Source organism: Taudactylus pleione, unplaced genomic scaffold (assembly GCF_031769625.1).
Source record: "Taudactylus pleione unplaced genomic scaffold, aTauple2 ptg000289l, whole genome shotgun sequence".
NCBI lineage: Eukaryota > Metazoa > Chordata > Amphibia > Anura > Myobatrachidae > Taudactylus > Taudactylus pleione.
Window position 1 is genome coordinate 5,902,792 of NW_028284691.1, and position 59,099 is coordinate 5,961,890.

Sequence of the window (59,099 nt, forward strand, 5' to 3'; positions counted from 1 at the left end):
ATCATATGCAGTGACAGACATGTCAGAAATTGTTGCCAGGTCCTTCAGTCCGGACCAGATGTCCAAACTTGGTCCTGCCTGCCCTGCATCACCGCCAGCGGGTTGCTTAGGATACCTAAGTTTTTTCCTGGCAGCCCCAGTTGCGGGAGAAAATGACGAAGGAGCTGTTGACGTGTCACGTTCCGCTTCAGCTGACAGTGTGTTCACCAGCAGGTCTTTGCACCTCTGCAGGCTTGTGTCGGCCGGAAAGAGAGACACCACATAGGCTTTAAACCTAGGATCGAGCACGGTGGCCAAAATGTAGTGGTCTGATTTCAACAGATTGACCACCCTGGAATCCTGGCAAAGCGAATGAAGGGCTTCATCCACAAGTCCCACATACCGAGCGGAATCGCTCCGTCTTAGCTCCTCCTTCACTTTCTCCAGCTGCTTCTGCAAAAGCCTGATGAGGGGAATGACCTGACTCAAGCTGGCAGTGTCTGAACTGACTGTATGGCAAGTTCGAAGGGCTGGAGAACCTTGCACAACACTGAAATCATTCTCCACTGCGCTTGAGTCAGGTGCATACCCCCTCCTTTGCCTATGTCATAGGTGGATGTATAGGCTTGAATGGCCTTTTGCTGCTCCTCCATCCTCTGAAGCATATAGAGGGTTGAGTTCCACCGCGTCACAACCTCTTGCTTCAGGTGATGGCGGGGCAGGTTCAAGAGTGTTTGCTGGCGCTCCAGTCTTCGGCACGCAGTCGCTGAATGGTGAAAGTGGCCAGAAATTTTTCGGGCCACCCAAAGCGTCTCCTGCACGCCCCTGTCGCTTTTCAGAAAATTCTGCACCACCAAGTTTATTGTGTGAGCAAAACATGGGACGTGCTGGAATTTGCCCAGATGTAATGCCCGCACAATATTGGTGGCATTGTCAGATATCACAAATCCCCAGGAGAGTCTAAGTGGGGTAAGCCACTGGGCGATGATTTCCCTCAGTTTCTCTAAGAGGTTGTCGGCGGTGTGCCTCTTACTGAAACCGGTGATACACAGCGTAGCCTGCCTTGGAACGAGCTGGTGTTTCTGAGATGCTGCGACTGGTGACGCTGCTGCTGTTGCTGCGTAAGGTGATACATCTACCCAGTGGGCTGTCACAGTCATATAGTCCTTAGTCTGCCCTGTTCCACTTGTCCACATGTCCATGGTTAAGTGGACATTGGGTACAACGGCATTTTTCAGGACACTGAGTACACTTTTTCTGACATTTCTGTACAGTCTCGGTATCGCCTGCCTAGTGAAGTGGAATCTAGACGGGATTTGGAACCGGGGACACACTACCTCCATCAATTGTCTAAATCCCACTGCACTAATGGCGGATACCGGATGCACGTCTAACACCAACATAGCAGTCAAGGCCTCAGTTATACGTTTTGCTTAAGGATGACTGCTGTCGTACTTCATCCTCCTCGCTAAGGACTGTTGGAGGGTCAATTGTTTAGTAAAAGTAGTGGTGTTCCTACTTCCTCTCTGGGATGATGAACGACTCCCAGCAGCAGCAGCAGCAGCGGCAGCAGGAGGCGTAGCAATGCAGGATCCTCCGGAGGAATCCCCGATAGGAGAGTCAGTCATGCCAGTGACATGGCCTGCAGGACTACTTCCGATCCTGACTAAGGAGGAAATTGACGAGGAGGGAGTTGACGGTGTGGTTTGCAGGCGCTTGGATACAACAGGACAACGGGATTTAGGTGTCCCTGGACTGCTTACGGTCTTAGCCAAAGTTTCTGAACTTGACAGTAACTTATTATGAACGCGCTGCAGGTGCCGTATAAGGGAGGATGTTCCTAGGTGGTTAACGTCCCTACCCCTACTTATTCCACCTTTACATAAGGTACATATGGCAAGACAGTTGTTGTCCGGATTTGGATAGAAATATTGCCAGACCAAAGAGGTGGAATGTTTGGTCTTCTGCCCAGGCATGACCGTGATGGGCTTTTTCATCCCACGGACAACAACTGTCTCCCCCGGAGCCTGATTTAAACAAACCACATCACCATCAGAATCCTCCTCGCCAACTTCCTCCTCAGCGCCAGCTACACCAGTATCCTCATCCTGTTGTACTTCAACAGTGACATCTTCAATTTGCATATCAGCAAGTGGACTGTGGGTGCTCCTTTCAGCACTTGCAGGGGGCATGCAAATGGTGGAAAGAACCACCTCTTCCCATCCCGTCCAGTCCAGGGGTCATTCAGACCCGGTCGCAAGCATCGATGTGCTTGCAACCGGGTCGATGGGTGGCCCTGCGCATGCGCAGCGGCCGCACTGCGCGTGTGCAAGCCCCAGAGCGACAGAGAAACTCTATCGCTCCGGAGCTCGCTAGAAAAAGGGGCGGCTGTCGATGTTGATCGACAGCTCGCCCCTTTTTGTAGGCGGGCCAGGGGGGGTGGTTTCCAAAACGGAGGTGTTCCTTTAGCAACACCTACCGTTTTGTGGGCGGCCGCACTGACATCATCATTAATGTCAGTGGGGAGCTTCCTGCTCGATCAGAGCAGAAAGCTCCCTGGGGCTTGCGAGTGCCCAGACCCAATCTTAGGGTCTGGTCGCAAGCCCCGATGGTCGCGATGGTGATCACCATCACGACCATCACCCTGGTCGCTAGCTAAGCTGTGGGTGGTAACTAGAAGTGGCCGCCCTCATGCAGAGAGAGAGATCGCTTCTTGTGATCGCCTCTGAATGAGGTCCATAGAGTGGTCCCAGTAGGGCTGCCAAGACACTCAGCAGGCCCAGGTATGGAGGGTGTGCATAATTACATGGGAGGGCATGGCAACTACCTCTCATTTACAGCATGATTATAGTGTGAGCTGCTGTGAGGCAGAGGTGTGAGTTGAGTTGTGTGTGGTTGCTGCATATTGGAGATATTGGTCACATCCTCTCCTGTACACCCATGCCCCTAAAGAGACTTGGGTACTTTTACCCATCCTCCTGAGTCCCGGTTCCAACCCATCGCCAGAACTTTTGTTACCTTGACATTTGCCACCTTGTGTCATGACCATTACGTAGGTAGGGTGACCGAGGGTAAAATATCGACTGGTCGGGCATGCCGGATCGTCCAGCCTGCCCGTCCGATGCGATATTCTGTCATTTATTTATTGTATTATATCACATAGAAATAATCACAGACTTCACATCAACATTTCAGTCCGGTACGTGGACCTTTGTCAAGATAAAGACATAAGTGGATCAAACACACTATGGGGGTCATTCAGACCCGGTCGTTAGCACCGATGCGCTCGGACCGGGTCGATTGCCCCCACAGAGCATGCACACGACAGCGCCGGCACCGTCGTGCGCATGCGTGAGACCCGCTACGACCGACAGCGCCAGTCGTAGCGGGTCTCGATCCAAAGGGGGCGAGCTGTCGATGTTGATTGACAGCTTGCCCCGTTTGGAAGGCAGGCTGGGGGGGTGGCAGCCCAAATGGGGGCGTTCCCATGGAAACGCCTACCATTTGGGGGCGGCCCCACTGACATCACTAGTGATGTCAGTGGAGAGCTTCTGGCTCAGACAGAGTCGAAAGCTCTCCGGGGCTTACGACAAGAGAGACCCTACCCTAGGGTCTCGTCGTAAGCCCCGATGGTCGCGATGGTCTTGACCATCGCGACCATCACCTTAGGCGGTCGTAAGGCTGTGGGTGTTAACCCACAGCCTTACCACCGCAAATGAGGATGTCTTAAAAATTCAAGACGTCCTCCCCTCATTCAGACCGACCGCACGCTCTGTGCGACCGGCTCTGAATGAGGTCCTATATAGCCCCATATAGTGTGTTTGGTCCACTTATGTGGTTATCTTGACAAAGGTCCACGTACCGGACTGAAATGTTGATGTGAAGTCTCTGATTATCTCTGTGTGATATACTGTAATAATACAATTAATGAATACATCATAAAGACTGGCGAGTGCACCCCTGGTTATTACCTTTTTATATAGAGCCGTGGGTTCAAATCCAGACTCCGGAAGCCTGACTATTGAAAATCCTCCCTATCCCTCCCCTCTCCCCCCTAACCCTCCCCTGGTGGTACCTAACCTTAACCTCCCCGGGGGGTGCCTAACCCTAACCCCCCTTCCCGCAGCCTAACCCTAACCTTCCTGGGGGTGTCTAACCCTAAAGCCCCATCCCTGAGCAGCCACGGATACTTACACAGATCCTTAGTTCGGGATTCCGGCAGCCACACAGCGGACTCAGGTATCCTGGTCCCATTCGAGATATCATCGTCTGCATTTTGCGGGGGGGTCAGGATTCCGGCATCAACGCCCAGCATCCCGTCCGCCGGCATATGCACTACATTATATATATGTCACTCTCCACATAGAGATATCTCCTGCTCCGGTGCCCTCTGGAAACAGACTTGTATAATTGCAATACGAACAAGTAGCGGCTCTTGGAGACTTCAAGCTTTCAAAAATGTGTGTTTAATGGTGCACGTGCCGTAGTCACGCGCACAAAAAAATGGGTGTGGCCATGAGTCAAGGGCGTTGCCTCTCAAAATGCAGTCTTGTCAGCATTCCCTTAAGGTAGTGGATAGATTCCCTTCCGTTTCTGTATCATGACGTCATTAGTTACTGTCCAACGTCATTCTCTACCATCCACGTGGGCATAGAGGGGGGATACAATCTTGTGGCGAGCGAAGCGAGTCCGCTAGGGGACAACTGTGTTCTTTTGGTGGATTGTATGGACAGGAAACCGCATTTCCGCCCTCATTGCACGTCACTTCCACGTATAGAAACAGAAGGGGATTTATACACAACAATTACCTTAATGTCTCATGTCTTTCCTGCTCCTCTTCCTCCTTCCCTTACTTACCCCCTGCACCACTCAAACTTTATCCCTCTTTAACCCTGCACTTTTTTGGTGAGACACACAGGGGTGGACAGGTACACCGAGGTGGTGAGGCACACCGATGTAGTGTAGTACACAGAGGAGGTGACAGCGAGGGAGGATAGCACACACAAGGGGACAGGGAGGGAGGTCAGCGAACACAGGTGGACAGAGAGGACAACGCACAAAGGTGGACAGGGAGGGAGGTCAGCGCACAAGGGGATAGGGAGGGAGGTCAGCGCACACAGGGGGATAGGGAGGGAGGTCAGCATACACACAGGGGGATAGGAAGGGAGGTCAGCGCACACAGGGGGATAGGGAGGGAGGTCAGCGCACACAGGGGGATAGGGAGGGAGGTCAGTGCACACAGGGGGATATGGAGGGAGGTCAGCGCACACAGGGGGATAGGGAGGGAGGTCAGCGCACACAAGGGGATAGGGAGGGAGGGAGGTCAGTGCACACAAGGGGATAGGGAGGGAGGTCAGCGCACACAGGGGAACAGGGAGGGAGGACTGTATATACTAGGGGTGTGCACCGGCCACTTTTTGTGTTTTGGTTTTGGATCTGGATCTTTCTTCGTGTTTTGGATCTGGATTGGTTTTGCCAAAACCACCCTTCTGTGTTTTGGGTTCTGGGTTTTGTGTTTTGGATCTGTATTTTTTTGAAAAAAAGCATAAAAACAGCTAAAATCACAGAATTTGTAGGTTTTTCTGCTCCTATGCTATTATTAACCTCAATAACCTTCATTTCCACTCATTTCCAGTCTATTCTGAACACCTCACACCTCACAATAGTGTTTTTATGTTCAAAAGGTTGCACCGAGGTAGCTGGATGACTATGCTAAGCGACACGGGTGGGCGGCACAAACACGTGACCCATCTAGGCGTGATACTGCAGTGGCAGACAGGATGGCAGTTTGAAAAACTAGGCCCCAAACTGTACATAATGCAAAGAAAAAAAAGAGGTGCAAGATGGAATTGTCCTTGGGCCCTCCCACCCACCCTTATGTTGTATAAACAGGACATGCACACTTTACCAAACCAATCATTTCAGTGCCAGGGTCTGCCACACAACTGTGGCTGAAATGATTGGTTCGTTTGGGCCCCCACAAAACAAGCTGGCAATTAATCTGTCCCTGCACAAACTGGCTCTACGGAGGCAAGATGTCATCCTCATCCTCCTCATCCACCGATTCCTCACCCTCTTCAGTGTGTACATCCTCATCCTCACAAAGTATTAACTCGTCCCCACTTGAATCCACCACCACAGGTCCCTCTGTACGTTCTGGAGGCTGGTCTCCCTGGAAGAGCTGATAATTCATTTTGATGAACATCATCTTCTCCACATTCTGTGGAAGCAACCTCCTACGCCTTTCGCTGACAAGGTTCCCGGCTGCACTAAACACTCTTTCGGAGTACACACTGGAGGGGGGGCAACTCAGGTAAAATAGAGCCAGTTTGTACAGGGGCCTCCAAATTGCCTCTTTTTCCTGCCAGTACAGGTATGGACTGTCTGACATGCCTACTTGGATGCTGTCACCGATGTAATCCTCCACCATTCTGTCAATGGTGACAGTATCATATGCAGTGACAGTAGACATGTCAGAAATTGTTGCCAGGTCCTTCAGTCCGGACCAGATGTCCAAACTTGGTCCTGCCTGCCCTGCATCACCACCAGCGGGTTGCTTAGGATACCTAAGTTTTTTCCTGGCAGCCCCAGTTGCGGGAGAAAATGAAGAAGGAGCTGTTGACGTGTCACGTTCCGCTTCAGCTGACAGTGTGTTCACCAGCAGGTCTTTGCACCTCTGCAGGCTTGTGTCGGCCGGAAAGAGAGACACCACATAGGCTTTAAACCTAGGATCGAGCACGGTGGCCAAAATGTAGTGGTCTGATTTCAACAGATTGACCACCCTGGAATCCTGACAAAGCGAATGAAGGGCTTCATCCACAAGTCCCACATGCCGAGCGGAATCGCTCCGTCTTAGCTCCTCATTCACTTTCTCCAGCTGCTTCTGCAAAAGCCTGATGAGGGGAATGACCTGACTCAAGCTGGCAGTGTCTGAACTGACTTCACATGTGGCAAGTTCGAAGGGCTGGAGAACCTTGCACAACACGGAAATCATTCTCCACTGCGCTTGAGTCAGGTGCATACCCCCTCCTTTGCCTATGTCATAGGTGGATGTATAGGCTTGTATGGCCTTTTGCTGCTCCTCCATCCTCTGAAGCATATAGAGGATTGAGTTCCACCGCGTCACAACCTCTTGCTTCAGGTGATGGCGGGGCAGGTTCAAGAGTGTTTGCTGGCGCTCCAGTCTTCGGCACGCAGTCGCTGAAGGGCGAAAGTGGCCAGAAATTTTTCGGGCCACCCAAAGCGTCTCCTGCACGCCCCTGTCACTTTTCAGAAAATTCTGCACCACCAAGTTTATTGTGTGAGCAAAACATGGGACGTGCTGGAATTTGCCCAGATGTAATGCCCGTACAATATTGGTGGCGTTGTCAGATATCACAAATCCCCAGGAGAGTCTAAGTGGGGTAAGCCACTGGGCGATGATTTCCCTCAGTTTCTCTAAGAGGTTGTCGGCGGTGTGCCTCTTACTGAAACCGGTGATACACAGCGTAGCCTGCCTTGGAACGAGCTGGTGTTTCTGAGATGCTGCGACTGGTGACGCTGCTGCTGTTGCTGCGTAAGGTGAAACATCTACCCAGTGGGCTGTCACAGTCATATAGTCCTTAGTCTGCCCTGTTCCACTTGTCCACATGTCCGTGGTTAAGTGGACATTGGGTACAACGGCATTTTTCAGGACACTGAGTACACTTTTTCTGACGTTTCTGTACAGTCTCGGTATCGCCTGCCTAGTGAAGTGGAATCTAGACGGGATTTGGAACCGGGGACACACTACCTCCATCAATTGTCTAAATCCCACTGCACTAATGGCGGATACCGGACGCACGTCTAACACCAACATAGCAGTCAAGGCCTCAGTTATACGTTTTGCTTAAGGATGACTGCTGTCGTACTTCATCCTCCTCGCTAAGGACTGTTGGTGGGTCAATTGTTTAGTAAAAGTAGTGGTGTTCCTACTTCCTCTCTGGGATGATGAACGACTCGCAGCGGCAGCAGGAGGCGTAGCAATGCAGGATCCTCTGGAGGAATCCCCGATAGGAGAGTCAGTCATGCCAGTGACATGGCCTGCAGGACTACTTCCGATCCTGACTAAGGAGGAAATTGACGAGGAGGGAGTTGATGGTGTGGTTTGCAGGCGCTTGGATACAACAGGACAACGGGATTTAGGTGTCCCTGGACTGCTTACGGTCTTAGCCAAAGTTTCTGAACTTGACAGTAACTTATTATGAACGCGCTGCAGGTGCCGTATAAGGGAGGATGTTCCTAGGTGGTTAACGTCCCTACCCCTACTTATTCCACCTTTACATAAGGTACATATGGCAAGACAGTTGTTGTCCGGATTTGGATAGAAATATTGCCAGACCAAAGAGGTGGAATGTTTGGTCTTCTGCCCAGGCATGACCGTGATGGGCTTTTCATCCCACGGACAACAACTGTCTCCCCCGGAGCCTGATTTAAACAAACCACATCACCATCAGAATCCTCCTCGCCAACTTCCTCCTCAGCGCCAGCTACACCAGTATCCTCATCCTGTTGTACTTCAACAGTGACATCTTCAATTTGCATATCAGCAAGTGGACTGTGGGTGCTCCTTTCAGCACTTGCAGGGGGCGTGCAAATGGTGGAAAGAGCCACCTCTTCCCGTCCAGTGCTGGGAAGGTCAGGCATCGCAACCACCACCACACTTGGACTCTCCTTGGGGATTTGTGATATCTTCTTAGAAAGCACAGTTCTTCGCTGTGCTTTTGCCAGCTTAACTCTTTTGATTTTTTTAGTGGGAGGAGGGCTTCCATCGTCATGTGAAGCTGAACCACTAGTCATGAACATACTAGGGATCGACCTTAGCCGTTCCTTGCCACTCCGTGTCGTAAATGGCATATTGGCAAGTTTACGTTTCTCTTCAGCTGATTTAAATGTTTTTTTCAAGGTCATTTTCCTGAACTTTGTCATTTGGGATTGTATGTGCCCTCTATTATGACATTGGGCATCGGCCTTGGCAGACGACGTTGATGGCATGTTATCGTCTATGTCATGACTAGTGGCAGCAGCTTCAGCACTAGGAGGAAGTGGTTCTTGATCTTTCTCTATTTTATTTTTATTGGAGAAAGTTTGGTCCTCCATTTATGTTATATCGATTTGATATATACGTGCGGCTAAACACAGAAAATATTTTTTTATTTTTGCTGGAGAGTAGTGCACTTTGTGGGTTACACCAGCCTTTAAGAAATGAGCCAGCCGGCTCTTTACTTATGGGACACAGGCGCACGCTTGGCGCTGCTCCTTTGCTGATGCACGTGCGGCTACTGCGCACACAATTCACAAACACAGAAAATATATATTTTTTTGGTTTGGAGTGTACTTTGGGGGTTACAGCACCCTTTAACGGTCAAGCCAGCCGGCCCTTTACTTATGACACAGGCGCACGCTTGGCACTACTTTGTTGATGCACGTGCGGCTACTGGGCACACAATTCACAAACACACAAAAAATATATTTTTTTGGTTTGGAGTGGACTTTGGGGGTTACAGCACCCTTTAACGGTCAAGCCAGCCGGCCCTTTACTTATGACACAGGCGCACACTTGGCACTACTTTGTTGATGCACGTGCGGCTACTGCGCACACAATTCACAAACAAAGAAAATATATATTTTTTTGGTTTGGAGTGTACTTTGGGGGTTACAGCACCCTTTAACGGTCAAGCCAGCCGGCCCTTTACTTATGACACAGGCGCACGCTTGGCACTACTTTGTTGATGCACGTGCAGCTACTGCGCACACAATTCACAAACACAGAAAATATTTTTTTTTTTGGTTTGGACTGGAGTGTACTTTGGGGGTTACAGCACCCTTTAACGGTCAAGCCAGCCGGCCCTTTACTTATGACACAGGCGCACGCTTGGCACTACTTTGTTGATGCACGTGCGGCTACTGCGCACACAATTCACAAACACAGAAAATATATATTTTTTTGGTTTGGACTGGAGTGTACTTTGGGGGTTACAGCACCCTTTAACGGTCAAGCCAGCCGGCCCTTTACTTATGACACAGGCGCACGCTTGGCACTACTTTGTTGATGCACGTGCGGCTACTGTGCACACAATTCACAAACACAGAAAATAATTTTTTTTTTGGTTTGGACTGGAGTGTACTTTGGGGGTTACAGCACCCTTTAACGGTCAAGCCAGCCGGCCCTTTACTTATGACACAGGCGCACGCTTGGCACTACTTTGTTGATGCACGTGCGGCTACTGCGCACACAATTCACAAACACACAAAAAATATAATTTTTTTAGCACTTGGGGGGAGCACCCCTGATAGACAGAGCACCCTCTGGACAACACTACAGCACGCCTTTAGGACTGAGACACTGCACAGGACTTTGGAGTAGACACAGCCCCTATGGAGAACTGACTGCACAACACAGTCCAGCCAGCCCCTATGGACTTTGAAGTAGTGGACACAGCCCCTATTAACAACAGCAGCACAGCACAACACAGCCAGCCCCTATGGACTTTGAAGTAGTGGACAACAGCAGCACAGCGCAGCACAGCACAGCACAACACTACTCTGCACTACACTACACTACACTACACAGCCCAGCCAGCCCTAACTCCCACCCTTCCTCTTCACTGTCCACAGCCGAGTGAGAAAATGGCGCCGACGCGGGTACCTTATATAGGTTCCAAAACCCGCGAGACTCGGAAGGCGGGATGATGACGTTTTGCCTCGATTTCAGATCCGAGTCAGTCGGGAAAAGTCGAGCCTGACTCGGATCTGCCTCGGATCGGGGGGGCTCGGGGGGGTTCGGATTTCAGAAATCCGAACCCGCTCACCCCTAGTATATACACAGGGGCAAAAGGGAGGGAGAACAGTATGTGACGTGTGCAGTAAGCAATAGGTTATATACAGTATATAACTCACCTTTTTCCTCCTTCTGCTGTGGCTGCTTCCAGTCACTCTCCCGCAGCCCCGCTCCATCATCCGGCTTCTCCTCGGAATCCTGGCTGAAATCTATGCGCTGCCCCGTCAGGGGGCCTGTTGCGATCGCGGGGGAGGGGGTACCCACGGTGGTGCACTGTTTTGATCACGGGGGAGAGGTGCCCGCGGGCGGGGGTGCGCGGTCATGATTGTGGGGGGAACACGCGCGGGGGGGCGGCTGTTGTGAGCCCGCGGGGGGTGGACCTGCTGGGGGGGCTGTTGTGATCGCTGGAGTGTGGGGAGGCGCGGATGTGATCGCGGGGGGCACCCGCCGAGGTGGTTGTCACTAGTGATCGCGGGGGGGTGCACTGTGATGTGCAGCACACAGGGAGGCAATAGCTCCGCCTCCAGCTGAGCATGTGCTGCCCTAACGGACACTAGAGCCCATTACATTGCGCCCATTTTGGGAGGGATTTTCGGCCGGGCATCTCAGTAGCCGGACCGGCCCATCTTGGCATCGACCTTCTGGCATTTGCCAGAACTGCCAGATGGCCAGTCCGGCCCTGCTAGAAATGCCCTTGCAGGGGACAGTATATTTATTTCAGGGGACAGTAAATTTATTTCACTGGACTGTATATTTATTTCAGGGGACTGTATACTTATTTCACGGGACTGTATATTTATTTCAGGGGACAGTATATTTATCTCAGGGGACAGTATATTTATTTCACTGGACAGTACATTTATTTCAGAGGACAGCATATTTATTTCACTGGACAGTACATTTATTTCAGAGGACAGCATATTTATTTCACTGGACAGTATATTTATTTCAGGGGACAGTACATTTATTTCAGAACTGTATATTTATTTCAGGGGACAGTACATTTTTGAAGGGACAGTATATTTATTTCACTGGATTGTATATTTATTTCAGGGGACAGTATATTTATTTCACTGGACAGTATATTTCAAGCGACAGTACATTTATTTCAGGGGACAGAATATTTATTTCAGGAGACAGTATATTTATTTCGCAGAGCCCCTGAGTGATAATAGGCACGCCCATAAGTGGAACTACACATGGCCACAGGTGGAGCTAAACACGCCATTTCAGCTAAACATGACACGTCCCCTCAGCGGCATGCTGCGCATCGCACAAAATATTCTGTTACCACCTACAATCTCCCTGAAACTTGTTTTCAAAAGTAGGCAAGTATGCAAAGTAGCTATATATACAAAGAGGAACTATTACACACAATAGGATTTACATATTACACATAGTAAAACAACAGGTTCAGATTCATCAATAATCAATTTACAGTAATGTCCTATTTATTAATGTCCAAGGCACAGTCTTGTGGACAAATATCCCACTGAAAATAGGGACTGTCTGCCAGTGCATATATTAGATTGAATATGAAACCGTTTCTCAGTACTTATGGTCCTGTCCCCAGCTGCAGTAATGCACAAACACTTTATTTGCATTATTATGTGCAAGGTCCCATTGATACACAGGGCAGTGTGCTGCAAAGGAGAAAATACAGTCAGGTCCATAAATATTGGGACATTTACAGAATTTTCATATTTTGGCCTCTATTCACCACCACAATGGTTTGAAATGAAACAAACAAGATGTGCTTTAACTGCAGACTTTCAGATTTAATTTGAGGGTAATTACATCCAAATCAGGTGAACGGTGTAGGAATTACAACAGTTTCAATATGTGCCTCCCACTTTTTAAGGGGCCAAAAGTAATGGGACTATCAACTCAAAAGCTATTTCATGGACAGGTGTGGGCCATTCCCTCGTTATTTCATTATAATTAAGCAGGTCAAAGATCTGGAGTTGATTCTAGGTGTGACATTTGAATTTGGAACCAGTTGCTGTCAACTCTCAATATGAGATCCAAAGAGCTGTTACTCTCAGTGAAGCAAGCCATCATTAGGCTGAAAAATCAAAACAAACCCATCAGAGAGATAGCAAAAACATTAGGTGTGGCCAACTCAACTGTTTGGAACATTCTTAAAAAGAAAGAATGCACCGGAGAGCTCAGCAACACCAAAAGACCCAGAAGACAACGGAAAACAACTGTGGTGGATGACAAAAGAATTATTTCTCTGGTGAAGAAAAACCCCTTCACAACAGTTGGCCAAATCAAGAACACTCTCCAGGAGGTAGATGTATATGTGTCAAAGTCAACAATCAAGAGAAGACTTCACAAGAGTGAATATAGCGGGTTCACCACAAGATGCAAACCATTGGTGAGCCACAAAAACAGGAAGACCAGATTAGAGTTTGCCAAACAACATCTAAAAAAGCCATTATAGTTCTGGAACAACATCCTATTGACAGATGAGACAAAGACAAAGATCAACTTGTACCAGAGTGATGGGAAGAGAAGAGAAGGAAAGGAACTGCTCATGATCCAAAACATACCACCTCATCATTGAAGCATGGTGGTAGTAGTGTCGTGGCGTGGGCATGTATGGCTGCCAATGGAACTGGTTCCCTTGTATTTATTGATGATGTGACTGCTGACAAAAGCAGCAGAATGAATTCTGAAGTGTTTCGGGCAATATTATATGCTCATATTCAGTCAAATGCTTCAGAACTCATTGGACGGCGCTTCACAGTGCAGATGGACAATGACCCGAAGCATACTGCAAAAGCAGCCAAAGAGTTTTTTAAGGCTAAAAAGTGGAATGTTATGCAATGGCCAAGTCAATCCTCTGACCTGAATCCGATTGAGCATGCATTTCACTTGATGAAGACAAAACTGAAGGGAAAAAGCCCCAATAACAAGCAGGAACTGAAGACATTTGCAGTAGAGGCCTGGCAGAGCATCACCAGGGATGAAATCCAGCGTCTGGTGATGTCTATGCGTTCCAGACTTCAGGCTGTAATTGCCTGCAAAGGATTTGCAACAAAGTATTAAAAAGTGAAAGTTAGATTTAGGATTGTTTAGTTTGTCCCATTACTTTTGGCCCCTTAAAAAGTGGGAGGCACTTATAGAAACTGTTGTAATTCCTACACCGTTCACCTGATTTGGATGTAATTACCCTCAAATTAAATCTGAAAGTCTGCAGTTAAATCACATCTTGTTTGTTTCATTTCAAATCCAATGTGGTGGTGAATAGAGGCCAAAATATGAAAATTCTGTCAATGTCCCAATATTTATGGACCTGACTGTATATTTCTTATCTCCCACCAGATGTGCTCGCTCCTCTATAACAAATATACACTTGTGCCCAGGTGCTGACAGGCAACTCAGACAGCATGACTTACACCCCTCCATTCAAATGATGTGGAGGAAAGTAACCTAGGTGTCTTAATATACCCTCTCACTCATTACAAGTACAGTCTGGTGAGGATTTGTAGAACAGGGAAATGGGCTAGAAGACTATACTGTCAGTTTTACACATTGGTGCAGTGAGACACATTGACACATACACGGATGGCAACTCCCTCATCTCAGTACAGAGAGCAGGATTTAAATGTAATGCTGGGAATCTTGGATCCATGGTGAAGGGGTGGAGCCAATATGACGCAATTCTCTTAGCGCTCGGCCCTGCCCTTTTTAATGATCACTTGCATCTCCTTCCCAGGCTTCTCCCTCAGAGAGTAGAAGTGTAAATTTGGGGCTGGCATAGGTACTGGGAGGTGGTAAATTTTAATTTGTTGGGGGGCACCATTTATTTTGCCTCCGGGCAACTGGGATGAAGTTATGCCACTGCTGATGGGCAGACCCCTGAATGGCCATCCATGCCAAGTCTTTGTGTCTATTTGTCAGCCTCTTTGTGGTCATATACATGCTTTACTGTTGCAGCAGGGAGCCTTTAAATAGACTTCATTGGGTCCTTAACCTGATGAGTTTGTGTATGGTCTTTGGTTTGCACAAGTCTATATTACCTCCTGCAGTTGGTGCTCCCTCACAAATTTCTGTCTCACTGTCATCTGTCTCTAATTTTTCAGAGCCTGCCCTCTCCACCAAACCAGAATGCCAGAATCTTAATCATATCAGGCATGATAGTAAAGGGGAATGGAGGGAAGAATGATGGACGCCACTGACCAAAGAGCATCTCCTCTTATTTCCCACAGCTGACCTTTGCCCTTGACGTTCGGCCAAAGTTTTTGCAGGTTCAGACGAGCAGGGCCGGTCCTAGCCCAAATTTTTTGCTAAGCGAGTGTATTTTTTGGCGGCCCCAGGCATATTGTTGCGCGTGCCCAAACAAATTAAGGGGGCCATGGTCTTATGGAAAAAGGCATAACCATGACACACACCCCTTTCTCGTCACTCTGGGAACAGTCCTCTCCATTCCATATGCACCTTAATGCAGTCCCCCCAGAAGTGCCCCTTATACAGTACCCCCAGTATGCAATGTCCCCAAGTAGTGGTCCCTCTTATGCAGGCCCCAAGTAGTGCCCCTTACACATTGCCCCCAGTAGTGGTCACCCTTCTGCAGGTCCCCAGTAGTGATCCCCCCTATGCAGTAGCCCTTGTGCCCCAGGAGTGGTCCCCCTTATGCAGTCCCCCAGTAGTGCCCCTTATATAGTGCCCACAGAAGTAGTCCTCCCTATGCAGTGCCCCCTGTAGTGGTCCTCCCTATGCAGTGCCCCTTGTGCCCCAGGAGAGGTCCCTCTTATGCAGGACTCCAGTAGTGCCCCCAGTAGTGATGCCCCCTATGCAGTAGTTGTCCCCCCTGTTCAGTACCCCTTGTGCCCCAGGAGTAGTCCCCCTATGCAGTCCTCCAGTAGTAGTCCCCCCTATGCAGTGCCCCTTGTGCCCTAGGAGAGGTCCCCCATATGCTGGACTCCAGTAGTGCCCCCAGTAGTGATCCCCCTATGCAGTGCCCCCAGTAGTGGTCCCCAATGTGCAGTGCCCCTTATATAGTGCCCCCAGTATAGTCCCCCATGCAGTGCTCCCAATAGTATTACCCCTTATGCAGTGCCCTTTAAATAGTGCCCCAAGTTGTAGTTCCCAGCTATGCAGTACCCCCAGAATTGCCCTTTATATAGTGCCCCAGTAGTGGTCCCCTGTAAGTGTGCCCCCAGTAGTGAGGCCCCCTGTTAGTGTGCCCCCAGTAGTAATGCCCCTGTTAGTGTGCCCCCAGTAGTAATGCCCCCTGTTAGCGTGCACCCAGTAGTAATGCCCTGTGAGTGTGCCCCCAGTAGTAATGCCCCCCTTAGTGTGCCGCCAGTAGTAATGCCCGTTAGTGTGCCCCCAGTAGTAATGCCCCGTTAATGTGCCACGCCCACACACACACAAAAACAAAGCACAATACTTACCTTTAGCCCCGAATCTACATCCGCTGCCGTCCGCCGCTCCTCGGAACTATGGGAGAGATGTCATGACGTTTCTCCCATAGTGCCCGTGGGGGGGGGAGCCGGAGCTCAAGAGTGAGCTCCGGCTGTCGCGGCCGGGGGGGTAGGGGGAGTGTGGCGGCGGCGAAGGGGGGGTGGGGAGAGGAGGAGTGTGGCGGCGGCGTCGCGCTAGAGTGCGGGAAGGACTGTGGCGCTGGCTGGCGCTCTACGCAGCTGCATAGTTCGCGTAACGGGGGGGGCGGCCGGCCCTGCAGACGAGTGATGTCACCAAACACTGATCTGTGCAGAAGACAGCGAAGCCACCAATGTAGAGAGAATACTTGACCTCGATGTAGTGATCTCTCTGATCTGAGGGCCTGATTCAGACCCGCTCGCGAGTGCACAGCGCTCGCAAGCGGGTCGATGGTCCCCGACTGCGCATGCGCGAGACCCGTACTGCGATGGCAGCTCCGTCGCAACGGGTCTCATTACAAGACGAGGCAGCTATCAATGTTGATTGACAGCTTGCCCCGTTTTGTAGGCAGGGAGGGGGGATGGCTGCACAAACGCAGGCGTTCCCTTAGGAACGCCTGGCGTTTGTGGGCGACCCTACTGATATCACTCGTGATGTTAGTAGTGGACTTCCTGCTCTATTAGAGCAGGAAGTCCACTCGGGCTTGTGAAACCTGAGTCCCTACCGCAAGGGTCTCCTTGCAAGCCCGATGGTCGCGATAATCGCTACCATCGCCAGGCCGCCCACAAAACCTGTGGGTGGTCACCCACAGCTTAGCGAGCGGCCTGGAGGCCGAAAAAAACAAACAAACCCCCGCCCTGATTCAGAGCGAGTGCTCGCAAACAGCGAGCGCCTCTGAATCAGGCCCTGAGTTCTGGTTGATTAAGAGCTCTGTACAATAAACAAAAAGAAAGTGACCTTCAGGATCAAGAGTGTTATTGATACATGACAGGAACTTTTCAGATGTATCTTTGGCAGTCACCTTGGGGAGTAGAGGTTGCTGAAGTAGTCGCTGACAACCCTCATGATGCTCTCCTTCCCCTCCTTTTTCAGCAAAGCACAGTTCAACGCCAGCATTCATGCGAAGACAGGCAGAATGCATTGCATCCTGTCTATTATTTCATATTTATATAATCTCCTGATCAGAAAACATTTTATTAACTTACTTTCTTCACCAAGGCCTGGGAAACAGATATTAAGCAATCCAGTGAGTGGAAAATAATGGACAAAGGTACTTACTACTTACAGGGTTTCAATAATAGAAACACAATTTAAAAGGGGTTGAGTATGAAATCCCGGCTGTCGGGATGCCGCTGGTCAGCATTCCGACAGCGGCAACCCGACAGTCAGAATCCCAACACCAATAGGAACGCATGGTAAGTATTATTCTAACCCCTAACCCTAACCCTCCCTCCCCGGTGCCTAACCCTAACCTTCCCCCCCCTAGTGCCTAAACATAACCACCCCCTCCCTGCACCCTAAACTTAACACCCTCTCCTCTGTGCCTAAACCTAACCTCCCTCCCTAGAGCCTAACCTCCTCCTCCCCACACCCAGGGTTAAAGTGGGCCGGAACGGAGAGGAACTGCTCCGACCCACCTTAAGTCCGGCGCCGCAGGGAGGCTCCATTTCCTTGGCACCTGCTGAGATTTTGTTATCAGCGGGCGCCTGGCTCCCTAACCGCAGCGTTAGCAGCAGCCGGAGGCTGGAGCTCACTCTTGAGCTCCGGCTTTCGGCTCCGCTCCCCCCACGGGCACTATTTGAGAGACGTCATGACGTCTCTCGCATAGTAACTTCAGAGGACTCGGAGCAGCCAGGCGGACTGGAGCCACGCAGAAGAGGGCCTTAAGGTAAGTATTGTTTTTGGTTTTTTTGTGTAAGCGGAGAAGGCACTTATACTGGAGGCATTACACAGGGGGCATTACAACTGGGAGCATTATATACGGGGCATTACTACTGGAGGCAATACACAGGGGGCACTCTTACTGAAGGCATTACACAGGGGGCATTACTACTGGGATTACACAGGGGGCATTACTACTGGGGGCAATACACAGGGAGCATTAGACGGGGCACTACTACTAAGGGCATTACTATTGGGGGCATTACACAGGGGGCACTACTACTGGGGGGCATTAATACTGGTGGCATTACACAGGGGGCACTACTACTACTGTGGGCATTACTACAAGGGGACTACAAACTGTCCCCTCCTATATACAAGGGACACTTGCACTTTTCCTCTCCTTCCTTTCTTTTTCTCCCCCACTATTTTATACATTTCTCCTTTCCTTTACTAGTTTGCGTCACCTCTTACAGTGTATTACATCACAAAAGTGGGCTCAATCCTATTAGGAGCGAGTGCAAATGCGAGATTGTTTAATGAAACTCGCAGACATTGCACGAATGTGAGCACCCGAGTACTACGAGATCCAATTAGAACTGTCAATTTGCAGGACTTTTCTACAAAATATGACCTGTGAGTAGTTCATAAAACAGTGGGGAAACCATCCGGGATCCCAAAAAAGTGACAACTGAGATAGAAGTTGGCTGTTAGTGCCCATAAGGAAAGTACTGGAGGTTTTTAAAAGGTGTCAAATGGCTGATTTCTGCATTTTTTAATCAATAATATAAAAATGATAGCAAGCTGGTGTTTTTCAGCTAATTAAAGTCTTTCCAACATTTTGGAGTACAAAATAATTCTATATACTGTACTACATGTTCAGTGTTTTTATAGTTTGTAAAATGTTGGAATAAACACTTTTACCTCTCATCTGCAAGTTCCAAAACCCTTCTCCCATCAATACATCACCGCCATATACCTGTCCCACATAATATACGCTTCTACAAACCTGTCCCATATCATTTACACATCCGCGTACCTCCACATACCTGTCCCACATCATTCAACCTATTATTGAGGTTTTTAAGTCTTTATTGGCCAAAATATTTACCCCCCACCCCCGCATGCAAATGCCATGACAGCTGTGTTATCTCACTGACCATAATAGTCATAATATGCTAATGACTCAAGCATCTCACATCCGCCACTCATGCACAAAACCGGAAACATTCAACACAGATCCGGTGGCAATTAGCCTTCTGAGCAAGTCTAAGGTGCCACAGATACAGCGGGTCTCCAGACATGCAGAGGGCTCTCCTACTGTGAGCAAGGATGCAAGGATGCAGTGGCTTATATATGCCCACTTTGAAAAGTGTTTAAACGGTCAGACACGCCTAAATCCCCCATTACCTCCCCCAAACGCTGACTACCTGTCACTCTGCAAGTGATTCCTCTTACTGTGCGTCATCGCAAAACAATCATGTGCAGTACGGCTTTTACGCACGTGCAATGGCAAACAATCGCTCAATATTGGCATTGCATGTGGATCTGAATCAGGCCATGTGTCCCGACATTTTTATCTTAAAATAAAGATTTTTACTGCTCAGGGGGTGCACAGAAAAAACACAAATTTCCTCTGAAAAATTATTGCGAGCTTGGAATCGTGTTGCAAATGGAATTCGAAGACCCAACTTGCACGTAAAAGGATGGAGCCCAGTGTATGCACACTGCTATTCCCTGTACTACACACTACACTGCAAATATTCTGGAGCAGCCAGGTCAGCAGAGAGGGGGTGTGGGGGTGGGGGAAAGTGGGTGGTCCCAGGGGCGTGGCAGCACAATTTTGTCTTCGTAGCCCTGCACCATGCAATACAGAGCCAAAAAAAAGATATGGTATAGGGGAGGGATGAGACTAGTATGGCGCGATTAACAGCAAACCTCGTCATTGACCACCCTGGACAGCCCACTTGTGCTCTGTAAGTGGGTGGCCGTAAGGCGGAAGGGGGGTGTGGGAGTGGGAGGGTCCGTGGAGGAGGGTGAAGGAGAGTCAGAGGTGTCACCAAGTCTAGTGACACACACCCGTGCCTGAAAAGGGGGCGTGACCTAAAATAAAGGGGCGTGGATCCCAATGACTTCACTCTGGGGATAGCCCAGCATCGGCACTGTCGACTCCTCTTCTATGACAGGAGCAAGGTGCTGCAGGAGAATGTCACACTGCAGCACCCGGCTCCTGTCACTGCAGAGGAGCCAGCATTTTGGTGTCACCGATGCAGCCCGCACCCCACTCATGACGCCACTGGAGAGAGTTGCCTTCTTTTCCAGGTGGCTGGGAGCGTCAACTGATTTTCGGGAGCCTCCCGAACATTCCAGGGGAGTAGGCAAGTATTTATTTACGAGTGCCCCCTGAAAACACCTGTATCCTGCAAATATTTGATAAATAGGCCCCATATAGTGTGATACACATGTAAATGATAACATTACAAGTGTGGAAGTATCAATAATGTGTTTGTTATTAAGACTATACATGACCTGCAACGTATGAAAATTTTGGATTTGCAAAGTTCAAAGAAATATCTTTTGTTTGTAATTCAAACAGTCAATAACACAGGTTGCTATGTGAACAAGGTATATCCTTTACATTGACTTGTAGTCGGGCGGGCAGTATCGAGGACCTCTATCTGCAAGTGGTGTATCAAATACATTGCACCTGAGACAGGCAATAACGTGGACAGCTATGTGCAAGTTGTGTATCAGTTGCTGTGTATTGGAGTAAGGCACCGTAAAGGGGCAGCTCTGGTGTCCTAGCTTCACACAGAGGGGTCCTGTAGTTCCGCGTTGTCAGATCCGCGAGTGTTCGCACCACCACGTCACGGGCTGCCGGAGGTGCTATCGGTTCCCAGAACCCCGGCATGTCCGCTCCACTGGACTCGGACGATGCCTATGATTTCCTCTTCAAGATCGTGCTGATCGGGGATGCCGGGGTGGGGAAGACGTGTGTGGTGCAGCGGTTCAAGAGCGGTATATTTGTGGAGCGACAGGGGAACACTATCGGTGTGGACTTTACCATGAAGACCCTGGACATCCAGGGGAAGCGGATTAAGGTGAGCGAGACGTCGGTCAGGAGTAGTAGTCACCAGCAGTTGTAGAACTGCAAGTTCCAGCATGCTTTTCTCCTTGGCGGAGATATATATAAAATTGCCCAAAGTCGGAAGAGTCTGAGGTTGCCCAAGTGCCTATTTGGTGTGTATGAAAAGTGTATATAGATCTCTATAAACTATGTGGCAGGTGTCGCAAGATTGGGATTTACACTGTGAGCCAGCTGCACTGTCTCACCTGCTGTTGCCACATCCAGATACGGTATCACCTTTTTGTATTTGTTTCTAATGTTGTTATTGCAGGAAGCAGTTGCTTTAGTTAACTCTGTTCATCTTTTATACATTTATCTCCACTTGCACAGCTTTGTCTTACTAAATATCCTCAGTGGTTTCTCTCCTGCTCTTTAATATAATACAAATGAGGTTATGTACAGATAATGGTTGTATTAGTATGGGTCTGGCCCTCATAACAGGAAACCCCCTCCTCTGCCTGCCTTGTGGATTAGTGAACTGTGCTGACTGCATGGTTTTATCTGATCTCTGAAGGGAAAGATTGGGGGATTACAGGATTTAATTGTTTATTTTTTGGACAGCATGGGAACTATTTACATGAGGATTGCCTCATTTAGAATGAAGGTGCTAGCCTCTGACTACCACTTCATGGAAATAAGTTGCACAATAGATTCTGTGGAGGTTATCAGGGCAGGTGGGTGCTTGAGGCCTGCGGTTACCCTTTCCTATTGTGGCTGTTTGCTTGCTGCAAAACGTCATATCCTTTTGTTTCCTTGTACAAGTATCTGTTAATGAAAACATACAATGTGTCATTGGTATCAGCCAGTGGCGTAACATCATCCCAGTTGCCCGGAGGTAAGATAAGTGTTGGTGCCCACTCAAAAACTTAAAAGTGCTACCGGATACCGGAAAAGAACAAGTAAAAAAATAAAAATATTTTTATATATATATCTATCTAGCACTGGAGGTGTATCTGGTCTATCTTATTATTATACTATTTCTACATGCTTTTTAGTCTTTAGACCCCACCATCGCTCGGACCATTAAAACTTTCACCAGCCCTATGCTAGGTGCATTATCACCCATCTGAGTATGGCCTCCAATGGGAGCAATTTAGCGTCTCTATACTGTACACAAGCAACGTCATCAACACACCCATACTACATAACATATGCGTCTGCTTAGCCAACTGCATGTGCCTGTATCTGTACTGCAGCACTGCACGAAGCATGCACGGTGCAACGCAACAGCATTCGCAGACGAAAAACATTGTATAAGAAAAAAACACATTGGCCCCCACAGGAAACAAAATACACCTTAGCCCCCTCATAAAACAATGAAACACATTGGCCCCCGCAGGAAAAAAAACACATACATTAGCCCCCACAGAAAAAACAAACACATTGACCCCAACAGAAAATAAAAACCCCACAGGAAAAAAAATAAAACAAGCAAATTGGCCTGGATAGTGTGGATAATGTATGTCCCTGGGTTGGGGGGCTGTGTCTAGAGGGGAGGTAGGGAAGGGAGTTTATGTCCCTAGCTGTGGGGGTGTCATAGGGTGGATAGTGTCTGTAACCGGGCTGGGGGTGTCGTAGTCAGTGCACATATCTGGGGCCAGGGAGGGTATGTATGTCCCTGGGCTGGGGGTACTCTGTATATATAGGGGGCCTGGGGTAGGATGGGTTACAGGTATAATCTGTAGGCAGGGGTAGTGGTTAGGGTGGGTCAGGAGGCAGGGTTGGTTAGCCTATTACCCCCCCCAACAGAACAAGCACTTGTGCACAAGCTCCATACACTCCGAGGTCGCTGGGGGCAGAATGGGAGTAGTAGAAGCGGGAAACGGGGCAGGATGGGATTAGTAGTGAGAAGCAGGGGGCGGGATGGGATTAGTAGTGTGAAGCAGGGGGCAGGATGGGATTAGTAGTGTGAAGCAGGGGGCGGGATGGGATTAGTAGTGTGAAGCAGGGGGCGGGATGGGATTAGTAGTGTGAAGCAGGGGGCGGGATGGGATTGGTAGTGAGAAGCAGGGGGCGGGATGGGATTAGTAGTGAGAAGCAGGGGGCGGGATGGGATTAGTAGTGAGAAGCAGGGGGCGGGATGGGATTGGTAGTGAGAGGCAGGGGGCGGGATGGGATTGGTAGTGGGAAGCAGGGGGCGGGATGGGATTGGTAGTGGGAAGCAGGGGGCGGGATGGGATTGGTAGTGGGAAGCAGGGGGCGGGATGGGATTGGTAGTGGGAAGCAGGGGGCGGGATGGGATTGGTAGTGGGAAGCAGGGGGCGGGATGGGATTGGTAGTGGGAAGCAGGGGGCGGGATGGGATTGGTAGTGGGAAGCTGGGAGCGGGATGGGATTGGTAGTGGGAAGCTGGGAGCGGGATGGGAGGGGCAGTGGGAAGCTGGGAGCGGGATGGGAGGGGCAGTGGGAAGCAGGGGGCGGGATGGGAGGGGCAGTGGGAAGCAGGGGGCGGGATGGCAGGAGCAGTGGGAAGCAGGGGCGGGATGGCAGGAGCAGTGGGAAGCAGGGGGCGGGATGGGAGGAGTAGTGGGAAGGGACTCACCGGGAAGAAGTCCTCAATGCAGCTTCCAGGTCCTGGCCAGTGGTTCACTGCTCTGGGGAGAAGTAAGAGGCGTCTCCTGACTGAGTGCTAAGTCCAGGGCAGCAGCAGGGAGACTGCGCCGGCCGCTGATACCACGCTCTTTAGGAACCCGCTGACACCACACTCTTTAGGAGGCTGGCATCCTGTTCTTATTCCTGCCACTGGTGCACATTGCACAGGGGCGGAAGGAGAGGTGCCTGTTCTCCTGTTCTCGATGTACATCCACAGAGGCAGGGGGTAGTAATTGACAGGCAGTGGAGGCTGTGGGAAGGGACACAGGAGCCGGAGTTTCCAGTTTACTTTCCGCAGTGGAGCGCAAATTCTGGAATTACAGCAGCCGGCCCTGGTACTACAGTTTCATGAATCTGCCTGGGCTGACAGGCAGTGTCAACCGGCCCGACAGAGTCATAATCTGCATTTAGCTCAGTGGCACCTGTTACAGAAAAGTAAATACAAATCACAGCGCAATTCTGACATTTACACAAAATGGCTCATCGCCATACCTGTGTCCAGGGGACCGGATCTTTTGCGGGGGCGTGCCAGCACTGCTAATTGGGACCCCATATTCTAAGTTGGACATTGGACTTGGTAATTATTCTTGTCTGGACATATCATAAACAATTGAGTAAAAACTCTTGGAACTTATTCAACCTTTAAGCACCCATGGAACATTTCTATATGGTGGATTGGATGATGCCTTCCTAATGTGGTTATATTGGTTTTATTGGTACATGTGTATATGATATTAAATAACATTTTGTGTAAATGTCAGAATAGCGCTGTGATTTGTATTTACTTTTCTGTGTGTTTAATATAGAGGTCTGACTAACCTCTTTATACAGCTGCTTTCATTATAGAGGTTTCACCTCATACTAGCGCTCCTTCAGTATTTTTACTGTGTGTGGCACCTGTTACAGCACTGCAAGCAGGAGGACATGGAACTGGGGACAAATGGAGGAGCGGAGTGGAGGTGCCCCCTTCAGGGGCTGGCGCCTGGCGACAGCTTCCGTTGTCTCCCACAGTTCCGCCACTGGTATCAGCAAGTGGACAATAGGATATAGCGGTCAGCGTTCGCGTGGCTATTTGAGGAAAGAAGTACAATACATATACCACTAGCTGCTACCTCAGGGAGATGTCCCGGTCCCCTATATATAATTAAAATCACAAAAAGAGGGAAGAGTGAGTGCTTTATGGTATATGGATGTATTCTAATATATTTGAATGATGTTTGATACACTATGTGCCAGTGTTGGTATTGCACACTATAATATTCAGAGCATTGTGTGTCAGTGTTGGTGTTACACACTATTGTAAGTGTGGTCAGAGCTGGCATGCAGTGAGTCGATTTAAACTGGTGGGCAATATCTGTGGGCAGGGTGTTCGCACGTCCTAAACGTAAAAAGTTGCGTCCCAAGAACAATGGTCCTAATAGTCAGATGGGCAAAAACTGTTGTTTTCAATAAAGCTAATGTATAGCCGTCCTTAATGTAATGGATGTTATTAATCCCTCCTTTGTACATTCCTTATGTGCTTCCTTCTTTGTATTAGCCCACGGGTACCTCGGTAACAATAAGGGCAGTATCAGAGTGGTAACACACTATGGAGCATATTCAATTAGGTGCGAAAAGTATTCAATTCCAAAGACTTTTTGCCGGTGCGGAAAGTCAATGCATTGGAATAGGCGAATAAGATTCGCCTATGAAAGCTGTTGAGAAAAAGTGCAGAATTGTGGTTGTGGGATGCAAACTTGCAGGAAACACCCAGCACCCCTGGGACAGTCCCCCAAAGGTAAACTGTGTGAAAAAAAAGTTTAAAAAAAAAAATACTAAAGAACACCCCAAAAAATTATTTTGAAAAAGAACAAAGTTGGGGAACAAACTTAAAAACTAGCGAAATAGACTGCAGGGGGGTCCCCAAGTATGCCCCAGGTGTTTTTAAAATTGCATGTGCTTGTGGAAGGTGGGTTTTTAAAGTTTTTTAAAACTTCACTTTAGCAACGTTAAAATATGCTAGCACCCATTTTTGTGTACCCCAAATTTGCTGGGACTATTATTCTGCAAAAAATACTGCAAAATGCTATTCTTCACCACTTTTGCAAAGAAATAGCAGCTATTGAGATCATTTAAGTACCCCTAATACCTTCGGCAGGCCTATTCGGGGGTATCTATAGTGATCCCCAATGTCAGTGCATGTTTTGGGGGGTGTCAGGCTGATTTACCCAAATCTGACAGCACTTTTCACAGGTCCAAATTCACCGGGTTCCGTTTTCGACAATTTCTACTTACGGGTACGGGGATAAGCTCGATACTTGATGTCAGCGAAAAGTCCGGCATGCGCAAAGTACGCTTCTAATTGAATATGCCCCTATGTTGCAGATATTAGGTAAGTTGGATGTTACTTACCAAGCGATTCCTGCTGGTCCTCTGGTCTCTGCCATTCTGCACTCCCGTAGGTGTATGTATGCCAGTGAAAGGGCTGGTTAATACTATAATATAGGTGAGAGTACACTTGTGAATAAAAAACTCTCCTTTATTAATATACTAATACCGTTATTAATATACACATTTCTTCTTCAGGGTCCATAGGGCTCAACAGAGAGACAATGTGGTGTAGGTGGTCCTTGTTGGACCGGAAACCAACAGCAAAGCTTTTTCTTATCCCAGGATTCTTCGGTCCTTCCCCCTATACCCCACCCACAGCCTGAGGGCAACTCAGTTTCATTGGTGTCTGGCAGGAGCTAGGTCACCATTTTTCATAATTTATTTTTCATTTCTAGTTAAACTGAGCAGCAGCAAAAGACTGTCCCTTGGACCTCTGCTCAATCACTCCTCCGCGGCGCCGTGATACCAAATCAGTTTCGTTGGTGTCCGATAGGAGCTGGACCATCGTTAGACAGTGGGGCTGCTATTAAGCAGCCAAAGCTTTATTTTTATGAGTGGGTTTTATTTTGTTTTTTTGCTACAGAGCAGCAGCTCTGGATGTCTGCACTGCTGCTCCATCACCCCTTTGCGCTGCTGTGACACCAGCCCTCAGCTAGGTACTCCCGGCGGGGCTCCTCGGACCCCAGACTGCAGCCGGGACTCAAGGGGACAGGTAAGGCGGATCCTCGCTTGTGGGGACCCAAAGTCAATGCGCAGTCTTGTCTCTGGTCTCAGGAGACAGACCAGAGGGACTAATGTGGACACCGGTTTGTCCGGGACTCCATTAGACTAGACTATCAGGGCATTACAAGCACTGGCGCAGGGAACAGATTAAGGCCAGGGACCCGGTGGTTGATATCAGCATAGGGGAGAAGGCGCTCTTCCTGCGGCCCCTCCCCCAGCTCAGGGTGCCACCACTGCGGTCTTGCTGCTCCTCCCTCATCGTCCGCCCCCTCTGAGACTCACGGCAGCCATTTTCTGCATTCAGGTCTCCGGGAACACTGGGTCCGGTCTCCCTGTATACCTCTCCCAAGGGCCAGGTTATACAGCGCTATTCCTACCAGCCACTGCAGTCTGTGTAGTTGAATTAGTGCACACTGCAGTTATATTGTATGTTCTGCATTGTATGTGACTTGTGGTAGTGCTGCTGTCTATTTCTTTCACAACTCTCAGCTTATACCTTTCTTTCATTCTAACCCTGGAATACTGAGGTATAGGGGGTTTATTGTACCTCACATCTCCCTATATTTGTGAGGGTTATCACATACTATATATCGGTGTTGCGCACTACACCGTGCCATATTGCACATATATCTGGGTTGCTCACTACACTGTGCCAGATCGTGTGCTACATTATCTTGCAGCTATGTCTGGGAAAGGCAAGAATAACAAGTAGCCTGCTGCTCCCACTCTGGTGTGTCTTGCTTAGCTTCAGCATATCTCATTCAAGATGGTCTTTGCAACTTGTTATACGGCACCTGGGCCACAGCCCCTGCGTCCTCTCCTCAAGACCCCCATAGGCTTCTTTTTCACAGGTTTTGGCGAAAATATAATTATTTCCTGTGATGAAACATTGATCTTTCTGTACGATCCTGAGCCGAAAAAAAAGTTCATGCACTGGAAAAAGCAATCATCACCAAAAATGAAGAAAGCACATCTAAGCAAATCAAAATTTTCTTTGATATCAGATGTGCTATTTTGGAAGACTGGGTACCAGAAGGTGCAACAGTGAATCAACATTACTACAAACATGTTTTAGCAACTTTGCAGGAAAGAATCAGAAGAAAGAGGCCAGAGCTGTGGAAAATGGTTTCATTCTCCATCGGGATAACGCACCAGCTCACACAGCTCTCTGTAAAACAGACTGCAGTTCTAAAACACCCTCCATAGTGTTCACTCTAGCTCCAGCGGCAGGCAGGGCGCCGGAGCTAGAGAGGGCAACCTTATGCGCGCGCCCGAAAAGGGGCGTGGTCATGAAAAGGGGGAGTGTCTATAAGACACGTCCCCTTTTTGTCATACTTGGGGGCGTGCCCGGCGCTTACGGACATGCCGGGCAGCCCCCAAGCTCTGCAGAAAGGGAGAATAGATGCCGGGCGCATGCGCCCGGCGTCTATTCTCCGGCGGTGACCAAGACACCGCATGTTTCTCCACCCACAGGACACTGCGTCCCGCGGGTGAGAACGGCACCCGCAGGCTGTGAGGGCAGGGCGCTTTTTGCCCTCCAGAAGGAGGGCAGGGCGCCGCGCCCCGCTAAAACAGCCTAGCGGGAACGCTACTCCATACTCGCCAGTCCTAGCACCGTGTGACTTCTTTATTTTCCCTAAAGTCAAATCTGTACTCAAGGGAACCCGTATTGCATCAGTTACTGAGATAAAGAAGAAAATGATGGAGCGGTTGAGACAACTGTCAGATAATGTGCTACAGCAATGCTTTGACAAATGGAAAACTAGAATGCAGTTGTGTGTGGATGCAGAAGGGGAACATAGTAAAAATGTACTTTAATAATGAAACATAAATTATAACATCAGTCTTGTTATTTAATATTCACATCTTGTATAGTGTACTGGTACACCTGAATGGGATTAGCTGGAATAAGATTTCTGTAATGGGTGGCTATTATGGACTCTGCAAACTTTGTCACTTGTGACCTAATTTGAAAAAAAAGAGAATAGTGCAGACATTGGACATAAGTTACTGTAAGTTAATTTTACTGTGAGTTTGTAAACATTTGGTTTTCTATGACTTATGAAATGAGTACTGTTGAGGTAACTTTATGGAATAAGAGTAAATAACATAAGTTATTGAGTATCTCATTGGCATATGATTAGTAATACAGCTCTGCCACACTACTGTAATGTTTCCTGTTCTACATAGAAATTGGCATATTAAGGAGCAGACACATTACAAAGTTAACAGTATTATGACCTATCTGACAAAAATAATAACCTTCTACTGGCCAAATTCCCTGTTATTTTATGGTCTTGATGTGTAATTACAAATGTTTTTTTTTTTTCCATGTTCAAAAATAGCACCTGGTGCAGATTGGAAAGAGTACAGTCAAGACGAGCTCATGTTTGTCACTAATTGCTACCTGCAGATAGAATAAATATTATAATTCTACCTTTTTGAATTATATGAACTATTTTCTCTTTGCATGTTCATTTATTTGTGCCTCATGTCGTACCTATTTCTCGAATGATGCTTATTGAAATCTTATCAATAAACTATATTAGAATAGCGCCTGGCAGAGTTTTTATATAAATTATAGGGAAGCCGATGGACAGAATCCCGACCGTCTGCTTCCCGACTGTATAATTTCGGCAAGGGGTTAAATGACAGGCGTCGAAATCCCGATACCTGTCATTATATCTACATTGGGAGCCTGACAACCGGCTTTCCGATGGAATGTAAGATGGGTGTGGACACACGGGTGAGTTAGGTTTAGGGTTAAGCAGGGGGAAGGGAGGGTTAGGCACCCGTCCCAGGGGACTTAGGTTTAGGCGGCGGGGAAGGGGGGGGTTCGGGTTAGGCACCCCTATGGGAGGGTTAGGGGGTAGAATAGGGTAGAAATTACTTACCTTGGGATTTTCACTGCTGCCGGGATGCCGCTGTCGGGATTTGAACCGCTGGCCACAATCATACTGAATCCAAATTATCATATGATCTGCCAGTTGTCTCTTAGGGGTACATTTACTAAGATGGGAGTTCTATTAAGGAGTGATGTTGCTCATAGCAACCAATCAGATTCCTGGTATTATTAACCTCTAGAAGGTTCTAGATAAATGACAAGTAGAATCTGAGTGGTTGCTATGGGCAACATCACTTTTTAAATAGAACTCCCATCTTAGTAAATTTACCCCTTATACTCTTAACCTCTTCTGTGATGCCCCGTCATGAATGGCCATTGCTGGGCTAGAGACTACATCTCCAGGCAATACTCAGGGCGGGGAGAAGGAGAAGAGGAGAGCAAAGTATGGCCAAAGGTTGGAGCAGTCTACATGTGGGAAGATGTACTGAGGGAGAGACTACAGAGTCCTGAGTATGAGAGTAGGATTATTGAGAGAGCCCTCCCGAGAGAGAGACTAAAGGTGGGTACAGACTAGATGATGTGCTCACGATGCAATATCGTGAGCGATTTCCCTTCAATTCTCCCTGGCACTCCAGGACACGATATGGTGCTAAAAGTGTCCAATCTGACCAACGATTTATCGTTTGTCCTTAACGATTTTCAATGCGTCTTGTACGAGATTGGCAGATCTTACCTGCTTGTAGGTAAGATCTGGAGATACGACAGACGCGGGTATGCGCATCGTTATCATTACTGGACACTCACGATATGGGCATATTTTTCACAATTTGTCGTTCCGATGCCTCGAAATCGGGCAAATCGTGCAAAATGTTGTCTAGTATTTACTCACCTTAAGAGGTATCCAGTAAGAGAGCAGCTATAGAACAGTGGACTACCTGAGAGAGACATGTTAACAGAAGCAATCCTAAACCAAGAAACATCCTGAATGTGAACGCAGTGTAGGAACTGAGAGGGAGATAGATCCTGTACATTGTACTAGCGAGCCCTGCATTAACTTTGGGACTATACACATGTTAGGATCTTCTTGCTAGAGACTTACTAGCATGCTCTCTGTACTGTACGACAGTCAGTATTTTGCTCTCTGTACTGTATAGTGGTCATTGAAAGTATGAGCCATATCCAATTAGTCGCAAAAAGCGTGTAATTGCTTAAAAATGTGGGGACTTCAGAACCACTTGGACACCCCTGCTAATGAAAATTAGGCAAAATATATTCTTTATTCGCTTAATTTGGCCAATAATGACGTAATTTTTGAGGTGAAAAAAATTAAGTGTTGAAAAATGGGTCTGGTATTTTGGGGGCTGTATGCATGGGAAAAGTGTTTTTAAAAATTGCAGGTGACTGCACCAGGTGTATTTAAAAAAAAAAAAAAAATGTGTACTTTTATGACACACAACAAACTTGCACCCATTTTCATGTAACCCTAATTTAACTGCAGCATTTATCTTGGTCAAAAACGTTGTATAATTTTTTCACTGTTATACAAATATGCTTATAACGGGCATTTAACACAATTTAAGAACCCCAAATACTTGTATTAGGTCCACTAATACACTTCTAATTTGATTTCCTATGTAAGTTAGCTTTTTTATGGGGTACAGACAGATTTCCCCAAATCTTGCTGAACTTTTTGCAGGTTTCGTGGGAATGCATTTTCACGTCTTTTGTAATAGGATAGTGCGAAAAACGGGAGCGCATATAGACAAAAGATGTGAAAATATTGTAACAAAAAATGCAAATTATGTGAAAACTTCTCAGATGTTAAGTTTTCACTTTTTTTTTTTTTTTTTTAGCTAATTGGATATGGCCCTAAACCTTTTAAAAGGGTATATTTTTTACTTTATTTAAAAACCGTGCTGTAAATTTGCGGACAATTCAAAAGGATCATACAATAAACACTGTTACAATTTAATTATAGGTATTAAACTAGTTTCGTCACACCCCTTTTCGAAGTCTGTCTGTCAGGGCTGGATTTTGGGGTGCACCCCTCCCAACAATCCTGATTTCAGCGGGACACTGTGAGGGAGGCAGGACAGCCTTAGGAGAGGAGAACCATTTGCTGGGGCAAGTATGGAGGGTCTGTCGGGACGGAGTTGTGATCGGGGGAGCTGAGCGTGGACTGAGGTGACCGGGTCTGTTAAACTCTGTATGCAAGTTGTGTAGTAGGCATTATAATTTTTTGCTGCTTTTCAATTCAGTGGAACATGTCTGGGCGGTCTATGGTCAATATCCCGACTGCGGGGATTCCGGCGCTCAGAATGCCGGGCTTGGAATCCTGACATTTGTCCGAGTCCAGGCGCTGACCTCCCAACCGCCGGAAAGGTAAGTAGTGGGGTTGGAGGGAGGGTTGGGCACTAAGGGGGGGAGGTTAGGTTTAGGCACTAGGAGGGGGGAGGTTAGGGTCAGGCATCGGGGAGGGAGGCTTAGAATACTGCCGACAAGTGTTGGGATGCCGACACCGACATCCTGTACCCAACCCGTCCAGGGCATTTCACTACCAATGTCTTTGGGATGTAGTCATGCCGCCGGTCACAATCCCGACATTGGAATGCCGGCTAGGAATTTGATAGGCGTCGAAATACCAACGCCTATCGTAGTCCCAACGCCGAGGGCACCATCCCGTACAAAGGTGAGTCTGGGGCGCCTTTAGGGTTAGAGGGGAGGGGAGTGTTAGGATTAGGGAGTCTAGCAGGGTTAGGTTTGGGGGTGGAGATTAGGGTTAGGCAACCCTAGGGGGGAGGGTTAATATTAGGGAGTGGTAAGGGGGGAGAGGGTTAGGTTTAGGCACCACTAAGGGAGGGTTGGGGGGGCAGGGGAGGGTTAGGGTACTTACCTTATCCAGTCAGAATCAGCTGTCGGGAGTTGAACCGGCAGCTAAACATTTGCCGGCATTTCAGTACCATTCCTGTCTATTAGGTACTGGTTTGTAGCTAATTGATGAGCTAAATTGTCAACATAAGAGGCCAGATTACCATGCGGGTAAAACATACTCGCCCACTCTCCCGAAATGGGCGGTAGTCTCACGAAAATCTGGTACTGCTCCCGGCCACCCGGAAAAGTGGACAAGTCTCCTGCACACACCCCCCGTCCCCTCCCCTCCCCTCCCCTCTAGAGCATTAAGTGGGTGGTCCGGAGTTTGCGTACAACTCTGATGGCCTGTTCTGCGCATATACAGAACGGGTCCTGTTTCGTCGCACGCAGTAGTAGGTAGTGATGAGGCTGCGTCTTCTTATGCAGATTTCCTGGCTTGTACAGATAGCCTTTGGCTGCCCAATGGTGGTCCTCGGAGGTGTCTATTTACACCAGACTCCTCCTCCATTAGCATATGTTCGCATCGCTATGTCCAAAGACATAGTAACAATGCTAACTGCATACAACTCCGAATTAGGCCCAGAGACCAGAGTTTGGTTGCCTCATAAGACTAAAGGTATGGTTAGACCTAACAGGAGGAATGAGCAATACATAAACTCCCTTTTATAGAATATTATTTATATCACAGCTCTCCTGCCTTGGGCATGGATATACATGCTGAGTCATGCAGTGTCACTGTATTTGCATACAACGTGCACTGGTTTTATTAAGTTTTTTTACCTTCTAGTAACTAGAGGAAGCACAGCAAAACACTTTTCTCCTATTCACCTACGAAGTACACTAAGTAACGTAACAAACTGTATTAAAACTGAAACATTCATTGATCCTAAAATATTCATAGGAATTCTATAATTCTAAACATACAGTTTTATAAGTTTAACATTGTAATTGCATTTGCTGTGCAGCTAAGTGCATGATTTTGTAAGAGACTGTCTGTAGTGCCCTCCATAGCATTGCTGACAGTTGGCTTGTGTTATGGAGAACATTTACTCCAATTATCACAAATGTATCTCTATCTTCCTGAATCTTGTGCATATTGGAAGTTCAGTGTTTTACAGTATGAGTGAACTTTAATTTTTGGTTCTTTAAAGTGTTGTGCAATTTATGACAATCATGTGTTCTGGTTACACTTAAGCTTGGATCATTTCTGATCAGTAGAGGTGTCAGGTAACACAGCTGCATAGATGGCAGGCTGTGGAATGGGTCCGTATTTCCTGGAAGGTAAGTCAATATACCCCAGCTATTGTGCTCACAATAAACTCCACCTGCCCTGAGACCTGATGTTTCTAATGCTGTTTAAACCCTAGATGTTTCAGTCTTACATGCTGAGTAATGCTGGTTTATAATGTCACATGGTGATCTATGAAAGCGACCGAAAACTGGTTCTTGTCACTTTTTTTTGGCGTTTCCAAACAATTTGCTGTTAAGTGAAACCTTTTGAGGGAGCACTGGTCACCTGTACTAGCAAATGAATATACACAGCAGAAAACTGTTTATAATGTGCAAAGTCTGGTTATTGTGAAATCTACTTTTCTCTTTCAGCCATGGGGGACACTGGAGAGACAATGCTGGATGAGTCTGGGCATGGAGTTAACTTTTCAAACAGCTCAGGCTCCTCCTCACAGATAAACCTGTCCCCTGTCCAGGGCAGTCAGTTCTTTCTTGGTGCCCTAAGGTGCTTAGCATGTTTTCAACTGCTCTTTCTTATTTTAGTTTACTGATGGGGCTGGCTGTGGAGCTGCTGCTTTGCAGCGCTCAATCCGCCGCCCGTTTCAACACCTTGGCTCTGGCAGACAGAGATCTGTAGCAGCTGTCAGCAGCCCTGCCCATGCAGACTTCTTCTCCTCTCCCATCCTCTTGGCACGCTCCATGTGACAGTCCAACCAAGAGTCCTCCCCTACTCTCTTCAAATCTGAAGTGCCGCTACACAGCTCTTGCCTGCGGAGGGTACCAAGTCTCCCTGTGCTATACCTTGCTCAGGGTCAGGTTTATAGTTATTCTGGCCACCGTACCTTACCATATAGGTGTTATGTATTGATGCAGCAGGATTCTGATCAGCTCTCTTTTTCCTCTGTATGTTTGAACTTGCAGAAGTGAGGTAGGTGGTTTAGGTTCGTGTATGTATGTATGTATATATATGTGCTTCTTAGAAGTATATTTATTGTTGTTATACACAAACCATTTATTTTCTGCAAAGTTAATATTACATTATATAATGTTGTTTACGTTTATTCTACACAAGATTGTGCTTTCATAATTTGCTATGTAACTATACACTAAAGTGCCAAAAGTCATGGGATAGCAGTATGTAAAGGTAATGGTAGGTGGCGTCACCATACTGACATCTTGAAAATGCCTCGACCTGCATCAGCTGTAATCGGACATCTTGTGAGTCCGTTTGAACACCGGCTAGGATGCTCATTGCAAGGCAACGTGAATTATCAGCTTTAGAACGGGCCATGAAAGTGGGTGCCTGACTCATCGGACATTCAATTTCCGAAGTTGTGTGGGCAATCTACATTTCTTGATCTACGGTATCGCATGTATACCGAAAATACCTCATGGAAGAACACTATCCACCGTGATCAGTGCAGTGGCCAACCATGGGTGCTTAATGATTGTGATCAGTGGCGTCTGGCCTGAATTGTACGTGGTAAGACGAGCAACACTTGTCTAAGACCCCCACTGGACTTCACAAGAGATCACCTGAGGATATGGGCTTTAATCGGTGAGGACCCAGCTCATGGCCCAGACCATGAAAACAACAGAGTACTTAGCTGTTATGAGGAACCAATGGAAATGTGGCTATAGATGTCGAGGAGTATGAACATCGGTAGTTGAAGCAACAATGGGATCAACCATTACTGGAAGGTATAGTTCTGAAGAAGGAGCATCAATGAAAACACAACTGATACTCAGGCATTGAAATTGTGTACTGACCAAGTTTTTATAGTGGGAAATTCCCTGCATGAGTTATCAGGTTATTGATAACACCTGAGAGGTGTTATGTCATCTCTAGCCTGAGGCTGAACCCAGCTGGGTTCTGTTAAGGATTCTAATTGAGAAGTGTAGCTATTAGTAATCTGTTGAGAGTTGGAGGCAGGCCAGTGATGTCGAGTGATCCGCAGATATATCTGAAGATGTTCGTTCATGCACACTGAACGACAATCGCTTATCCGGCAGCTGCGGGTCTGCCGCTGCATGTCTGCAGACCGCCCGTACACACTTGCCGATGAACAAATATGTCTGCAGACATATGTCCATCAGCTGTGCAACACAGCCAATGCGATATGTCTGTGAACGACGTCGTTTACAGACATATCGTCTGTGCCGACGGACAGTTTATATATTGGCTGATAAATTTAATCGCCAGTGTGTACCTAGCATTAGTTTAAAAAGTTTGGAGTATCCCTGGCGCTTCAATTGAGAACTTATAATAGGAATAAATTACATGAATCATATAGTAAGCCAAAATTCTGAATTTATTTATAAGAAGGAGTTAAAAGATGCGTATAATGTATTTAAAACTAATCTATATATATCAGTGCTGCACCAGGTTCAGGTGTGTTCGGATTGCTTCGGTGGCCGATTTCCCTGTGTTCAGATAGGACACACCGTGACAGAGAGGCAAGCCTGTATTCCCCCTTTGCAGACACAATGACCAGTCAGGAGGGAAGGTGCAACACAATTTTATTATTTGTTAATAATTAACAACTAATGACAGGATATATTTACCATTTACAGATGGAAAGAAATTAATTACACTATTCAATGACAAGGTATTTATTTATTACCTCCCCGTCATCTACCGGTGACCCCAGCTGGCAAGCAATGTGAAACCAACAAGAACCACAATTCCTGCAGAACTTTACTTTACCAAAAAAAACAAATGAGAGACGGAAATATGAAACCTGCTGGTTTAGCTTGAATCAATGGTGCTCCGGCAGTATATAGCTGTGAAATACAGTCTGGGTTAACGCTCCCTTTTTGCTGAGAAAAACGTGGGAAAACACATGCAGGTTGGATAGGTTCTTGTAGTGCACCAGCTGTAACAACAAATAGTCCATGCAAAATAATTAGCTGCAAGCAGGGTTATGCACCTGCCGGTTGGTTAGGTTCTTGTAGTGCACCAGCTGTAACAATAAATAGTTTAAAAATACAGTTCATCAGCTGAAAACAGTAGTTTACCGGCAACTTGCAGTAACTTACACAGTCTTTGGGCCTTGAGAAAATAAGCACAACTAAGCTATGCTGGTAGCAGTAGTTCACCGGCCACTTGCAATAATGTAACACAGTCCTTGAGCCTTGACAAAATAGGGACAACAGTCTTCCTAATTGCCTATGCCACAAATTACTATCACCAGAATTTCCAGCCAGGGTTACACAAGGCTAAATAAACAAGCAATATACATTACATCAGCATGAATGAACTTTAAATGGTTACCGGGCCAAATAGTGTATAAGAATCAATTTACATCAACACCAATATGGGTAAATACTCAAACTTTTCATGCAAGCAAAATATTAATCAGTGTTGACAAAAATAACACAGCAAGCAGTGAACAGCTTTACAGAGTATTATAACAGATAAAGGGCCACGGAGGGCCACTATCAACCCTTTAGCTAACACACGAGTCAAACAGTAAACAGAGCCAAATACATATCACATGGCATTACATTTACTTTAAAGCTAGACATAAAATACTTTGTACATCACCCACAGTGGCATCGGACATGAGCCGACACCCATAAGGCACGTCCCCTCCTGGACATGAGCCAGAGGTTCACAGGAAAGAAAATGACCACCAATGCAACTCTTGGGGAAAAGAGGGGGTGACCTATCTTTTACTCCCCCCCCCCCCCTATTTCATCACTACACACACACTTTTTATCTAATTTAAAACACCAGGACCCCTTGCTATACCCAGTTGTGTGGGAGACTAACTGGTGCCAGCTTTTACACAAAACCTAGTCTCCCAGCCTAATCATGGTTAGCCGCAAGGTAAAGGATAATGCAATAGACCCAGGGGACCCAGATAGGATAGGTGTACAGAGGGGAAGGGCCTTAATGGAGGGAAGATAGGAGCTGTGGAGGGAGAGAGTATAGGGAGGTTCTGGTATGATCTCACCCCTGGCAGTGGCTATTCAGCCTCCTCCGATGTCCAGGGCAACTCTGGGATGCTAGGCACCGCACCAGAGCTTCCAGCTGCAGACCTCCGGCAGGTATTTCACAAGGAGCAACAGGTGCAAAATCCCTTTCCACAGGAGCTCTGTCCAGCAAACGCACACAGCAGCAGGAGGGGTCCTGAAGCACTCTTCCTCTGGGGCTGTCTTTTCTTCTGCCCGTGCGGATGCCAGCAGGGTTTTCATCACTGGTGGGACCTTTTCCTCAGCTGGGGCTTCACCTGAGACTATGGAGCGATGAGATCTCCTTCCCAGGCAGCTCCTCTTCTCTCCCAGCATGCGCAGATTTACAAATGTGGCTCCTGATAACAGGCACTTAGGAAGGCAGTCCTTTATTCAGAGGGGGCTTCTTCCAAAGCAGGGTGCTCTATGCAAATCCCCAGGCAAGCTTCCTCCAGGGACTCACATCCAGCATCAGAGCACCTCTCCTGGCAGATTGGATAGGTAGCCTACCAGAAAACTAATTCTTTAAAGAATTAAAAAGTTGCAATGGGTGACGACACGCCTATGCATGAGGGTTCTCGGCAAACTGGTCTCCACCTTTGTGAAGTTTGCACAGTTCCACTCCAGGAGCTTTCAATTGGAGCTTCAGATCAGGTCCCAGTTTCTAATGCTATCACCGGAGACGCGTCACCAGGGAGCTTCTGGCCTCTCACTTAGACAAAGGGTGTCCATTCCTCATTCAGGATTGAGCTCTTTTTACAACAGATGCCAGCCTCAGGGCCTGGGGAGCAGTCACTCTTTCCTCAACCGTCCAGGGCTGCTGGACAGTACAAGAGTCCTGGCTTCCCACCATCTTGGATCTCAGGGCAATTTACAAGGCCTGGTGCCATCCAAGACTCCTTCTCCAAATCAAGGATCACTTAGACAATGCCACTGTGGTTGCCTACATTAATAATCAAGGCAGCACAATGAGCCATGCTTGAGGTGCACAAGATCCTTAGGCGGGTGGAAAAGATTGTACAGCTCTGTCGGCAGTCTACATCCCAGAAGTTGACAGCTGGGAGGCCAACTACTTCAGCCATCAGGATATTTACCCAGGAGAATGGTCTCTTCATCCGGAGATTTTCCAATAAGCTGTGGACTGCATGGACCGTCCCCCCATAGGCATGATGGCGTCCCTTCTGAACCACAAGCTTGCTCGGTACTGTTCTAGGATCCCAGAGCCTTTTCTAGTGAATGTATTGTATGTCCCCTGGACCTCTTCTCTATTATACACCTTTTTCCTCAGATGTCCCTACTGTATTGGGTTATCTGCAAACTAAAACCAAAAAGCGGGATGGCCATCCTTGTTGCTCCTGATTGGGAGCATGGTCTGACTACTTCCAGTGAATGCCATTAGCTCTCTGTTGGCGCATTTTCTCTCAGGCCAGAACTTCTCTTGCAGGGTCTATTCCTACACTAGGATCTTCCTCATCTGGATTTGACTGTGTGGCTGTTCAAATGCATTGGTACGAACCATGTTTTGTGCCAGAAAACTAAAGCGTACCACTGGGTATGGAAAGCCTACTTATTTTGGTGGACTGTCTGGAAACCTGTTTCTGCACTCTGTTTATTTCCAAAGATGGATAGCAGTCCTTCCTGCAGTGCAGACTTTTCTCCGGGGGGTACCACACATTCAGCCCCCCTTTGTCCCTCCGGCTGCTCCCTGGAACTTAGTTCTGGTCCTCCGGGCTCTTCAAAAGCCTCCCTTTGAACCTTTTGGAATCAGTGGGCCTCAAGTGATTCACATGGAAGACCGTTTTCCTTCTGGCGATCTCTTCATCCCTGCGGATCTCGTAGTTCCTGATTTTTCACTCAGACCTGGTGGTCTTGCAGACAACTTGGGCCTTTCTCCTGAAGGTGTTCTCCCGTTTTCATATTATCCAGCAGATTGTGGTCCTTTCTTTTCATGTTGAGAATCAGGAGGACCCTTAGTCGTCTTTAACAGTTTTTGGACATCTGGCCTGATTCACAGTTGTTCGTGTGTTGCACAGTTGCAGGGAAGCGCTGTGCAATACAGTACAACTAATATGCTAATGCCGCAGAAGGCATCTAGTACAAACGGACGCCTCCTGGCCGCATTGCAGATCCGAGGGTTGCATTCTAAGACACAGCATTGATCTTCTGCGAGGCCTTCGGCAATCTGAGGAACCCTGGGGTTACTCTGATTGCCCCTAGCAGCTCCATAGCAGAGGCCTGGAAGTCTGCGTCAGAAGATGCAGACTCTGGCAAGCATACAAAATGGGGGTGAAACATTCTTGTTTTTCCTGGTCCCAGACGCCGCCTCCCAAACGTGACATGGGGAATTGCGAGTGATCTCGCAGAGGGAGACCTGCACATGCGCAGATCTCACACAATCAGGAATAGTACACAAACAACTGAATTCGTGTTCTCTGCATTTGTTGACAGATCTAAGGATTTTTGTCACGCAGACATTGTTTGTGCTCTACTCTATTGTCAAGCAGGTTTGGCCTGTCTACAAGCATACAAATGCCCATTGGATTAGAGCAGTCATCTTAGTCTGACTCTTCTGCTAATCTGCCTGTTACAGATTCTGTGACTGCTCATACTGGTTGGTATGGACCTGCTGGCTGTGGTGCTTCAGCGGAGCAGCTTTGTAGGGCTGCCACTTGGTCCTCAGCACACGCCCTTATCCGATTCTATCACTTTGATCGCTTCAGCTCTAAGGACACTAGTTTTGGGTGAAGGATCCTACATACAGTTCAGGGGCGTTCCTTCCCTCAGTGGACAGGTTTGTGGCATTCCCATTATTTTTCCAGTCACCCATGGCTGAAAGAGAGAACAGTATCTCTGTTCTTACCTGATAAATCCATTTCTCTGATGCCATGGGGGACAACTGCCTGTCCTAGGGGGGGGGCTTATAGGGGAGGAGGAGTATGAGCTGTCTGAAAGTTAACTCCTAGTGCTCAGACTCCTTCAGCAGCAGCTCTACCCCATTCTCTCTCCAGTGTCCCTAATGGCTGAAAAAGGAACATATATATCAGGCATGAACCAAAATCCTGTTTTAATTTTTTTCAGTATCCATAAAAATCAACTTAAATTGTGTGTTTGTCCTAATGGACCTACCTTTTGATGTACAGGTTGAGTCTCCCATATCCAAATATTCCGAAATGCGGAATATTTTTGGTATGACTGAGAATGTGAAACCTTTGCTTTCTGATGGTTCAATGTACACAAACTTGTTTTAAAGCACAATTTCATTAAAATACAGTATACAATAACCTTCAGGCTGTGTGTATAAGGTGTATATAGAACATAAATGCATTCTGTGTTTAGTTTTGGGTACTATACCCAAGATATTTCATTATAGTATGCAAATATTCCAAAATACGAAATAATCCGATATCCAAAATACCCCTCGTCCCGAGCATTTTGGATATGGGAGACTCAACCTGTAATACTATATAGTGTCCTGCAGATAGCATCCATACTGTAAATGCAGAAGAATGGTGGTTGTACATTACAGATGTTGTGTTTTTCTGTCCCTCAGTTGCAGATCTGGGACACTGCTGGACAGGAACGTTTTCGTACTATTACACAGAGTTACTACAGAAGCGCGAATGGTGCCATCATTGCCTACGACATTACTAAGAAGAAATCATTTGGTTCCATTCCTCGCTGGATAGAGGATGTCAAGAAGTATGCTGGCTCCAACATTGTGCAGCTGCTGATTGGTGTGTTTAAAATGTACCTATTCATTAGTTACTGAGCACTAGACCTGATATTGTGTCATCAGTCTGTTTGTTTATTTGTTGCCATGGGATACAATAGATCTGCTTTTCCCCTCCATTGGCTAGAACTGTATCTTTAGAGTAAATAAGACCAGCCTAATATTAATGTTTGAAAAGTACAGAAGATCTATATAGATATATAATCAGTAGGAAAAAAATGATGGGGCTGTTCTGGGTCCGTTTAGGTTTTCTTAGTGCACTTGCTTCAGGGCTGAGTGTACACAAATACATGTGATGCAGATTTGTACACACTTCAGTTGTTTGCAGCTGAAAGGGTAAAACAATGTGGTAACATGACATTCTCACATAGGGCTGCGGACTATATATAGTTGTGCGTATGCATAATTAGGCCTGTTTTCAAACTGATCTTTTTGCACCAGGAATAAATCACACTGATAATGATGATGGCTGTGAAGACCAGCACAGGATAAGTGTAGTCCAGCTAGAGATGTATACAGACGAATCCATCTAGTTCAGTGCATGCATTGCCAACAGCTATTACTTCTGACTTGGGTTAAATTCTGTATCAGGCTCTAATAGCAAAGATGTATATACAAGCTTGTCTGAAGGTGGAATGTACTAATGAACTTGCTTTTCTTTGGAAGGTTGTAACCCTCATATGTCCCACAGAAGAATCTGCCACCCAGACAGGTGTGCACAGAGAACAATCAAATTGTCTGGGTCTAGACAACAATATAGTTTTGTTACCTGACTGTGATAACTATCTGACACCTGCTATGAAGGCAGTTGGAAACCTATTAAGAAACAGGTTATTTATTGACTAAGCAAAGAATGGGCATAAGGGCTGTGCATGCAATGCTGATCTGGTCACATTATGATAGAATAGCTTCCCTAGTTATTGTTAGTAGTTTGTAAAATGTTTAAATAAAAGTGTATATATGTAGTGGTAATAAGGCACTCATACGTTTTTTTTTTTCATATTTTCTTACAACATGAAGTAGGCAATTTTTTACAATGGATCATCAGAAAATAGTTAAAATAAAAAAAAAAAAAGCTTTTTCTTGATTTAATTGAGAACAAACATAACAATTTGTTACACAGGCATTCACCCTTTTTGCTAAAAGTAAGATTTATCTGACTCAACCCTGGAGCAATGCAGTGTGTTTAGAGGTCACAATGATTACAGACTACCTACATACAGTTGAAAGGCTTCTGTTGATCTCACAATACAGCGGTCAGACCTTTTGATAAATATCCCTTGAAAAAATGGTCTAGTACTTTCTAAGGAATCGGTATGAAACGGCCGGCAGTTCGATGCCCGACAGCTGATCAGATTGCGGCAGCCCAAAAGCGCTGGAAATCCTGATTGTCTTAAGGTAAATAATCACTAACCTGACCCTCCTTAGGGGTGCCTAACCCTAATCCCCCCGCTGCCTACACCTAAGTGGGGGGGGTTGCCTAACCCTAAGTCCCCCCTGGGTGCGCTAAACCTAAAACGGCTGTCCTTCGATCGGGATGCCGGGCGCCTGGCTCCCGGCGTCGGGAAAATGACAGGCATCTAGATATAGATCCCTGTCATTTAACCCACGCCGGGATAAAGCAGTCGGGATCCTGTCAGCCGGTTTCCTGATTGCATCCCCTTTCTAAAACACAAAATGGACAGGTTATGGCAAACTGAATTGGTCTTATAAGGCACACTCCCAACTGTGAGCAGAGCATTCATGCAGGAAGTGCAGGGGCAGATGTGGACAAACCTGTCGTTTTGTGACACATGGAAGATAAGTCCCAGCATATCGTATTAGCTGGGTGTGCATGCTGGGGATTGTAGATTCAGGACACCCGAAGAGCCGAAGGTTGTTCAGGGCTCTGGGGCAAAAAAAAAAAATATCCCTGATACTATGCACCTGATGTGGCTAAATAAAAACATTAAATCTCAGTCCCACAAATGATGTGGAGAAATGTCTTTGACAAAGAAGGATTTGGTTTAGAGAGATTTCAGGGTGAAATGCTAAAACCACATGTTTGTTTGTTTGTTTTTTGAACCCCCATGATTATAGGTGTGGTTTTGTATTTAATTATTTTTTTCAGAACTGTACATTTTGGGGCATATCTAATTGGGGGTAAGAACAGCAAAAATGCTGCAGGTGCGGGATTTTTGAAATATAAATTAGGTACATTTTTTTTTTCTTGCACCTCCAGAGCAAGTCTGACTTTTCCTAAAATCATTAATTTTAGGAAAAATCAGTGGGACTTGTTCTGGGACCCCAGCGTCACCCCCTCTGAGGACTAATTAAGCAATTGGAAGTTTCCAATTAACTTACTTACCTTCGGCAGCGCTGTCTTCTACATCCAGCATCGGGTGTGTAGCAGCACTATGTGTCAGTGTTTGCAAGAGTGTGTCCCCCCCAAGTGTATGTATGCCCCCCTGTCATGGGTGCTGGGAGAACTACATCTCCCTGCAGCCCCCTCCCCAGTGAGAAGATGGAGGGGAGACCACAGGGCAGGGTAAGAGTCATTTTTTTTTTTTCTTTTTACGCAGCGTGGGGTTTTCTGAGCTAAAAACCCAATGACCACTTTTTTTTTTAATTGGATACTGCGTGTAGCAGGAGTGCGCATATCTGCGGTAATCCAAAATTGAGGGTGAGTTTTTTTCCTTGCTAAACCTCGCACCCAATTGAATATGCCCCATAGTCTGTAAAATGAGAGATATGGTAAGAACTTACCCTTGTTATCTCTCTTTCTTCGAAGTCCACAGGGTTGACCTTGGGGTACAGGTTAGGAACCAAATCCAGGCACCACGCATATAAAGTTTTAGCTCCCAGGATGCACTGGGTCCACTCTCCCTATAACCCCACCCCCAATCCAGAGGCACCTCCGTTTGTAAGTAGCCAAAGGAGGAAAGAGAGAGAACTGTAACACAGCCCATATGAAGCATTGTGCGTCAGGGTGGGTGGCCTGTGGCCCTATGAACTTCGAAGAAAGAGATAACGGGTAAGTTATTACCATATCTCATTTTCTTCTTCAGGGTCCACAGGGTTGACCTTGGGGATGTCCCAAAGCAGTCCAATTAAGGGTGGGGATGCTCCTGCGCTCTGAGAGGAGAATCCAGCACCCAAAGGATGCATCATGAGAGGCAAAGGTATCCAATACATAGAACCTTAGAAAGGTCTGTACAGAAGACCACGTGGCCACCTTGCAAGGCTGAACAGCCGAGGCGCCACAGCGAGCCCCCCAAAGCCCGAGTAGAATAAGAATCAACAGAAGCCAAAACAGAAAGGCCTTCCTGTGTGCAGGCCCCTGAGATAGTCGTACGAAGCCATCTAGCCCATGATTGTTTATTGGCCAGCCATCCTTTCCTGTGAAATCCATAGAGCACAAATAAGGAGTCTGATTTCCGGAAGGAACTGGTACGGTCCATGTAAATCCTGAGAGCCCGGACCACAGTCAATGCGGCCCCACCAGCCGAGAGGACTGATGACTGAAATGTCGGTACAATAAGTCCCTGAATAATATGGAACTTAAAAACCACTTTAGGAGGAAACACAGGGCCAGTGCAACTCTCAGCCCTGTCTTGGTGAAATTTCCAGAAGAGGGAGCCACATGAGAACGCTCCCAATTCCGACACTCTCCAGGCAGATGCAAACGCCATAAGAAAGAGTCTAAGCTATAAACCACATGAGGGCTATCAAAACTAGTGGTTCAAATGGAGGCCCCCTGGAGGGCACAAAGAACTGCCAAATCCCAAAGAGCCCCTAGGGGAGATAAAGGGAGGTAGAATCCAAAGAACACCCTGAAGGAAGGTCTGGACATCAGTGAGTGGAGCAATTCTACATATGAACCATACTGACAGTGCAGAAACCCGCACTTTCAGGGAGGCCAGGCGGAGGGCTAGACCCAATTAAGTTGGAAGGAATGCCAGAACTCTGGAAATCCTAAACACTTATGGTATGATACCTGTAGCTATGATCCTCAAGAAATATGTATGCCACACTCCGTGGTAGATCCCAGCAGAAGCTGGCTTACGTGCTCTAAACATCCCGATGATGACAGAGCCAGAGAATCCTTTGGACCACAATAGGGATGCAGTCAAAGACAGACGATCCAAGGAAAGGCAAGGACCCTGAGACAACAGGTCTAGACGCTGAGGCGGCAGGAATGGAGTGTCGATGGAGAGATTGCGAAAATCTAAGTACCAGTGACTTCTGGGTCAATCTAGAGGCACCAACAGGACAGTACCTCAGTCTCGATTGAACTTCTAAAGAACTCTAGGAAGAAGGGAGTCCGGAAGAAACCGGTATGCAAATTGGAATGTCCACCTCACTGACAATGCGTCACCGAAGGTTGCTTCGGTATCTCTAGTTCTGGACCCTAACACCGGCAGTGTGTGATAGTCAGGAAGCCCTGAGGACCACCTCTGGGAGGCTCCATCTGCTCACTAGAAGTTGAAACCTTTCTTGGTGAAGAGACCAGTCCCCGGGATGCATGTCGTGACGGCTGAGAAAGACCCGGCATGAACACTGCAGAGATGGTCGGGATGTGACCTTTGGTCCATGTATGAATGTGTGACACTTCTGTTGTTGCTGCCCAACTTCAAGTGTCTCCTAGATGTAAGCCACTGTTGTGACATAGTCGGACTGAACCTTTACAGGTTTACCGCGAAGTATGTGTTAGGCGGGAGTGAGGGCCCTAAGACACCTCGAAGTTCCAATAAGTTGATTGGCAGGGTTGAATTGACCAACGGCCCTGAAAGGAGTGCAGACTGGTCACTGCGCCCCAGAGACTGGCATCCGTAAGGATTACCCAGTCCGGGATCCAAAAAGGGGCGACCCTCTGTTCGATGAGATGGCCATAGCCACCCAGATAGATACAGATGCACCTCAGGAGAGAGCATCATCGTCTGAACATTGATCAGAAGGAGAAACCCGTTCCACCTGGAGAGGATCAGTTTTTTGCAAAGGCCTTGAATAGAATTGAGCATATTCCACCATTCCGAAGGTAGACACGATTGATTCCTGAACCCGCATTACTGAGTGTAAGGACCCTCGTCGACTGTGGAGACATCTGCACACTTGCAGTTGAAGAGTGGAGATCTTGTCTGATGTCAGAAGGATTCTCTGATTCTAAGAATCCAGCAGGGCTCCTAGATCACAGGTTCTCAAACGCTGTCCTCAGGACCCCAAACAGTGCATGTTTTCCAGATCTCCTCACAGAATCACAAGTGAGATAAGTAGCTCCACCTGTGGATCTTTTAAAATGTTTCCGTGAGTAATGACTACACCTGTGCACCTGCTGGGTGACCTGGAAAATGTGAACTCTGTGGGGTCCTGAACACAAAGTTTGAGAACCCCTGTCCTAGATGAATCATACCCTGTGAGGAATTCAGGGAGGACTTTTTCCCAGTTGATTAACCATTTGCGCTTGTGAAGGAACGCAATGGTTAACTGGAAATGGCTTTGAAGTACCCTGGTGATCCTGCTAAGAGCAGGAGGCCATCCAGATACAGGAGCAGTCTGATACCCTGAGCAGGTGGGCTGTCATAAAAGCCATAAATCTAGTAAACCCTGGTGGGGCTGTGGACAGTCCAAAAGGCTGAGCCTGAAAATTGGAAGTGTTGCTGTGGCACAGCAAACCTGAGAGAATGCTGATGAGAGTGCTCTATAGGTACCTGAAGGTTCATGTCCTGAATATCCAGCGATACCATAAAGCCCCCAGGTTCCATAGCTCGGATAATGTAGCGTAGGGGTTCCCTCCTGAACCTAGGCACCTTTAAGAATTGGTTCAGGGATTTGAGATTGAGGATAGACCAATGAGGACCATTCTGCCTCTGAACCAGAAAGTAAGTAGAACAACAACCAGTCCCTCGCTGAAATAGTGGGGCTGGCATAATCACCCCTGCTTACGGCAAGGACTGTATATCTTTCTGGATTTGTAAGGCCTTGCTCAGGTCTGAAGAAGGGCCTGTGTAGCAAAACAGGTGAGGAAGCAGTCTGAGCAACGAGGGCGTACATGTGAGAGACCCCACCTCTTAGCCAAGCATCCGTGGTGGTTTGACACCAGCACTGGGCGAACTGAAAAAGATCCCCCAGATGAAGGCCTGTCCCATCAGGCTGAAGGTTTATCCTCAGGTTTAGAAGCAGGGCGTCTAGCGTTCCAGGTCTGCTTGGTTCCAGGTATGGCGGCCTTCGCGGAGGCCGAAAGCCTAGGAAAAGACTGGCCTTTAGGCGGAAATGCTGTTTGTGATACTGCCAACGTTGCTACAATCTTGTCAAGGACAGGGCCAAACAAGATCTCCCCATTATAGGGTAATCCATTTTAAAGCCTATCTTGGAGTCCACCTGTGCCTTCCATGAGCGCAGCCATAGGAGTATGGCGGCAAAACCCTGGAGGTTAGGAGACTGGCATCCCATGTTGTTACTCCAACATAGGAAACTGCATTTTGAATGTGAGCAGCAAAAGACATCTGATCCCCAGAAGCTTTTGAGGGAAAAAGGTCTACAAATGCATCAGCCCATCTCTCAATAGCTCTTGCATTAGCCACCCATGCGATAGCCATGGTTGGACGGACAACAGCCCCTGAAAGCAAGTATATTGATTTCAGGCAAAGCTACCACCTACCTATTAGTAGAATCAGTCAGAGCAGGGGATGGGAGGCATAGTAGCGCTCTTAATCAAACAAGTAACATGAGAATCCTCCCGCAGGTGGTGATTCCTATTACTTGCAATGACCCTCAGGGAATTGGTAACAAGAGGCCAAACGTTTTTGTGATACCTCTTATCTGGCGATTACCAGACCTCCACCATGTGATTCACCCACTGGTCAGAGAGGGGGAAAACAGCCGAAGACAGTTTAATGCTTAAACTGAGGGTGATGTGATTTAGGTGCAGGTTCGACATCCTCTATAATTAGGATGGACAGCCGCCAGCACCAAAGCAGGGGGATATTAATGCTTGATTTAGGCTCCCCCTCGTGTGAAAGGAATAGGAGTCAGATGATAGTCAGCCAAGGGAAAAAGGGATAATGTATCTGAGTTAGACAGCAGTGCAGACTGAGGAAACATCACAGGGCGTTTATTACGCCTTCTTGGGTTTTTTAGAAACTACATCCACCCAAGGTGGCTGTTGTGGTAACCCCTGCAAGGGAAATGAGACTGTTGTGGTACCTGAGGGAATTGCATGTACTATGTAAAACCCTGGTAGGGTGCAACAGTCTGTGTCACAGGGGTAAACTGTGAGATACCCTGAGAGGGAAGGGTAGCATGTTGAGGGAACCGCAAGTGGGTTACAACTATGGGGGCCGCCAGGCGATCCGCAATGGAGTCCAAGGTCTTGAGAAAAAAAAACGACCAAGGGGGGTCCTTTAAGGGGCCCAGCACCTGATACATAACCCTTCCTGCCAAATCCTCCTTACTCACACCTGCCGCACATGACTTGCAGGATAGCAAAAATGGGTGCAGTATCATGCTCCATTTCCTAGTCAGACATATCTGACTAACAGTCATTGTGGAAATATCAAGCAGCGCTATACTGGTTCTGACTGGCGCTAGGATTAGCTGCAGGGACCCACTATCACCATATGCAACACACAGTTCCACCTAAAATATGGCAGCACGCAACAGTATGTAACTAACCTCACAAATATATATATATGAGGTCTCGGAACCATCCTAAGTACACCTGTATTAGGGCAGATTGTAAAGAAAGTGATAGATATACACTGACAGTTGAGAGAAAGAGCATAGACAGTCAGCGCTAGCATAAGTCACATACAATGCAGAAACATATATATATACAGTCAGGTGCATAAATATTGGGACATTGACAGAATTTTCATATTTTGGCCTCTATTCACCACCACAATGGCTTTGCAATGAAACAAACAAGATGTGCTTTAACTGCAGACTTTCAGATTTAATTTGAGGGTAATTACATCCAAATCAGGTGAACGGTGTAGGAATTACAACGGTTTCTATATGTGCCTCCCACTTTTTAAGGGGCCAAAAGTAATGGGACTATCAACTCAAAAGCTATTTCACGGACAGGTGTGGGCTATTCCCTCGTTATTTCATTATCAATTAAGCAGGTAAAAGGTCTGGAGTTGATTCTAGGTGTGACATTTGGAATCAGTTGCTGTCGACTCTCAATATGAGATCCAAAGAGCTGTCACTATCAGTGAAGCAAGCCATCATTAGGCTGAAAAATCAAAACAAACCCATCAGAGAGATAGCAAAAACATTAGGTGTGGCCAAATCAACTGTTTGGAACATTCTTAAACAGAAAGAACGCACCTGAGAGCTCAGCAACACCAAAAGACCCGGAAGACCACGGAAAACAACTGTGGTGGATGACAGAAGAATTATTTCCCTGGTGAAGTAAAACCCCTTTACAACAGTTGGCCAAATCAAGAACACTCTCCAGGAGGTAGGTGTATATGTGTCAAAGTCAACAATCAAGAGAAGACTTCACAAGAGTGAATATAGAGGGTTTGCCGCAAGATGTAAACCATTTGTGAGCCACAAAAACAGGAAGACCAGATTAGAGTTTGCCAAACAACATCTAAAAAAGCCATTACAGTTCTGGAACAACATCCTATGGACAGATGAGACAAAGATCAACTTGTACCAGAGTGATGGGAAGAGAAGAGAAGGAAAGGAACTGCTCATGATCCAAAACATACCACCTCATCAGTGAAGCATGGTGGTGGTAGTGTCATGGCGTGGGCATGTATGGCTGCAAATGGAACTGGTTCCCTTGTATTTATTGATGATGTGACTGCTGATAAAAGCAGCAGAATGAATTCTGAAGTGTTTCGGGCAATATTATATGCTCATATTCAGTCCAATGCTTCAGAACTCATTGGATGGCACTTCACAGTGCAGATGGACAATGACCCGAAGCATACTGCAAAAGCAACCAAAGAGTTTTTTAAGGCTAAAAAGTGGAATGTTATGCAATGGCCAAGTCAATCCCCTGACCTGAATCCGATTGAGCATGCATTTCACTTGATGAAGACAAAACTGAAGGGAAAATGCCCCAAGAACAAGCAGGAACTGAAGACATTTGCAGTAGAGGCCTGGCAGAGCATCACCAGGGATGAAACCCAGCGTCTGGTGATGTCTATGCGTTCCAGACTTCAGGCTGTAACTGCCTGCAAAGGATTTGCAACAAAGTATTAAAAAGTGAAAGTTAGATTTAGGATTGTTTAGTTTGTCCCCTTAAAAAGTGGGAGGCACATATAGAAACCGTTGTAATTCCTACGCCGTTCACCTGATTTGGATGTAATTACCCTCAAATTAAATCTGAAAGTCTGCAGTTAAAGCACATCTTGTTTGTTTCATTTCAAAGCCACTGTGGTGGTGAATAGAGTCCAATATGAAAATTCTGTCAATGTCCCAATATTTATGCACCTGACTGTATATACATAAACATTACATATAATTATATATAAACATTACATATAATATACTGCAAATGGCACTACAATCAGCTGCCCAGATTCAGTGTCTGGGGAGGCTATAGCGCTGTGTACACTGACCCAATAGGTGGACTGGACCAAACGCTGACCTAGGAGATCTGCGATGCACCACAGAGTAAAATGGCCGTCGGAGACCTCAGAGAAAGCAGCTCAGCAAAGCCAGACCTTAGACTGGAAAAGCGCGGTGAGGGGAGGAGCCACTGTAACAGGGAAGGCTGCCTCCCCTGGCCGGCTATTAACCCCAAGGGACGCCTGCTCCCGCTGCCGAACTTTAAGTCCCTGGTGGTCTATTATGGGGGGGGGGGGGGGGGGTCCCGCCGAGGTCCCCAGATCTGTACTGGCGTCTCAGCGCCGGCGGGGTGACGGAGCGGCAGCACAGATATCCAATGGACCAAGCATGAAATACATGATATACCTCTTGTGTAGAATTATGGTTATTAAAGTGCTCTCTGACGCTGGTTATGTAATGAATAGTCCTTGTACTGTACATTATAATTATTACCAGTATATAGCGCACACATTCTGCAGTACTTTACAGAATATTTGACCTTTCACGGCAGTCCCTGCCCTCATAGGAGTTTACAATCTATGTTCACTATCACATGCACACACGCATGTTGCGAGACAATTAACCTACCAGTATATTTTTGGAGTGCCCAGAGGAAACCCATGCAAGCACAGGGAGAATATACAAACTCCACACGGGTAGGCCATGGTAGGAATCAAACCCACGACATCAGTGCTGAGAGGCAGTAATGCTAACCATTACACTGTCTGTGCTGCTAATATCCACTTTATATTATCTTTGTAAAAGATATATATTTAATCAGTGAAAATGAAACCCAGCATACTCAAAAGCTTAGTCGCCCTCTACTGCCTTCAAATATCCATCCAATGACAAACATCGACACAGATCGGGCAGCTTGTAAGTCAAGTCTGACCTGTATCAAACACTGCGGCTCTCCTGCCACGCAGAGCTCTCATGCCGCTAAGGAGATCACAATGGCTAATTTATTCACTCCCATGAAAGGACATTTAAACGGCCAGACACGCCTGCGCACCCAGATACCTCCCCTGAACGCCGTCACTCACTTTGCAAGTGAATACTCTGTGCGTGTGCGGCGAACATGCTGGCGCAATGGCAAACAATCACTCAATCTGCGTAAATATCAGCATTGCATACTGTACATCTCTGAATTAGGCCTATACAAATCAGGACAGTACAGATATTTAGACATTTGGCAACTATCTATACAGAATAATTGTTCATAACATTCACAAATAGACAAAGGTTTCCGAATAAAAGGAAGAACTTTATTACATGCCCGTGTCTGTAGTCACAACGCACTAAACAAAAGCTTAATATCTCTTACTGGAAAATGACTTTGTGGCTAGTCAACAGGTCTGAGTCTAGAACTGAAGCTGCCTTAGGCTCTGTAATGAGAATGTAATACATTAGTGAATGTAGACGTCTAATTAGACTTGCATTATTTTTGCTTGAAGGTAGGGTGTAGGTAAAAAAAAAAACAACACATTAGAAATGTACATACTGTCCTCAGGGTATGTCTAAGGTCCACCATCTAACATCAGCATCTTACCCCACAGGAAACAAGTCTGATATGCACGAGTTTCGTGAAGTCCAGCTAGAAGAAGCTGAAACCCTGGCGAAACATTATGACATCATCAGCGCCATTGAGACATCCGCCAAGGATTCCAGTAATGTGGAAGAGGCTTTTGTGAAGATGGCCACTGAGCTGATGATGAGGCATGGCGGGCCAGTATTCAGTGAAAAATCCACAGACAGCATAAAACTTGACAGCAAGGACATGGCTGGAGACTCCTGGAGCTGTGCCTGTTGATGAATGCTTTCATTAGCATATTATAGGTAGCTAATTCTATAATTGCCTGAAATTAGTATGGCTATAGATTGTGTCATCAGGTTATTGGCGCTCCAGTTGTTGTACTACCTCTCCCAGCATGTTGCATTTTATGCTGCGAGTTGTAGTTCAGCCACAGCATGGAGATACTGGCTAACTGAGCAACTTTTTTTTTTTTTTTATTATTCAAAGCACTACCTGAATATTTAAGTTATCTAGACAACAGAAGGGGACCAACAAGTGAAAATGTTGTGGAACCGGCTTCCACAACTGAGTTATGCAGAGCCTGGTAATCCTGTGTGCTTTAGCTGTACAACACCGAATGCCTTTTAGTCACTGGTTTGCTCTGAAAGTTCAGAACTCTAGTTGATTCTTTAAAATTCCACATGATTAATAACTTTCTTGTATACCATCATTCTGGGATGTGGCAGTCAGCCACAGAAACTACTCGTAGGACCACCTGCATTTTGCAGACTTTTTTTCTAAACTTTGTAAAATTTTTAAGTTTTTTTTTTTTTTCTCATGCCCAATACTCTGGCTTATTCTATGGAGAAATTCCAGAATTTGTAAAACATTTGGGGAGATGTACAGAACATTTCAAGACTGGGAATAATGTGCAATGTCTTAATTACATAATATCACTCAACATTTCAGAAAATTGGACATGTTACGTTGGAAGTGTTTTATTTCTTCTCTTAAATAGATATATATTTATCACCAGCAAATGAATTTGAAATAAATAATTTTAAATTAATGTGTGACTGATTTTTTATTTTTATTTTACACAAAGGTTTTCAAATCTGGTATTAACCTTTATGTCTTATACAAAGCATTACACTTTCATGCAAAACCAGAGTTACAAATGTGTAGTCAGACTGGGATTTTCTATTACATTCCCATCAGCTTGTCTTTTATTGGTCTAAATACGCCTGACATGCACAATGTAAGGTCACTGCTCCAACATCATGCTCCTTCAGTCCACTCAGGCATAAACTGTTGTTAGTTTTAAACTGGGCAGCCGGTACACATTATGCGATCCGGTACCCAACCGCCTGATATGTAGTCACCAGCCACATTCCGCTGCATGGAGTAGTCAGTCGCATTGTTAGATTGAGCTGCATGTAGGGACAATCTGATAATGCGACAGACTCTCAAACGGGAGCACGCTTGGTAGTTAGTAGCGTGTCCACACTGGCCGATATTGAAGATGTGTTGGCCCGATCCACCGACATATCGGCTAATGTGTACCCAACTATAGTCTATCCCAGACATACCATTTTCCTGCACTGCAATAAACTTAAATGAATCCCTACCAAATAATCCAAGCTATTAAAACATCTATTTACATTTCAGACACTTGTGGAAATTTTCCTGAAAGCGGCATCATCATATGACCAGATTCATGGACTTTAATAACCACTGCTTATTCTGCAATAAGTTACAGAAGCAGTGCGGTTATATAGGATAGGTATATCATTTTTATGACTTTCTAAGCATGCTGTGAGGTGTAGCAAGAGATTTACTTTTTGTGGGGGTTACATGTGCCATGTCTGGGCGCCTAATGGGTGTTTAGTTGCAGTAGCCTGCATTCTCTGTCTTAAGTGCCTGCCGCGTTTGTTAGTGCACATGCTAAGCCTCAAACTAGCATTGCAGCCCTAGTATAGTCTGATTTCTGCTTGCACCTCAGGAGGGTGTGAGCAGAAATAGTAGAGTTTTAACAGCGCGCCCAATTTATTAGTTCTGGGAACTCATTCCCGGCACTATTCACATTGCACTGAATTAAATAGGACGCTCTACTGCAGGGGTGGGGAACCTTTTTTCTGGCGAGGACCAATTTGATATATAACATTATTTGGGGGCCTGGTTCAGGCCATGCCCCCTCCGCGTGACGTCACACAGGGGCAGGGCCACAATCGCTGGTGATTACAGCAATGCCCGGAGTATCCTGAGGATGCTCCGGCGAGCTGTAAGGGCAGCGGTGTGACCATCTGAAGTGTCCTAAGGACGCTTCAGGCGGCACTACTGCATAAATTCTGGCTGCAGTGTGCCATTCTAGGCACCCTGCTAGCCAAATGAGGCTATCAGAAAAAGCTCAGAGGGCCAGACCAAATGATTCCTAGGGCCTTATAAGGCCCCCGGGCAGGAGGTTCCCCATCCCTGCTCTACTGCATACCACTGTTGCAATGCATGGTTATTTGAGTTACTATCACCTTCCAACAGTCTGGCTATTCTCCTCTAACCTCTCATTACCCTGCTATTCACTGGCTGTTTTCTTGTACGACATATGACTCTCTGTAAAGACTGTTGTGTGTGAAAATCATAGTAGATCATATTCTATGGTTAGTCACATTTCTTCCCGTCTGGTTTTTGGCCTGATCGTTTTGCAGTGCAGCAAAAATAAGAACAGCAACTGAACCTCTTGACCATGTCTACATGCTTTTATGCATTAATTTGCCTCCATATGATTAGCTAATTAGTTACTCTCATTAACAAGCAGGTGTGGCTAATAGTGTCAATAAAAACAAACAACGAGTATGTGAGAGCACCTCACATGTTTAGCCAATGATCACATTTCCTTCCCCCCCTCCCCCCAAAAAAGGGGAGAGCTATTTTATAAAGCCTTTTTCCACATAACAATCATGCTGCAACTGTCTTTCACACGATTGAGGTATTATGGTATTATAGAGATATTCTGCATTAGACTAAATGCCCCCATACATCTACGATTGATTGGGGCAGTTTGCAATCAATCGTAGATTCTGGAGTCTGGGTCGGAGCATCGGTAAAATCAGACATGATGGATTTCACAGATTTGCCAATCAGCAAATCGGGCTTTTTTGACATGTAGAATTTCACAAATTCCCTGATGAATCGGCAACAATCGATGGCTGCTAGTAGGCATTTCCGACTGAATGATCCGCTCAGGGGATTGGCCTGTAGATAATGGTGCCCTTAACTAATGGGGCAGACTGCAGTTCCCAGTATTGTAAATGGAGACTGCGATCTTGCTGTACTTATCGAGCACTAGTAATACAAAGATCCCCTCAAAAAATGGCGCATCACCACATGAATTAGGGTAAAACACAAAAAAAGTCCTTACATCAATTATTTTCAGTTCCTTTAATGGGGTAGTCTTTTCCATATACAATTCAAATGTCTCAGGCAAATGAAGAAATAGAATCCACTTGTCCAAGAGTGTAATCTTCAGTCACTCAATATAAACAAAAATAAATAGTGTGATATTGTCACACAAAGAAATACAAAAAAATTTTATTAAGATATTGAACTCACATTTAAAACAAATGTAACAAGCATATCACCACAAAGTGGTATCAATAGGTGAAAAATGGCTATATTTCATCCAAATATTGTTACCCTCCCGATGGTACCAGGAAAGAGGTCCAAAGTCCCGGAAACTCGTCTCCTCCACAGGGTAGCAATTTAGGATGATTCCAGCGAATTCACCACAATATACACATCAATTTTGTCACCACAGCTTAAAGCTTTTCGGACCTATAGTCCTTCCTCAGAAGCATGGTGACATGTTAACTGATAGCCATACATATACAAATCCTAATTGAAAGATCCTCCCATCCTTCTTAGCGCCATTTCGCGGCACATCTCTTTGCTACCACAAAGTTAATTTTCTGTCTTATGCATTTTTTGTGTATGCTTATTTGTCACTAGTATACCCACTTTATTTATGGGATTAAAACATAATTGATTTATGCTTACCTGTTTGCTTGCTACATGTTATAGTTTGTATACTGTGGCATTCAATTTAGACTATACTCCTGCTTACGAGTTGTTAGCCAGAGGGTTTTTTTTTTTTTTGTGATTGTTTTCCTTTTTTTTTTGCCTACCATATGCACATGCACCTAGCTAGATCATTAGACTTTGCAGGTTTGAGAGCTTACTGCATGAACACCTTTATGTTTGATTTTTTGCTATATATCATTTATAGGTTAAGTGGTTACCTAGGCAGTAAGCTGCCCCCATTTGTAACTCTTGGTACAGAATACTAGAGCGCACCTACCGACTTTTATTCTTCACTGTGACAATATCACACTATTTATTTTTGTTTATCTTGAGTGACTGAAGATTACACTCTTGGACAAGTGGATTCTATTTCTTCATTTGCCTGAGACATTTGAATTGTATATGGAAAAGACTACCCCATTAAAGGAACTGAAAATAATTACAATATTATTGATGTAAGGACTTTTTTTGTGTTTTACCCTAATTCATGTGGTGATGCGCCATTTTTTGAGGGGATCTTTGTATTACTAGTTTTCGATATTTTAAGATTTGTGAAGAGTCTTTGTTTTCCCTCATTGGCTGCAGCATCTGGTGTGTGCAGTCGATATCTTCTATTTTGTGTACTTATCGAGCACCATAAAGCATAGCTTTTAGGGCTTGGGCCCACATTGGCTAATGCCAACTTAAATGTAGTTAACCACTTTGTCCCTATGGAGTCTTGTGTTCCCTCTCTGGCAGCCTCCGTACACTGTAGCTGCGTGACCTTATAGCTATGTAGGCCCAGTTTAAAAAATTGTAGAAGTGATAGTAAATGCCATCAGCTCACTATTCATCTCTACGCCTGGAAAGCAGCTTATATAGCTATAAAAAAAAATACTTGTTGCCATGATAAAGGAGTGATTAGTGGAAACAAATCCCATCACATTTTTGAATAGGCTCCTAATGCTGCAAGACATTCTTTTTAATCAGTGCAATTTGTTTAGGCTATGACTATGCCTGCTGAGAATGGAGTCCAAATTTCCTCCACTCATTACATCATGTCATGCAACTGGTTACGAGATGACACTCAGGAACTGTTATTAATTGTTTGAAGAAATGTTATAGATAAGCCTAGTGATGTTGAATAAACTATGTGATTTCACCTTTAAAAGGTGATTTACATTTTTGATGTGAAAAGAACCAATCCAGCTGTCTTCCCAAATATATTACTCTGGAAGCAGGAACGCTCCACCAATCAGCAGCCAGCTTTCATTCACAGCTCCTTTGTTTGATCCCTTATGCCTCTAATGAAGGGGTTGGTTTACATTTAAAAATGGAGCACACCTAATAAAGCTGTATCCATTTGATGCCTGTTTCATGCTTACTATATAAACTAGTTTTGCCTCTCACCAGTTGCATACAACTTATTATTCCTCCTATTTGGTGGTGGCTCAAGGCCTCTACATGATAGCAGTGCTTTTGGTCACTATGGAGGTGATTCAATTAATTGCGATGTTGAATAGCGCTGGGAAAGGATTCCTGATGCTATTCAATTGTCCCCAATGCACCTTGCACTTAAGTTGGGAGATACAGGTTATGGTGCCTAATGCCTTGTGTTTAGTCATGGTAACCTGCATTCTCCGACTTAAGTGCTGGCTGCGAATCTGTTAGCGCACACGGTACGCCTGAAACCAGCATCATAGCCCTAGTATGTTCGAATTTCTACTTAGACCTTAGAAGGGTGCCAGCAGAACTCCTCTAGTAGCAGGTTAACAACGCTGCCAACTGAATAGTCTCAGAGAACTAATTCCCGGCACTATTCAACATCACACTGAATTGAATCGCCCTCTATGACAGGATGGTGATCAAATGGAAAAATAAAAAGCATTCTAAGGGGTCAACCCAATTACACGCAATGTACTTGCGGGTGCGAGTCATCGCAACAACGGGCGCACTTGACAGGAGCCAGAATTAAATAGAAGTGCTCGCAACCCCATAGGCCTCAGAGTTAAATTATGCGAATTTGGGCTCAGAGCTGGCCGCGAGGTGTGCGAGAAGCGGGGCCGTTGCAACGGCAACTCGCACTCTTCTCATGTAATTGGATGGTCCTAAAAGTCAGGAGAGTGGGTTACACCAAAAATAGCAATTTATATAGCAAATATGGGATCGATATGAAATACCGCCAGCCCTCTGGCCGGCTGTTCGCATCCCAGCAGCGACAGGCCGACAGAAGCAGAGTTCCCGGCAGCGGAAGCCCGACAGCGCTGGAAATCCCGATCGTTTGTAGGCAAGTAAAAATTAACCTAACCCCCTAACCCTCCTTAGGAGTGCCTAACCCTAACCTCTCCCCCTTTGCCTAGCCCCCACCTTCACCGCTGCCTAACCCCAAGTCCCCCCCCCGGGAGCCCTAAACCTAACCCTCCCCCCCGCAGCTGTCCGCTCGCAGCGCTCAGCATCCCTTCGATCGGGATGCCGCGCGCCTGTCTTCCGGTGT

At 46.5% G+C, this 59,099-nt stretch overlaps 1 protein-coding gene across 1 annotated transcript; it reads left to right on the plus strand.

Annotated features, from left to right (window-relative positions):
- The first annotated feature begins 20,770 nt into the window (after nucleotides 1-20,770).
- RAB43 (RAB43, member RAS oncogene family) lies at nucleotides 20,771-53,621 on the plus strand. The gene is made up of 3 exons (XM_088482475.1): nucleotides 20,771-21,153; nucleotides 41,317-41,500; nucleotides 52,596-53,621. The coding sequence occupies exons 1-3, from the start codon at nucleotides 20,962-20,964 to the stop codon at nucleotides 52,847-52,849; spliced, it is 630 nt and encodes a 209-aa protein (XP_088338601.1). The 5' UTR covers nucleotides 20,771-20,961; the 3' UTR covers nucleotides 52,850-53,621.
- Nucleotides 53,622-59,099: the final 5,478 nt, after the last annotated feature.

Bases quoted from the DNA above. Each gene is read 5' to 3' on its own strand.
- RAB43 (XM_088482475.1), top strand. From the start codon at position 20,962: ATGTCCGCTCCACTGGACTCGGACGATGCCTATGATTTCCTCTTCAAG. The intron at 21,154-41,316 runs GTGAGCGAGACG...TCTGTCCCTCAG, and splicing joins TCCAGGGGAAGCGGATTAAG to TTGCAGATCTGGGACACTGC. The intron at 41,501-52,595 runs GTGTGTTTAAAA...CTTACCCCACAG, and splicing joins CATTGTGCAGCTGCTGATTG to GAAACAAGTCTGATATGCAC.